The sequence below is a fragment of the Cibotium barometz genome, chromosome 38 (genome assembly GCF_041138505.1).
Source record: "Cibotium barometz isolate CiBa-2024 chromosome 38, ASM4113850v1, whole genome shotgun sequence".
NCBI lineage: Eukaryota > Viridiplantae > Streptophyta > Polypodiopsida > Cyatheales > Cibotiaceae > Cibotium > Cibotium barometz.
Window position 1 is genome coordinate 7,460,611 of NC_141083.1, and position 72,089 is coordinate 7,532,699.

Sequence of the window (72,089 nt, forward strand, 5' to 3'; positions counted from 1 at the left end):
GGCAGCTTGCATTGCCAGAGGGATACTGGAAGATGATTCTGAATGGGTTGCATGTATGGAGGAAGCATCATCTATGCAAAATGCCTTGCAATTGAGATGTCTTTTTGGTACTATATTGCTATTTTGTGAGCCTTCCTGTCCAGGAATATTGTGGAAGAGATTTCGAGAAGAAATGATAGAAGATTTTCTATACCAGTTATCAAGAAGCAGGGGTCAGTTTATTGGTATTGAACAATTAGCTGAAACTCATGCACTACTACATTTGGAAGAAATTCTTCGTGCTCAGAGACGGACATTGGCAGATTTTGAAGGAATGCCTGAACTAAACAGAACTGATTTGGAAGTCTTGGGTGAAAATACATTGCTTTTGGAAGAGAGATCTTTTGATACTGTGAAACAATATAACCTGTCAAGTGCTATGGAGTCAACATTAACAGATAGCCAGCGTGTTGCTTTCGATGCTGTAATGCATGCAATTGCAACAGATGCAGGTGACATTTTTTTCCTGGATGGTCCGGGGGGATCGGGCAAGACCTATTTGTATAATTGCTTGCTTGCGTGAGTACGTGGACAAGGGTATGTTGCTTTGGCCACTGCATCGTCAGGTATTGCTTCTCTACTCTTGGCGAATGGACGTACTGCACATTCTAGATTCAAGATACCTCTGGAGCTAAACAATTCTTCAACTTGCAAAATCCCTGTACATGGACAACTTACTGAGGTTTTGAGAGTTTGTAAGCTCATTATTTGGGATGAGGCTCCAATGATTCATCGTTATGCTTTTGAAGCATTGGATAGGAGCTTACAAGATGTATTATTCTCAGATAAGCCATTTGGTGGAAAGGTTGTATTAATGGGAGGAGATTTTAGACAAATCTTGCCTATTATTATGAAGGGAAGACGTGAGGATATTGTTAATGCAGCATTGTGTCGTTCCTTTCTATGGAACTCTATCAAAGTTCTAAAGTTAGCTGGAAATATGCGTATTCAATCAAGCAATACTAATGGATGCAATGAGTTTAAACAGTGGGTCATGAATATTGGGAATGGAGTGGATTGTAGCGATGATAATACGATGGTGACACTACCAAGTAATATGGTCTTGCAAAGATCGAGTCTTAAAGACTTGGTACATTGGGTATACTCTGAATTGGCTATCACTACGACATATGCTTCATACTTTAGTGAGCGTGCTATTCTTGCTCCGATAAACAGTCAAGTGGATATTGTGAATAAGACAGCTTTGGATGCAATGCCTGGTGAGCCTAAGCAATATTTCAGTGCAGATTCAATTCTTGAAAATGATGAAAATTCATTCCTGTATTCCACAGAATTTTTGAACACAATCGACCTTCGGGGCGGATATCCACCTCACTGCTTGGTTTTAAAGTTAGAAGCTCCTGTTATTTTGCTTCGTAACTTGGATCCAAGACGTGGACTCTGTAATGGTACACGGATGATATGTAAGGCCTTTCACTCTAAAGTCTTGGAGACTGAAATCATCACTGGTACTAAAGTTGGTGAAAGAGTATTTCTTCCACGGATTACCTTTATATGCAGCGAGGCCCAACTACCATTCACCATGAGGAGGAGACAGTTTCCCGTCCGGCTGGCATTTGGCATGTCAATAAACAAATCACAAGGCCAAACCCTAAATGTCTTGGGGTTATATTTGGTGACTCCAGTGTTTACTCATGGACAACTGTATGTCGCGTTGTCACGAGCACGGTCTCCTCATGCTGTGAAGGTGTTACTTGAGGATAACGCTAATGTGGAGTGTTCATTTGATGATCTTCAAAGTTATACACCTACAACAAACAATATTGTTTATAAGGAGATCTTGATGACTTCAGAGTGACAAGTCAGGTTTCTTATTTAAGTTCTGCAATTTGATTAATTTTGTTGTGATTTCTTTTTTTATACATATTTGTCCATGGTAAAAGTACCTATTTTTGTTGTTTACAGACATGTCTGAGATTACCTTTACATTGGACATGCCTTTGTCGAGGATAGAACGTGAGTTTTTCTCTATATTTGCTTAACTTTTCTTGATTACAAAGTATGGAACATGACATTCTATACTAATGTCTATCTGTATACAGAGCCACCGCTATGGTCAGCTCCTATTACTGCAGGTCACGTAGCAGGGATTATGATTGATGCTTATAGGGATGGGTAAGTATAAGTGTAATTGTTAGGCATTGTATGAATATTTTTTGAACCTATATATAAATAATTGTATAACCTATTTGTTATGCTTTGATTTTAGGATATTACATGACATTGATACGTTTATGGTAAGAGTTGTCGACGAAGGCATCAAGATGTACGGGATTGGTGTTCCTGATGAGGAGTGGGGTGTCTATTTGTTTTGGAGAGAGATGGACAGATGCTTTGCATCATTTGAGGGGTATTCAGTACCCGATGAGTGGGTGTTTCTTACATCTATCATGGCCATTGGTATTCGTTATGCGTTTTATACTAGAGCTCCTCATGTACCATCCACTCGATGTTCTATTGTACGAGGTAATTTTGATTATGTTTTTCTATTATAAGATTTTTTTGAGATTTTATTTATCGATGTGTCGTTATGTGCAGATTTGATTTATCATTGTTTCGTTTGTGCAGGTCCTTTGCATTCATCGATAGTAGAGCATGTGCGGGATGGATCACCGCTTTACAATAGAGAGCGTATTGTGATGAGGAGACAATTGAATGATCCTTCTCACAAGAGAAGAATTCAATTTGTTGATTCTGACATTACTGACTGAGAATACGTATTTTGTGGTGCATTTTGAGAATATGTAATATTGGTCCTTTTTTGCATCTTCGTATGCTACATTACTATGATATTTTTGTATTCGCCATAAATCTACGAGACATGGATGTTATTTTAAGATATATATATATAAAGTCACTTGAAATAATGTATTGTGTTTACTTAAAACATGACCTAAATTGGAGAAACTGAGTTTATTTTTTCTAGAACTCTACCTGTCGGCCGCAGCAACGCGCGGGTCCAATACTTGTATATGTATATATCGGTCGTCGTCGTCGCACACAAGGTTCAGCAGGCATGGCTTCTGCTCTTGTTGGTGTATGTATCCAGAGTTATAGCTTTGTCGTTCCTCCTCCTCCTCGTCGTCCTGCTGCTGCCCGCCGACACCACCACTGTCCAAAGGGTAAGCTCTCCATGTCACCTTCGAAGCCCTTGCCCTTGGAAGCCCTCCAGTCGGTGGTGAATCCTGAGATGATGAAATGTTGCAGGAGAGGGCATCCTGTCGGCCCATCCTGCTCCTGGGGTAGTGATAACGGGGGGAACCAGGGGCCTTGGGTATGCCCTGGCGCGAGAGTTCTTGGCTGGCGGGGCCCGCGTGGTCCTGTGTGGGCGTGACGGGGACAGATTGCAAGCTGCTTTGGGCGCGTTGCGAAGCGAACACAGCAATGCCCTGTTGTCTGGCATGCCTTGCGACGTCTCCAAACCCCAAGATGTTGCACGTTTCGCAAGCTTCTCGGAAGACGCCCTCGGCAGTATCCAAATTTGGATCAACAATGCCGGTAAGAAACTCTCACCTCGCCACTTCATGTTCTCTTCCTGCTGGCAATTGATTCGATTGCCTTGGCCACAGGTGAGGTCACCTCAAAGCGGCTGTTGACAGACATCGAACCGGAAGAGATCGTTCGAGTCTCCAATACGAACGTACTTGGTTCACTCCTCTGCTGCCGAGAAGCTGTAAGGATTATGAGTCAACAATCACCCAGCGATGTTCCAATATACCACATATTTAACATGGGCTTCTCGCGTTGGGGAGCCAAGTTTACTCGATCAGCCTGTACGCATAAAATGACCAAAATTGCTTTGACTCAACTCACAGTCTCCCTGAACGAAGAACTGAAAAATGCAGGTATGCACGATGTCACAGTTTTTGTGAGGCTTTTGCTCTTTGAATGTCAAAAGTATGGGACAAAGGAGTTGTTAAGATCACCGAGGGTAAGGACAGTTCTAGTGGGGGGTAGTGAAGAGTTCCAAGTTCCACATGAGCTTTCCATAGGGATCACTAAGCACCTAAGCCCAATATGGATTTTGCGGATGTTGGTTTGAGCATATACAGGCAAGGAAGTACAGGTGGATACAAGTATGAGTTAGTGGTTTTGAGGAGCGGATACAAGTACAAGGCGACATGTTTGAGGAGTGCCATTTCTATTGACTCGTTTATCCACAGGAGTGGTTGGCATTTGGCAAAGAGAGGTTTGGTGTCGCATTTGAGTGATGTACTAGTGAATGGAGATGTTTCTATGCCTTTTGGATGGAAGTATATAAGGGGAGAGTTCTCAATGGGAGGGTGCTCTCATCAAACATCCAGCTCCTTAGGTGAGACTGGCGTGGAGTTTTTTGGTTCTCGTACATCAATATGGAGACTCTACAACTGAGAACAACTGTAGTCTCTTCTTAGTGAGGCAAGTTGGTAGAGCCCCGGCCCCATCAGGGTAGCCTACTCGCAAATGAGATGCACGTCTATTGTTAGCTTTTTTCGCTTGCATCTTATCTTGTACAAGCAGTGGGGGTGAAAAGAGCCATGCCCACCAAATGCTATTCATGAGTAGGGAATTACCTTAGTACCTTTCTTCTTCCTTTCAGTGGACATCATTTCCTAATCTTTTCCACTGCCTAAAGTCCCTACTAGGAAATGCTTAATTTTTACAAGATAAGTAGATGAAATTTAATCTTGGCAGGACAGCTCTATTTGCTAGTAAAGGACAGTTAAATCAGTTCAGCCCTCTGTATGCAGCCCCGAAATAGCTCATTGTGCTTCAGACTACCTCTTTGACATAGTTTGACTTTGATTACCAATTGGAAGGGGTTTACAACACGCCCCTCTTATGCCTTTTGTACTATCTAGTGTCTACCTACTGCAAGAAAGATAAGTAGATAAAATTTAATATTGGCAGGACAGCTCTATTTGCTAGTAAAGGACAGTTAAATCAGTTCAGCCCTCTGTATGCAGCCCCGAAAAAGCTCATTGTGCTTCAGACTACCTCTTTGACATAGTTTGACTTTGACCACCAATTGGAAGGAGTACCCCTCTAATGCCTTTTGTACTATCTACTGCCTACCTACTGCAAGAAAGGGGGTTGCACTCAATATAGAATACACACATCCTAGCACTCATCACATGGAATGCACACAAGGGTAGACAAACCACCATGGATCCTTGAGCAATAAGCTCAAGAGAAGATTGTATATCAAAAGATGCCAAAAAGGTACAAAAGCTGTCCCAAAAGTGACTTATATAGTCACTTACTCCTAGGACTATTCACACATGGGCTGCCCATAAACCCAAGTCCTATGTCCCAAATCATGTGCCTGGGCCCTCATCCCACATGTGCAAGTGTAAGCCCAGCGAGGGGTGCCATGAGAGATTTAACCACGTACCCAAAAGGTAGAGATATAGAGAGAGGGGGAGAGAGAAGGGATTAGGGAGGTTTGCACAGTACACACACACTTAGTGGGGAATAGGCCTTGCCCCCTTTCAGGAATTTATTTAGGAACAATCCACGGGCTCATCGAGATCTCTGATGTTGAGCACACCATGGGGATGACTCACAAGATTCCTCACCGGGCTAGTACCAAATCCAATATACAAATCCAAGTTCAGATCCAGATCCAAATCCAAATCCAAGTCCAGATCCAAGTCTAGATCCAAGTTCAACAAACCCCCAAATTTGTACACAGGGTAGATGACGAAATATAAGATGGTCAACTGTATTCTTGATGTCCAAACTGAGGAAGACAATCCACAAGAAGGATTGAACAAAGGTGAATTATCCAAGGTAGATCCATGTGGCTGGCTGCTGAATGGCATAGATATCTGATGATAGCAGCCAAGTGGAGATTCTATCATCAAGCAGGTGGCAGTGGTCTGTACAGCAAGCAGGCGGCAAGTGGCACACATGCGCACATGTGATCCAGCAGCAAGTGGCAGTGCTGAACGGTGGAGGGTGTAGCTGTACTTGGCGGCGCTGGCGCTGGCTGGCTGGTGCAGACAAGCTGTAGGCAGCGCACGGCAACAGGGTGCAGGTTTTCAACAAAATGGCAGTGCACAGCAGCAGGGTGCAGGCATTCAACAAAATGGCAGCGCTCAGCAGCAAGCAGGTTGGCGGCGGCCAGTCAAGCCTGTCAGCGGTGGTACTGACAATAGGTGCAGCCAGGCGGTGCTTTGATGGCGCTAACAGCAGCTGGTGACACACAGCAGGTACACTGTTGGTTGGCGCACAAGTGTATGGTAATGATGAACTCCGAACCTTGATGATGGTTAAAAAAGGTCTCCGCGTTCTTGATGTTATTCCATCCTTGTCGATGATCTTGTTCATGGTGCTACAAGAGAGGTTCTAGCCTTTTGAGTTTTTATACTTGAGGAGAGCCCTGCTTTTTGCCAAAAGCTTACCCATGCTATTGCTTTTGTCTTTTTCTCTTTTACTTTTATTAATAAAATATTACTCATCTTTTATTAAAGTTCTTGTGCTTTGCTTTTTTGGATTCAAGGCCTTGCTTTTTGGCCTTAGTTGCTTTTTGAAAAAGCGGCTTTTAGCTTTTTGGTCTGGCTTAGTCTCCTCTTGCTAGTGGTGCTCTTGGTTCGCGGTCAACCCAATTCGACTTTTTGCTTTTCTCTGCTTTTTGACCAAGACTGGCACTTTTCCATGTGCAAACTTCATGATTCCTGTTCCCATGCCTTCATCTACCTGTCCAGTGTCCGGGCACGGGTTCCATCATGTGAATAGAGCTAGGAGAGCCAAATAGTTACATTCCCTCACTCTTATATCGTAGTTGTCCTCAACTGCAAGTATAGGTGTTTCAAGTACATCCATATGTTTCAAGTACTAGCCCTGTCTAGTGAGCTTGTGTATTTGGTCTTTCCCCATATTTGTGGTGTTATCTGCTCATTTGGCAACATCTCTATGCCTTATCTTTGACCAATGGCTTTGTTCTTGATGGTACTTCCTCGCCACGTGTTGTCTCAACAGTACGGCAGTTGGTTCAGTTGGCGACGGTAACCGGCGACGGTGGTCTGTACAGCACACAGGCACACATGTGATCCAGTAGCAAGTGGCAGTGTTTAACGACGGCGGCTGCAAAAAGATGGTGTAGCTATGCATCCTCAATCATCACACTATCTCCTTGGTGAAATGGAAGTCCCAAGAACCAATGAGCCATATAGACACGTGCATAACCACATGTACTGAAGGAATCTCCGTGTAATAATCCACTAAAATGATGTTCCAAATGATTGCTTGCATCAAAGGGAACTCCATGAAGGTCACCGTCTAATGTTGATGTTGCACAGTCATGAGAATCACATTAGTATCGGTAATGATCACTAAAGTGGCCACCAAAAGTACTAGGATCCAAGGGAAAGCTTATATGCCATCCTCGGTCACCAAGTAACCATAAGTGCGAACGTGGCCTGCCTCCTGATCAAGAACCATGCATCCCAAATGACACGTGATGCATCCAAAAGTGAATGCCTTGGCTCCATAGACCATAGGGTCATGATGACATCCACAAAGGCCAAATGAACATGCCTCATAAGCAGAATCATACTCAATCATAAGTGAACCGACACCCTTACCATATATATCATCCCTTGAATGAGCTAAGGCAAGTTTAGCTTAATGTTTGGTTCTGGCACTTAAGTGCTTTAGGTCTAGAGTTTACAATTCTCTGTTTTGCTATTTTATGTTGTTGTTTAGTATCTTAGCTCAAAAGGTTTAATTTTTATCAAGAAAAAGTGTGTGTATGCTTTTGTGTGTGTGTGTGTGTGTTTTGTTTTATTAATTTATTAATTTATTTGGTTTTTTGTTTTGTTTTTGTTTTTTTGTTAATGTCTTAATTAAAAGTCTTCGTTTGATATTATCTTTTGATTTCCTCTCCTTAGTAGCTAGGTTTGTTAGTTTATTTATTTTTGATCTTTCAAATGCTTTGTTTTTGTCTTTGTCCTTCTTCACTATTATTTCTTTCTCAAATCTCTCAATTCGTAAGTTCAGATTTTTCTGACCTTATGAAAGTATATATATAGTCCCACTACATCAATGTCTCTTTGGGAAAAATCTACATGTATACTAACCACCATCATGAGTATACATAATCATCACATCCATAGCATCCCAGGTATATCCAGATGCGAATGTCTCATAGATTGAGTCTATAGTGTCAAGACAACATCCACTGTGAACAAACACAAATGCCTCATAGATATGATATCTGACCTCATAAGTGAAAGAGTGCATATAGCGGAAGCAAGATGAGTACTAGAGTGTGCTGATATGAGAAGTGCAAGAGAGAGAGAGAGAGAGAGAGAGAGAGAGAGAGAGAGAGAGAGAGAGAGATGAAGCTAATGAGAGATTAGGGGAGAGAGATTGACTGCTCGTGTGATCGCCTGCGACCTACTCGCCTTCATCTCTGAGAGAGAGAGAGAGTGCGACTGTAGAGGGGAGAGAGAGTGCTGCACGAAGGGGTGTGTGTGTGTGTGTGTGTGTGAGAGAGAGAGAGAGAGAGAGAGAGAGAGAGAGAGAGACCAAAACGCAGATCGATCTATGAAGCCTTAACATGGATCTTATTGAGGAGATGATCGAGAAGGATGTGGGTTATGCTTCAGATGCCTCGGAGCAACAAAAACGTCAAAGGCTTGATGTTGATGCAAGCTACACTCCGGTGAATGTTGAAGGGAATGCAGAGGAAAGTTCTCAGGTACCTTCTCCGGAGTTTGCACGTTTGCTGCAGATCACTGGTGAGCTTCTTAGCGTGCAAATGACTGCAGTAGATAATGGTGGTGTGGCTGATGTATGCATGGAGACTCCTTTGTTGCTACAACAGCTAGCAGATTTTCATGATCGTGCTGCAATCTTCTTCTTTACTGGGCGTATTCCGTTGTTGCCTCGTCTTAGAGCATGGTTAGGCCGCTTGGTGTCGCCTGAGGCACTTGAGGAGATTTATGATGGTCCGAGAGGCTTTTATGAAATACTTTTTCACTTCGGAAGCCCGTAGGGCATTCTTGGAGCAAGTGCCACTCTTTTTGGATGGGCAGTTGGTTCATGTGGTTCCGTGGAAGCCTATGGCAGAGTACCAAGATATGTTGCGCCAGGCTTGCCCAGTTTGGGTTGAAGTGAAACAATTCCCACCAATGTTTTGGCGTGTTTTACCAGGTCTCATGCGAGGTATCGGTGATGTCTTGGTGGTGCCTCGAATGATATCTAGAAACCGAAATCGTCTATGCGTGTTGTGGGATACTGGGAGACCTAGGCTGACACATTTGCGTGTCAATATGGCTGGGCTGCAACCTTTAATGTATGAATTGAGGTGGGATACATTTGCTGGCCGCTGTTTCAAATGTGGTGAGATGCGCCACTTTGTCTCCGAATGTCCTAAGAAAGAACAAGTTATTGCTACCAAGGATATCGTTGATGGGCAGTTGCCCGTGGAAGATGAGCATGATGCTCCTTTACATGATGCCCAGCACATGGATGTACATGTGGATGTTCAGAATGAGGTTGAGCAGCCATGGGTGGAAGTACGTGGTACGATTTGTTGCCCCGCGGGGGGGTTTCTCAGATGCTGTTTGGCGGGGGCCTTTGCGTACTCATCAGGGGCCCTTACATACATATGCTCGTCGCCCTTTGGGTTCAGGTGCCCAGCAACAGACCAGGATTGAGAGGCCGGGAGGCCAACTTTCTCAGGGTACAGGGGGTTTCTCAAATGCTGTTTGGCGGGGGCCTTTGCGTACTCATCAGGGGCCCTTACATACATATGCTCGTCGCCCTTTGGGTTCAGGTGCCCAGCAACAGACCAGGATTGAGAGGCCGGGAGGGCAACTTTCTCAAGGTACAGGGGCTCTTGGGGTGGATAGAGTAGAACGCTATCCTATTAGAAGTCGTCTAACAAAAGAAGCACAACAACAATTGCCTCTTGTGTTTGGTTCGAAGGGTGAGGTCATCTCGCCATGGGATGGTCATTACCCTTTGGCACGTGCTCAGGGACTCCAAGGGCAGTCTGAGATCACAAATACGATGTCTAAAAATGCAATGCTTGAAAAGGTTCGTGATTTGGCAGATTGTCCTGGGCCTAGTACACGGCCTTGTTGATTCCTTTTCTGGGAAGGTTTATGAAAATTGTACAATGGAATGTAAAGGGTATTTCTTCGCACCAAAAGCAGTTCAAGCTTTGGCGTACAACTTTTTGTCATGGTTGGGATGTTTTGTGTGCAGTTGAACATAAGCAGCATAAGTTGGCTGGCAAAGCCTATGTATATAAGGGGTTTCATGTTTTCTACAGCGGACATCTTGCTTCGCAGTCAGGTGTTATGTTTGCTGTTCGTTCGTAGTTTCAGCCTTCTCTTGTGATTCAAGATGTTCATGGAAGATTTCTAGTGATACAGATTGTTTGGGATGATACGCCTTTATGGTTGTTAGGGGTGTATGCTCCAAATAATGCTCGTGCGCGCCGTTTGTTGTGGAATGACTTGTGTGCTCTTTCAATCTCTCATCGTGGCTTTGTGATGGGAGACTTTAATATGTGTGTCTCCAGGGAGCAAGCCACGTCGCCTCATTCTGTAATGGATGGCCTGGAGAGAACGACGTGGGAAGCTTTTGCAGCAAGGTCGCTAAAACAAGACATGTGGTCATGAAAGGGGTTACACTTATGCCTCACAACAGTTTCGGGGCACTTATGCTAGATTGGATAGGATGTATATTTTACATCAAGATCTCTTTTTGCCAGAGGTTCTTACTATGATGGTTGATCAGCAACAGGTTTTCTCAGATCATTGGCCGCTTGTGTTTGAAATGGTCTATCATCTTGTGGATGCATATAAAGGCTTGTTGGGACGCTTGCCTTTGCGCTTAAATCACACTTTTTTGGAGCATGAAGTTTTTGATGTTTATATACGTGAGTTGATACGACATTTCTCCACAAGAGTGTCCATGGCTGATTATCATGCTTGGCCAGTGTTCTCGGAAATTAGCGCGGCATTATGGTCTTGCTAATGCCTCTATACAAAAACAGCATGTGGCTCTTTTGGAGTCGCTTTTAAAGGGCTTGCAGGCGTTCATGTTTACTGACTCTATGGATGCTGAAGTTGTGGATGCCATAGAATGGCTGAAAAAGGAGCTATCTAGGGTGCAGGAAGCACAATATGTTCGCTTTAAACTACTTGCTCGTCTTGATGCTTTGCAGGATGCTAATTGTCAATCTCATCGCTTCTATGATAAGTTGCATCAAAAACATATGCGTGAGAAAATTGTTAGGCTGATGGATGCCCAAGGCAACCTTGTTTCTCAACCTTCTGAGGTTATTCAGCATTGCATCAAGTTTTATGAAGATTTGCTTGCCCCTCGAGAGGATGTCTCGCCGGCTGTCCTGGCTGCAAGGGAGTCATTGTTTGCTGAAGTACGATATCAAGTTGACCCTGATGTGGCGGTTCAGCTTGATGCTCCTGTTACTCAAGGGGAAGTGGAAGCTGTTCTCTCCAAACTTCCCATGGGAAAGAGCCCTGGTTGGGATGGTTTGACAAATGAGTTTTTCCGAAAATATGTTGATCAGCTTGCAGAGCCTTTGACGCTTATTTGTCAAAGGGTTTGGGATGAGGGATATATGCCTGCCGATTGGAAGTTGGCATACTTCTTTTGTTGCCCAAAGTCCCTTCGCCTACTTCTTTGGCTCAATGGCGCCCGATCTCACTTATGGGTATTATGTATAAAATCTTTACAAAGATTTTTGCCAATCGCTTGTAGAAGGTGCTTCCTACTCTTATTCATCCATATCAATATGGATTTGTGCATGGCAGGAATATTTTGCATAGTATTCTTAATGTTCAAATTGGAGTGGATTATGCCAAGGCAAAGAAGCAAGAGATTGTGATGGTGCAGCTGGATCTTGAAAAAGCTTTTGATCATGTCAGCTGGTCTTTCCTTTCTCAGTTAATGACAGCCATGGGCTTTGGTCCCAAAATGGCTAATTTGGTGCATTTACTTGGCTCTGGCTCTATCACGCAGATTATGCTCAATGGAGGACTTTCGGATGGTATTTCTCTCACCCGTTCTCTTCGGCAGGGCTGTCCTCTTAGCCCTCTTTTCTTTGCCATTGCCACTCATCCTATGTTATCTCGCCTAGATGCTATGGAATCGCATGGTGAAGTGGTTGGTTTGCATCTCCCTCATGGCAAGCAATTGGTTGCTCAAGCCTTTGCGGATGACACTTTTATGTTTCTCAGGGACGAAAAAGCCAATATAGATCAAGCAATGGAAGCTTGGAATAATTTTGCTTTGGCTTCTGGGCTGAAAATAAATTCAACAAAATCAGCCCTCATTGCGGAATTTGATCTTGAGGCATTAGGGTGGCAAGGCCGTGTGGTGCATATAGGAGACATTGTTCGTCATCTTGGGTATTCGGTGGGTGTGGATGTGGACCTCCAAGCGCTTCTTGCCTGGATTTCTGCTCGGATCTCGGATAAATTTGTGTATTGGAAAGCTCAAGGGTGGCCTATGCACGTGAGGGTTAAGGTAGCTCAGGTTATTATGCTTAGCATGATTTCCTATTTTTTGCCTTTGCTACCTTGGACGCACAAATCTCTTCTCCGTTTGGTTGCTCCCATTCGGTTTATGCTGTGGAAGAGGCAAGGAAATATTATGGGTCAAACATGGATAGCTTGGAATCACATTACGACGCCCAAAAGAATGGGTGGGGCTGCTTTATTGGATGTCCGCTTGCATATGGTGGCGCGTAGGTGGGCGCTTTTTCAGGATATGTGTTTGCAGGAGCAACCTTGGGTATTCATGGCTCGTGACTTGATCGAGTTGGAGGGATTGTCACATGGACGGACACGTGTGCAGGCTTCATGGTGGGACATTGTGAATGCGGCTCATCTTGTTCGTATTCGCTCATCTCACATTTTATCGTATATTCTCCTTTCTTGGCATGAAGTTCTACTGTTGGCTCGGTGGGATCCTGGTCATGAAAGACTACTTTTGAACTCTTTGCAGTTCGAAACATTTGTGGAGTCGCGTGTCATTGTTTGGCCAGACAGAGATACTTCATGCATACGACTCAACCGCATGGTCAGGTTAGGCTTGGTTAGAATCCGAGATGCTGTGATACCTGGTCGTGACAGGCCATATTTGTTTCGTCGTATTCGGCAGTACTTTAGGGTTCCTCGGACATTTCAGCCACTATGGGTTGACATCATGCATGCAGTTGAGCCTTTTACTCCATTGCCTCGGCCATCTGCAGATCAGCGTTGGCTTGATTGGGCACTATGTAAATCTGGTGACTTGATATCACTTTCAGCTAACCAGGTCTATCATAAGCTCGTATCAGAGAAAGATTGGGTTTCAGCCAAGGCCAATAAGGTGTGGGGATTGCACAAGTCTAAATCATGGTGGCAGAAAACTCTTATGCGTGGTTGGCAGTCTAAACTCCCTTACCAAGGTAAGGTTTTCATTTGGAGGATGTTGGTGGGAGGGTTACCTACACGGGATCAGCTCAGCCGTCGTAAAATTACATTGGCCTCTTGCTTCTTCTGCACGACATGCAATGAAACAGTTATGCATCTGTTCATGAGTTGTCCAGTGGCCCGTCAGATTTGGTCTTTTGTCTCTCGCGTTTGGGAGGTAGTAGAGAGGTCTATTGTTTCGGCTCATCAGTGGATATTTGGGATTTGTCCTCAAGTCATTACTTCGGACAGTCACCTTGTGATATTCCATTTCCTTAGATGGACAAGACTTTGGCATATTTGGACTACACGGAATGGGTTCATCTTTGATTCCTTGTCTGGAATACATGGACACATTCTACGTTTCCGCGGTTTGTTGCTTTGGCAGTTTTCTTCTCTTCTCTTAGCTCAGCTACTGGATGCAGATGTTATTTCGTTATGGTCTACGGCGGCTCGGCTGGCTCATCTTTGATGCTTTTATCTGGGATGCTTATTTGGCTAGGAGGCTTTCTTATTAGTGTACAGGTTTGCATGGTCATGATCCTTTAGAGGATCTTTTGTGGGGGTTTTTTTGGGGCCATAGGTTCTGTGTGAGCCATGTGGCTGATGTACATTTTTACATATAATATAAAACACCATTTCACGAAAAAAGAAGAAGAGATGAAGCTAATAAGCTGAATATACTGCAATGAAAGCAATCCCGAGCAAGAGACATAATAGTCTCATAAGTGAAGGATACAAAAGGTGAGAGTGTGTCAACACATGAACCACACCTCCAACAATGAATGAATGGAAAAGGGGAGAGGCCAACCCACCTATTTATAGGTCATATGGGGTTGGCTGACTGGAGCATCAAGACCTGGCTGACTGGACAAAAGGAGCTGGCCGATTGGAAATGCATCACTCGACTTGGGAAAAATACAAGGAAAATGGGGAAAAATAAGGGTGTCCAGCCCACAACCAAGGGCCATAAAAGGATCAAATGTGGGCACAATACATGGGTAGATTATGGGGATGAATATGCTAACATCCCCTCTCAGCACTAGATGCTGAACAAACTCCGAGAAGTCGAAGATGAGGAGCCAAGGAAACCTGAGACACGGCTTGGTGAACAAATCTGCTGCATTCTCTGTTGAAGGACAATTCTCCAAATGCAAATCTCCAACAAGAACCCATTCATGAACATAGTGATATTGAATCTCAATGTGTTTCATACGAGCATGAAACACAGGGTTCTTGGTTATGGCGATGCAACTCTGATTGTCACACCAAAGAAGAGTAGATCCGGAAGGAGGAAAGCCAAGTTCTTCCAATAATCTCCGCAACCAAATCACCTCATAGGTAGCATAACAAACTGCACAATACTTTGCCTCTGTAGAGGAAAGCGCCACAGTAGGTTGCTTTTACTGCTCCATGAAATGGCTCTCGACCCAAGTGAAAAAACACAACTAGTGGTCGAACGTAAAGTATTCGGATCTCCAGCCCATCTCCAGCCCAATCTAAATCAGACCATCCTAGAAGAGTGTACTCTTGGCCATAGAAGATGCCAAAGTCCAAAGTACCATGCAAGTACCGAAGAACCCTGAGAGCACACCGTCAATGCTACTGACATGGTTTGGATGTGAAAGAACTCAATAAGCTGACTACGAAACAAATGTCCAATCGGGAGTAGGTCAACCATACCAAACAACTGACGAGATCCTGATACTTTCCTTGATCAATCCAAGCATCAAGAAGAGAAGTAGCCATAGGAGAAGATATTGGTCTACACCCAGTCATTTGAAACCTGTCAAGAATCTTCCATGTGTACTTCTGCTGAGAGAAGAAAATACCATGAGGAGTCAGCCAAATCTCAAAGCCAGGAAAATAATGTAGAAGGCAATGATCTGTCATCTCAAACTCTCTCTCCAAAGTGTCTATGACTGAACGGATCCGCACAGAATAAGAACCTGTAAAGATGAGGTCATCAACATAGACGACAACGATAACAACTAATCCCCTCTCAAGGAGGATATGAAGGTTTGAATCTGCATGAGAATGGCGTAGGCCAAGCTTTTGAAAGAACTCATCAATCTGCTGATACCAAGCCTGCAGAGCTTTCTTAAGACCATACAAAGCTTTCTTTAGCCGATACACTTGGTGCTGTCCTCCTAGAACCTCAAATCCCGGTGACTGATCAACATACACTTCCTGGGTTAGCTCTCCATTCAGGAAAGCCGACTTGACGTCCATCTGGAATACAGACCATCTATGATGTTCTGCAAGAACAAGAACGGTTCGAATGGTAGTCATACGGGCCGTCGGAGCGAAGGTCTCATCGAAGTCAACTCCATGGCGCTGAGCATAGCCCTTGGCAACCAACCTCGCCCTGTGCTTGTCCAAGCTGCGATCAGCTCGGTACTTCGTTTTGAAGATCCACCACACACCAATCACCAGGCACCAAAATCCAAGTGCCATTCTGTTCAATAGAAGATGCAGGAGTCTTGTCAAACACCACATCACCGCTCACAACAACTTTACCGGCCTGTTGATCATATAGACGATATGCCTTGGACACAGAACTATATTCGAGAAAAGTCTTATGCTGAGACTTCGAGTCCAACTTGGAGCGATGCTTCTTAGGCACATGTAAATATGCCGAACAACCAAATACCCGCAAATGTACAACATAGGGCTTCTCACCATGGAAAGCCTCATATGGAGTTTTATCTGGAAGAGTAGTAGTAAGAGACCTATTCTAAATATAGACAGCAGTGGAAGCCGCCTCAGCCTAGAAATGTCGAGGTAAAGAGGAATGCTCAAGCATAGGACGGGCCATCTCCATGATAGTCCGATTCTTCCTCTCTGTAACTCCATTCTGTGATGGAGTATATGCTATAGTAAGCTGTCTCCGAATGCTGTGATCCTTGCAATGTTGCTGAAACTCCCCCTCTGTCGGTCCTGAGAACCTTGAGCGAAGAACCGGTCTCTTTTTCCACCTCAACCTTCCAATCAACCATCCTTGGACTTCAAAAAGAAAATCCAACTAAATCTGGAGAAGTCATCCACCATCACGAGCATGTATAACACCTTACTCAAAGATGCGGTACTCGTAGGACCACATAAGTCCATATGAACAAGAGCGAGTGATGTCGAAGATTTGTGTGTCGCCTCCTTCAGAAAGGCGGTTCGGTGTTGCTTCCTTTGTAAACAGAGGAACAAACAGAAGTTGGAGTCTTGATGGTTGGTAAACCCTCAACCAACCCATCCTTTGAAGCTTGCTGTAGAAGCTGATAGCTTAAATGGCCAAACCGAGCATGCCAAAGAGCTAAAGAGGAACCAATAGAGAGCAAAGTGGTCAACTTGTACAGAGCTCAGAACCAACTGCTCATGGAGCGTCTCCAACTCTTGGAGGTAGCAGCAGCACGTCCTTCTACACCTCCAGCAGCACCCTACTACATCTCCCTCTTCTTTCAGATGGAACAACAAAGGAGAGAGGACGAGGCCCGAAGGAAAAGAGAAAAAGCAGAAAGATGGGACTATGAGGAAGCCCAACGCAGGATCGATGAAGACCGACGTCAGGTTGAACTCGCCGCTCGGGAACACCAACGTGAGCTTGATCGAGAACATATGTTACTCGAGCACCAACGGGAAAAGGAGGCCATACACTTGAGGTATCAGCAGCTCTCCTTAGTCTCCCCAATCATAGGTGTCACTAGCTAGCAGCTCGCAGCAGCATCAACCACCATCATTCGTAGTCAACCAAACTTCAGTAAGTATGATGGTAACTGTGATCATTCATCAGTTAATCAATTTATTCATCAGTTTAATGCTCATTTTCCATTAGCTAGGATCACAGACCCACAAGACAAAGTCCACTTAGCGGCTCCCCATCTCACTGGTGAGGCAGTCACTTCGTGGCAGCATTGGTCTAGTATTCATACAGACCAGGCCACAGGTGTCACAGCCTTTGACTGGGACATCTTTGTCCATGACCTGAAGACCAGATTTCTCCCGTCCCAGTACATGAATGGTCTCTGAAAGACGAGTTCTATGGACTCAGACAGAACGGATCCCCAGTGCTTCAGTTTTCCGGTAAGGTTATTACTTTAGCACATCAGTTAAGGTTATCTGAGCAGGCTAAGATGGAGCAATTCATTCGTGGATTGGACTCTAACATTCGGTTCACAGTTCGTAACTATGAACCAAGTACATATGACCGGGCTCTGACTCTCGCTCAGAATGAAGAAATGAAGCTTAACGGGGGCAAGCCCAAGCAGTCATCTCAGTCCAGTACAGTACCAAACCCCAGCAGCAGCAATCAGCTGCACAGACAGGGAAAGGTAACGCGTAGGATAAGAAGGACAGCAGTAATAGCTCCAGTTCAGGGGGTAAGAAGGATAAAGAACCTAAGAAAACCCCTGATGAAAAGGCTAAAGCAGGCATTACTGGAGGTTATCTTCCTCCAGAGGAGCAAAGGAAGTACCAGTCAGAAAATAGATGTTTTTTCTGTCATATTATAGGGCATGGTAAGAAGGATTGCCACAAATGGCAAGCGGCACAAGCCGCCAAAACTCCTTCTGCCACAGTTGCCACAGCCTTCCCAGCTCCTCCAGTCCCACCTCCTACCTCAAATGGAGTTCAACTTTTACCTTCCATGCATCCTATGCCATTCGTGGTATTTGATGCCAAGCAGGAGGGTGAGAGCGATGCTGCTCAGAAGAGCCTTATCCGAGCTTATGGCTCTGCCCAGGGCCGACAGTTTGTAGTCCTTTTCGATATGGGTAGTTCTGAAGACGCCATCTCTTCCCAGTTGGCTAATAAATTGAACTGCACATTAGTCCCATATCATCTGGATGTGTACGGGTTTACACTTGGTCTTCGCACCCACATTTCCCAGAAGACACAACAATTTGCCTTTGAAGTTCAAAAGGCCACATGTCAACGAGATTTCATCGTCTCTCCTCTGTTGGGGTCTGACGTGATCTTAGGAATTCAGTGGTTCCGTCAATACGAGCCTATTCCCAATTTGGGGCAGGACACTTTTACTATTTGTAAAAGGTTTTCCTGAGCCTGTCATGATTCGTGGGTATAGAAGCATTCTTAGCATCCCATTGATTTCACATCTCCAGGCCAGACGAGCTATCCGCAAAGGAGCAGAAGGAGCACTCCTTTATGTTCGTGCTCAAACAGCCCCTCCCTCATTAGTAGCATCCGTTACATCTTCAGTCCCTCAGTTAGCAGACCTCCTATCCAGACACCAGGACATTATGCTTAGGGACGATCTCCCGCGCAGTCTCCCACCCTCTCGCCCTGAGGACCATCACATTGATTATGTCCCTGGATTAGATCCTCCTAGCAGGTTTCCCTATCGTCTTTCCAAGACTTTAGAGGGCGATTTAGAAAAGCAGTTATCTGAGCTTCTCCGAGCCGGATTCATTCGGCCTTCTTCCTCCCCATTTGCTGCACCTATTCTATTTGTCCAAAAGAAGGACAAGTCTGCACGCCTTTGTGTAGACTACAGGGCATTAAACAAACTCACTATCAAGAATAAGTTTCCTATGCCCAGGATAGAGTACATTTTGGAGCATTTAGACGGTGCTAAGTTTTTCACTAAGATTGACCTCAAGAGTGGTTACCATCAGGCCCGCATTTTTGAAGCTGACATTCCAAAAACAGCTTTTCGGACAGAGCGTGGTCACTACGAGTTCGTAGTCATGCCTTTTGGGCTTACAAATGCACCCGCAACGTTCAATAAGATGATGTCTAGGATTTTCGCAGTCCACATTGGGAAGTGTGTTTTCATATTCCTTGATGACATACTAGTCTTCTCAGCCACTGCGGAGCAGCATGAGAAAGATGCAACTTTTGCGAGATAATTAGCTCTACATAAACGCCAAAAAGTCTGTCTTTGGTGTTAAGGAAGTTCAGTATTCGGGCTAGGTTCCGATGGGATTAGACTGGACCCATCAAAGGTTCAAGAGATCTTAGATTGGGACATTCCTAAGACTGCCCAAGAAATCCGTTCATTCGTAGGTCTTTGTCAGGCCTATAGTACCGGTGTCCATCAGTTTTCCAACCTTGCAGCACCTCTGACCGACTTGCTCAAGGGGGTGAAGACTCGCAAGCAGAAAGTCTCAGTTACAGGTAAGGCACTTATGCATTCCGTGCACTCCAGAAAGCTGCCTCAGAAGCACCTGTATTAAAGTTAGCATCATGGGACGAACCTTTCGAGGTCATCACCGATGCCAACAATGTAGCCATAGGTGCAGTCCTCCAACAGGACAATAGACCTGTGGCATATTATAGCAGAAAGTTGGATGTCGCCGAAAAGAATTATTCGGTATATGTCAAAGAGCTTTTGGGTGTGATCACAGCGCTCAAACATTGGAAGCCTTTTCTTTATGGACAGACTTTCACAGTGAAAACAGACCACCAAGCACTTAAGTGGCTTCAGACTATGCCTAGTGCCCAGTGGAGTGATCGACAGGCCAGGTGGAGTCAAATCTTCCAATAGTTTGGAGGTATGATTGAATACAGTAGCAGATGCTCTCAGTCGAAAGTCCAGCATCCAGGCAGTCCAAGAAGCTACCATTCTCAAAATCATGGGGAAGGACTTGGATAGTATGAAAGACCAATATGTCAACTCCCTTGAGTTTGGTACTCAGTATAGTTTGGCCCTCACTTCTAAGCCTAGCCACTATTCAGTACAGAACGGTTGGTTGTTCTACAAGAACCGTCTCTGTGTTACTCGGGAAAAGCGTTCTGCTCTTCTCCACGATGCCCATGACTCCTTAGTTGGAGGACATAGGGGTATCAACAGTACCCTTCAGAAATTAGAACGGTCCTTTTATTGGCCAAAGATGAGGCGTGATGTCTATGCACATGTACAAGCCTGTAAGATTTGTCAAAAAGTCAAGGTTCCTCCCCATACAAAGAAGGCAGGTTTACTTCAACCTTTGCCTGTCCCCGACGGACCTTTCATCGACTTATTTATGGACTTTGTAGGGCCTCTACCAGCATTCACTGGATCCCGTCACACTCAGTGTTTTACCATTGTGGATCGCTTTAGTAAATTCTGCATGCTCATCCCATGCAAGCATACGGCCACAGCCGAGGACGTAGCCCGTTTGTTTCTCAAGCATTGGTATCCAATTTGTGGTTTGCCTAGCATCATAACATCAGATAGAGATTCCAAGTTTACCTCGCATTTTTCGAGGGCATTATTCGAAAACTTCGGAACTAAGTTGCAGCTGTCTAGTGCATTCCATCCCTAGACAGATGGCCAGACAGAAATTTATAACCAGTTGGCCTTTGATGTCCTCAAGTCATACTGTCATGACCAGGAGTCCAAATGGGAGCACTATCTTCCATTGGTCCAAGCTATCTTGAACGACACTCATTCATCCAGTGTCGGATGGACTCCATATGAAGCAGCCTTTGGTCGCCGTTTTTCTTCTCTTTTGACGAGAATGGTGTCTCCATCTTTAGAGGCTAATAAAACCACGGAAGCATTTTCCGAGATCATTGAGTCAGCCAAGGACCGCTTGACCAAAGCTCAGGAAGCATATAGCAGACAGGCAAATAAGTCTAGACGAGATGTCCACTTCAAGGAAGGGGATTGGGTCTATTTGCGTATCATGAAGCAGAGATTGAAACAAGTGGGCAAACGTTGTCCCAAGCTTTCATTCCGTAGTTTTGGCCCTTTTCCAATAGTTAAGAAGTTAAGTGATGTCTCCATGAAGTTAAAGTTGCCTGCCAGTTGGACAATGCATGATGTTTTCCATGTTTCTTGGCTAAAACCATAGGTTGGTCCAGAAGTGTTTGATGTTTCAGATGAACAGCAGCCAGACGTGGTAGACGAGACAGAAGTGATTGAGCCTGAGCAGATCCTTCTTCATCGATGGAAGCATGGTTCCGGTCGACGGATTCGTCAGCTCTATACGAAATTCCGAGATCGAGACACCCACGAAGCCGTATGGCTCGACGAGGAGTTCTTCCAGGAGTACCCCCAGTTATTGGTGGACTACTTGGAAGCCATGAACCTGCCGCCAAGCTAATTACGAGGGAATGTTACATGCACTCTGCACTCAGTGCATGGTGACAAGATGACTCATCATCAGAAGTGCAACAGTTGTACAGTATAAGAACCCAGTAGGATGATATTTGTCGTACGTCGTGACCCCATTGTACATCCGTATGCATGAAGAAAATTCAGCCTATCTTGAGTCAAAACATCCACATTTTCATAACTTGGTTCAATGGTATCATGAACAAAAACCAAGTACGCTGAAAGACTCTTTTTCATTGCTTTATTAATCTGGATGTGAGATACAGCTGGAAGAGAATCCCCTTTCTTGCCAGCATCAATAACATGCATGCGGCCTTTATGCATAAAGGAAATTTTGTTTGTCTTGTACTCTTTGCGGGGCTCAAGCCTATGATGCCATGGCTTGCAAAGCAATACATCACATCCATTAAGAGGTGCAACCAAGAAATGCTCATGATCAAGATAACCCTGAATATGTATGCGTAACTTCCCAATAAGTGGGGTAACCTGCACCTGCTTCAATTTGAGGCCCCATGTCCTTAACCTCAATGTCCAAGGCGGCTGCCAGCTGGGTAGATATGAAGTTATCTGTTGCATAATCATCAAACATAAATAGAGCGGGCTGATCCTTGATTTGATCCCATGCTTTGCATACCATCCTCTCTTCACCATCATGCTTCGTGTTTCCCTGCACATCGGGAACGGCATGCACATTTGCCTTGGGTTGCTTGTCCTCATGCTTTTGTTTGCAGTTGGGGCATTGCCTAAACATATGCTCTTTACTTCCACAAGAAAAGCAGTTCCCCTTCTTTGCATATTGCTCCCTTTGCTTGGGAGTCAAGCCAAATTTGTTCTTCTTTGGCTTTGGTCCCGAATTACCCACCACTGAAGGGCGCTCTATCCCGATAACGAGATAGTAGTTGCTTATTACTTTAGAGAGAATGACTGTGGACTGTAGATAAGCCAAACGCAAGATCTCGGAGGATCGGAAGCCTTGCTGAACTGTACACGGCTGTAGAAACACCTCAATGAATTGATCTCGAGCCTATGCACTCTTCCCAAGGGCATGAGGAAGGGCTGCACATTTGAGGCTGAGAAAGGACTGCGGTGGACTGTTCTAAGCTATGTAACTATGCTGTAAATGCTTATGAATGATATGTTACCTTCACCAGATGACTGTTGCATGTATGGATGATGCACAAAAGGCAGAATACTGTTGTAGAACTGATGCTGGACTGAAACGCAGACTGTAGACTGAAACACAATGCTGGAAACTGCTGTACATCTGCAAATGCAGGACTGAACTGCAGACTGTAGGGCTGTAGATCTGCAAACGCAGGTCTGTATGGATTGAATAGCTGCTGGTGGTGATATGGGCTCAAACGTTAGTTCTTTTTACATGCTTTCATGTCAATTTGCATACTTAGTTGCAGTGAAGCATGCCTCGTACATTAGTCCCTTGTTGTCATTTGTGAGACATTAGAATTTTCTCTCTCTCTCTCTCTCTCTCTCTCACACACACACACAGATGGTATCCATGTGGCCAGTTTACCCTAAGGATGGCATATGGATGGAGACATGGATGAAGAGGAGGGATTTTAGGTCAGCAAAGTAGCAATGGTCAAGTGGAATCACATTTTCAAAGTTTCATGACAACGCTGCTGGGCTCGATGTCAAAGTGTTTTTGCGTTAGATGTGTGGGGTAGTTGCTATAGGGATTCAAATCTTTATTCTTTCTTATAATTCTGTGGTATCTGATATTGTAGGACTTACCAACATTGGAGTGCACAATCTTTCGCCGGGGATGGTGCTTACAGATTTGCTTTTAAAAGACTCCACCCCATTGTCACGTCGGTTTTTTAATGTGCTGGCTGAGGAGCCAGAGACAGTTGCAGCAGCATTAGTACCTTGCATCGTCAATGTTGAGGGTTCAGGTCAGAGCGTCGAGTATTTGTCTCCTGTATCAGCTGTGGTGAAATTGCTGGCGAATTTTGGGCAAATATTCAGAGGTGGACGTTTTTTTGATGAGAAAGGAGATCGTGTGAGAGTGGACGGATGTAGATATCAACAGAACGGCGTTAAAGTATTGTTCTAATAGTTCGTTTATGCTCCTCACCATTAATTTGAGTGGGAAGTAATGTTCTCTACTGATTCTTTGGCCTCATTTTCCTGGGTCCTTAATTTGAGGCTTCTGCAGTGGGAGTGTATAGTAGAGTTCCAAAGTCCAGTTTTTACCCACCCAGACAGCTTGCTTTTTAGTACTCGATCCCCTCTCTTTGACAAGACACGGTCAGAGATGAGGAAGAGATATCTGCTCCTTTGGCAGAAGCTGTTCGACTAAACTCGTGTCTTCTATTTTTTCTTTTTGAAAAAGAAAGCTCTAGAAAAATCATGAGAACGCAAATAAAATTTTCAAACTTTAAATTCTATCATGCGCATTGAAAGAGAGAATTATCATTAGTAAATGGAGTGGTGGAGCACGATAAGCCCTTTCTTCAGATCGGGTTGGATAGCTTGATTTCTTAGGCATGATTGATTCTTATTGCAAGTCACAAAAGCAACTGCCGGATCATTGGTAGTGGCACAGCAGGCCTCTTAAAGACAACTCACTCTCTCTACTCCGAATTTTGTACTCCTTAAAAGCTTACTCAAAAGAAGAAAATAACAGCCTGCCAACCAATCATCCTTGGGCTCCTCCATACTTGACCTGCTCAAGAAGGCTGTTAGGAATGCATGCCTGGCAAGCATGCACAATCCCCCAGTTGAAGGACTCAACCATAATCTATATTTATTTTTCCAGTAGTATCATCACCCGACGCGTCGGTCGTCCTCTCGCCTCTTTACAACACGTCATACAATCATGCCAACTTGGTTACAGCTTGTGGGCATTTTCAAAATTTATGCCCTAAGATAGGACTCAGCATTTACCTTTCCTAATTCAATTCGCTGAGAAGCGATCGTGGGTTAAAACATATTGAGGTGGCTAGTATGTTGTGGAATTTTGAATACATACGGAGAGCGAGGAAGATAGCAACAAGAAGAGCGGGCTGGCCTGAATTGGGGACTTTGCCCATGCTGGGAAGTTACGTGTAGAAGGGAGGGAATACACAGGAGGCAAAAAGAGGAGAAGTAGAGAGGGGGCGGCTTCCCCTCGCAGGCAGGAGAGGACTAATAATGGAGAGAAGCTGGTGTAAATGACAGCACGTGCGAGCCCACTTGACAAGCTTGTGCAGAAGGGGAAGCCATTAACATGCAACGAGCTAGACAAAAGTATTAATTAATTAATTAATCATATATATGTATGCATGCACGCACAAATGTATTGTCAGATTCTCCTCTTGGGATGGATCGTACCTCATAAGAGGTTGGGTGCCTCTCGCTCTCGGGATTTTTGACGGACTCTCCTCCAAACCCAAGGGAGTGTCAACAAAGTATATGACAAATTTTTAAGATGTTTCAAAGCATTTCTAGATTAAGTAGCGGATTTTTTATTTACAATGTTATAACGCTTCCGTTGGAGAAACGATGGGAGTTTGGATCATCCTTGATTGAAAACCCCACGATCTAGCCACCACCCGGCCAGGGATGGATTTATTTTATTTTCCAGTAAGTTCATTTCCATTCATAAGATAAACCATATCATTTTCAAGCATTCATTTCAAAATCAGATTTCATCAAGAAGTTACTTTGCACTTGAGGCACAGTTCTCATTGTTGTGTAGTAGGATCATTGGTTGCCCCCAACACCGGAATTTCATCTGCAGATACCTCGGTTTGCAACCTTGGTACATCCGTGGATACAATACCCGAATGTTCCTTGGGATTTTTGAACATGCGACTTTTGGACTCTTCTAGGAGTTGTGGGTCATGGCCGTTACATGGTCTGCATCTTAAAGACCTCGTCCTGGTCAACTATTGGGGACCCAACGAAGGGGGTTGAGTCACGGCCCCTCTACTCATCAAATTCTTTCTAGAATCCAATTTGTTCATGCAATCAAACAATGGAATACAATTTATAGAGGCATTCTTTTTATTCTTCCCACATCTTTGATCTTAAATGTGGCTCCATCCTTGGGACAAAGTCTCTAGTGTAATATTCAATTGGGGGTTCGTTTCCTTTTAGGACATGCATAATCCCATTTAGATTGTCCTACTAATATTCTTTATTCATATTTGAAGAACAAGTTTTACATGGATCTAAAGGTCTCATGTCTATGTCGAGGAATATGTGCTCCATGTAAGTTTTTGTTCCTTTAGTCTTCTGACCCCTAGTTTGAAATCACAAACATAGTGGTTCATTTTTGGGGACATTCCCATGTATAATATTCTTTTTCTTAAGAAATTCCTCTAGCAACAATATATACTTACATACCCATGCGACTCAACTAAGAAACCAAAATTTTGAACCATGATCATCAATATAAGCAACAAGAATCCTTTATCTTTCGAAATCAAATAGGTTAGAGCAACTCTCATAACATTTGAAAGTCTAATCTCCAACTTTAGAAGCAATAAAATTTTAGCTTAGGAGAGAGAAATCATTCCTTTCCTAAGTATTTAGTTCAAGAGTCCTAATTAAATAAACCATGCATCTCTTAATTCCTTTTAATGATCTTGAACCATAAATTGAAGGTTTTTATGTATCATGAGCATGTACACCTAAAAGTCTACATGCATATGCATCTTAGAGATAATCGAATCTACATGCTTAAACTTTTATTGACTGTATGCATATAGTTGTAATTTTTCATCATTTATAATCATTGAGACATACCTAGACTTCAAAACAAGCCTACACATATAAGACTTATGCACATGAATCCTACCTAAAACCTTATGCGGAGACATAGAGATAGCCTGCTTAGGCGCACAGAGAGCCAGACTCAGAGGCACATTACAGACTTCTTTAGTCTAGCCATCACTGCGCCAGATGGACCACAGCAGCCAGCAGGACATGGATACCGCCCACACCAGAGGTACACTGATTGATCGTGCGATTGAGCTTGGGTGGTCTAGACGCCCACGACTACGGAGGAGGGCATCCCAGCATAGACAAAGGTTGCAGCGGCGGATTTGGATTATTCTTGCGAGGCATGCGGGACACCTAGTCAGGGTGCTGACCATAGAGGATATTGAGGAGATCCGCCAGCGTCTGATGCGGCACATATTATGAGATGGAGGGACCTCCATAGTGTACCCCTTCGTCCCACATGATATTGTATCCCCTCACTATATTCCACTCACCTCCATAGCGTACCCCCCCTCACTATATTCCACTCACCTCCATAGCGTACCCCCCCTCACTATATTCACACCCTATAAGGGTTTCTGTTTATCTTCCAGTTCGAGTTTCATTTTCTAGGTGCCAGTAGTATCATCTTTATTTTTCATTTTCTGGGTTTTTTTTTTTAAATCCAAACATTGTATCAGATCCAAAATGATGTAACTTTTGGTCTCATAGGTCATTATGGCCTTTTGAAGACGTTAATATAACATTTCATTTCATTTCATCTCTCTCTCTCTCTCTCTCTCTCTCTCTCTCTCTCTCCATATTATAATGATGAGGAGGAGGAAAAATCACAGAATGATTAAGTCTCCGTGCTCACATACATATACTCTCTTGCTTAACTCTCAATCATACATGACTAGTGAATCATCATGAGAATCTCACATATATATAATCCATATCTAGAGACTCAAATCAATCTAGATTACCACGCTTATAGCTATATGCAAGACACAACATAGCTACCATTTTCTCTTAAATGAAAGATGATCTAGCTAGACTTTCCATTTCCAAAAGAAGCATACTCTAAACTAGATTCTTTATGCATAAAAGGAAAATTTCATCATATCAAATCATTAAACTTGAAAGAGATGAGTACTACCTATTATACATTCAACAAACTCAAAACAATTACCACAACAAATTACCAAACGATAATTGAATACTCCACATTCTAGGCTTCTCTCAATCACATGGATGAACCGTTTAAAAACATGTTCTTATATTCTAAACCCGCAAACATTTAGGATTAAAGAAAACACAAACTTCAAGCCTTCATTTGAATCAATAGGTTTAAGTTTTAAGAGACATAACTTGAGAGGATTTGATAAGTAGAACTGAAGGTTGAGGTGATGACGACCTTGCCTTGAGATTGATATGAAAGCTATCCACCACTTCAAATGACCACCAATGAAGCCTTGTGAATCTTTAGAATGCTCCAATTTGATGTAGTTGACTCACCAAAAGCTTTAGAATGAGATACCCCCTCAATAACCACAATTGGAGAGTAATGGGACGATTAACCCAAGAAAATTGGAGGGATAAAAATTCTATTTTTCCTACAGAATTTGGTTTGGTGCTAATTAGGGGACTTTGAATTACTAAAAAATAAGCTTAAATTCCAAGAAGAACTTGCTTTTATATGAGGTAAGCATTCAAGCATAGAAGGGGCATATCTAGAGGCTTGGCAAGCTTTAATGGAGAGCTTCAATGGATGATAAACTTCTGGTTTTATAACATAGTTGTAGATGAGAATAAACCATTCAAAACACCATATGGAGGGCTTAGTTGCATGGAGTAATTAGCTATTAATGTAAAGATTTGATTGGGCAAGAGATGGGGTCATAGCTTCTCACCATTTACTTGCAGCAGTAGAGGGATTTCCCAAGCCAATTTGCGTTGATTTCTAGCTATCTTCTTTGAGGTTCAATTTGATGCCTCAAGAGCAAGGGATATGCACTCCATTGATTAGAGCTGTTTACGAATAGTACGGGCTAGGTAATGAGCACAAAGGGGGTACCAATATTACTATGACACACAAAGCCTTGATGCAACGGTTGCTTTAGTTGGTCCTTCAATTCCTATTGCTTTAGGCATTGACATTTTGGAAGACCTTTTGGCTACTGGATTAGCAGTAGGTTCCAATTTAATTTCATGATTTACTCCTTGAAGACGCGGCAATTGAGTAAGCACATTTGGAAAGATATCGGCATTCTCACTAATCCATTTTGGCTCATGTCCCTCTGAATGAATTTTTGGGTAATTTAGCTTGATGGCACAAATACTTAATCCTTTTCTTAGTCCCTTGATTAGCCTAGCGATCTTCACTACCTGTAAGGGAGAATGACCTTGTTTTCCATTGAGTTGGACCTTATTGTGAGATCCTGAAAGATTACTATTCCCTGGCTACACTTGATATCTACATCCTTTGTTATATACCAATCCATTCCTAATATCCCGTCATAAATGGCTAAGGGCAACACCTTGAAATCTTATGAGGTTTCACTTTCAGCAAGAGTAAACTTAAGATTATCCATTTTTAATTTGATCCTCTCTTCTCTTCCGCTGGCTAATTTTACCCTGAGCCCATGGGTAGATTTCTTTGTGGGTGGTAAGTTTTAGTTTCTCCACACATTGATGTGACAAAAAAGAGCGTGTGCTTCTAAAATCAATAAGAAGAAAAAAGGGGGTACCTTGACAAGATCCTTCAGCCTCAATCACAAAGCTTTGCCTATTTCAACCTTTGGCTTCAACAACAACATGAATCTGTCCTTGTTCATCCTCTTCTTCATCCATAAGAGTAAGTGCATGAATAGTTTTGGCACCAGGCCTGGGTTTCCTTACTAAAGTATTCATAGAATTTGAGGGTCTAGAACTGGCATTGACAAAAGTGGTTGGCTAATTTGCTCCACACGTAGATGCCATATGCCCTAATTCCTTCTACTAGTGCTCTTTCTTTAACCTAAGTTGATAGATAGGCATCTTTGGTTTATTGAAAGAAATTTTTTTGGGTGGATTAAAGATTCTTGCTGATTATTACAATTCTGGCCTTCACCATTCGGACGAAACAATCTCTTATTATTCTTGTTAGGGGGCAAGGGAGGTCGATTTGGCCGAAGATTCTTAAGCTTCGCATTAGCTTTGATTACGGCATCCATGATAGATGTAGGCCTTAGAGATTACATCTCAACAACAAATAATAAGGGAGGCTCTATGCTAATCACAAATTCGCTTAAAAGTTGCTCCTCTGGCATATCCAGAGCATACCCAGACGAATCAATTTTTCACGATAGACCTCTATTGGTCGATTCTTTCAGGTACAAGAGAATATTTCATTTATTTTTGTTTGACTAAGAGTAGAAAGAAGGTAGCGGATGTGATTTGAGTCCAAGACACACCACCTTCATTAAAACCTTGAGTTTTGCATGCAAGCTTCCACCAACTCTTGGCAAGACCAAGTCGAGCCATGAAAACTTTATTCCCTTCATTATAGTTAGCAAGATTAAAGTATTCTTCCATGGAATCTATCCAATCCTCCAAGCTCTCACCAACATTTCATTGGTTCACTCATAAAGCTAAACATGAAGAAACATCACAGTGCCAAGATTGTTAGACGCTTAGCTTGGCATGTGAACAAGGGTGTAGATAAGGTGGGTGTGTGTGAAGTCACCCTAGAGATGCAAACCCTAACCCTAGGTGACTATGCCTATATAAAGACATATTGTGTTTCATTCTCATGCAATGAGGGAAAGCCTAGTTGTATCTAAGCAACTAAATAAGCAAGAGTAAATTCTTGTATACGTTGAGTCTTTCTGTTTACGATTATGTGTGATTAAGCATCTTATCATCTTCTCCTCCACACGACCACGAGCATATTCTTGATCACCACTGTGAATCTCTTCACATGGTATCAGATGGGGTCTGATCCCCCAGCTTTCAACTCCTCATCACAATGGTTGGTGGTCGTTTAAACTTCTCAAGGGTGCAGCCGGCTGTCATCTCAGTTGAGAGGTTAATGATCAGTAGGTCGTGAATGAGCAGATCTCAGAGATGGGCGCAACCCTAAGCACTAGTCACTAATCACATTGGTTGGTTGAGTTTAAGCACCAAAAATAAGGTGATTAGGTGAGTCGACCTTTTCTTCCTAAAAAATAGGATCTGAACCTATGGAGAACATCTTGAGGTCGAATCACCTCGTGGGTTCATCTTGGCATATCTTCAGGGACCTAAGGTGCTGTGGGTTGACACGCCGATTGAAGCGTTTGAGGGACTGAGGCGCGTGGTGGAGAAAAACCCGAGTCGACACTTCTCCTTGGCCGCATGCTCTGCCAGAAATCCAAAGCTTCTTTCCAAGTTCGAGCTCGAAGCATAAGTAGTGTAGTGGACTTCGTCATTAAAGTCCAACATATCAAGCCAAGCTTGTGTGGGAGTCGGGGCCTGCTGGTTGCGGTGGTGGATGACGACGACGTTCTGCTTAAAGATTTGGAAGCAGCTGTGCTTCTCCGAGTAAAAGTGGAGATCACCAACGCAAGTGTCTGTTGACACTGAGGAGGCGCTTCTTCATCAACTTTGGATGTGGCACATCAACCAGAAGTGTAATTGCTCAAGCCTTCTTCCTCCTATCCTTTCACACCTTACTATACTTGGTTAAGGTTTGCTGTTTTTGTTGGTTTGTTGTAAAAAAATCAGTCTATTTCTTACTCATCCCATTAAGCCTCTTTGTACTTCTTCACACCTTCACCATACTTGGTCCATTGTAAGGTGTATCCTCACAACCACCCTATTGTAAGGAGACTAGACATTGCCCTTGTGCACACAAAAGTGGTAAGACTTTCTCCATCTCTCTAATGGCAAAAGAGGACACCAATGGCAAAAGAGGACACCAAGGTCCTTTGTAAGGTGTATCCTCATAACCACAATATTGCAAGGAGACTAGACAATGCCCTTGTGCACACACAAGTGGTAAGACCTTCTCCATCTCTCTAATGGCAAAAGAGGACACCAAGGTGCAAATCAGGAAGTTAAATGGAGCTTCCAACTGCAAAAGCAAAATGGGATGAGTTGGAGAAGCTCTATGGAGCTAAAGGCAAGAACTTAAAAATCTCATTAAAGATGAGTTTTTTAGCCTTGAACACAAGAAAGGGAGGACATGGGCATTCATTTCTCACATGAAGGGTATGATGGCCCAACTTGCTTCCATTATGGCACCAGTTGATGATGAAGATGCCATAGCTATGCTACTTAAGGCCATCAAGCATGTGTATCCTACATTGGTGACCGCATTGAGGAATATTCCCAACCACACCCTTGAAGGAGTCATCCATCTTGCCTTGATGAAGATAATCAACCCAAGGGAGATAACCAGTCTCAGCAGACTCCCTCTCTACCTCTACACATCAAGCACTTATAGCTAATCAAGTGTTGAGGTGCTCTCATTGCAAGAAAAAAGGGCATCATGCAAATAATTGTTGGATCAAATGCCCCAACAAGATGAAATGCAACAAATGTAAGCAAAGTGGGTACATCACTTCTAAGTGTCCAACTGCAACTTCATCTACGAGCCAAGAGGCCAACTATGCCTCCGAGCCTCCATCAATGAATCTCTTTACCATGTAAGCCAATGCCACCTAGTCTATGCCATGAGCACTGACATGGCTAGCATTGAGGGGGGGGGGGGTGTTAGAAGATTAGCTTGGCATGTGAACAAGGGTGTAGTTATATAAGGTGCGTGTGTGTGTGTGTGTGAAGTCACCCTAGGGATGTAAACCCTAACCCTAGGTGATTGCCTATGTAAAGGCATATTGTGCTTCATTCTCATGTAATAAGGGAGAGCCAAGTTGTATCTTAAGCAACTAAATAAGTAAGAGTATCTTCTTGTATACATTGAGTCTCTCTCTTTATGATTATGTGTGTGATTAAGCGTCTTATCTTCTTCTCTTCCACACGACCACGAGCTTCTTGATCACCATTGTAAATCTCTTCACAAATATTTCCTCTACATAAGTTGCCTTTGGCCTCCAAAGTATCATGCTATGTTTTCAAAACTCTAAAGCTTCACACCTTTGTCACTCACCTTCCATTTGACTTGCAACTTCGCAATCAATCAAATCTCAAGATATCACAAGATCATGAGAATTCGATATAGGGTCAACTGTCATGAAGACATACATCTTATTTATATAAAAATAGAATCATTGTCACACCTCTATATAATGTCTAGGTGGTCCTCTAGTAAGATGACTTTCCATCAGATTCATGATCCTATGTCTACAAAGGATACTCCTCATCATTGATGATGGACTTATCATCCTTTACATGGATTTTATTTCTAGCACATCATTTCCAAGCATTCAATTCAAAATCGGATTTCATCAAGAAGTTACTTTGCACTTGAGGCTTAGTTCTCATTGTTATGTAGGATCATTGGTTGCCCAACACTAGAATTCATGTCCGGATACCTTGGTTTACAACCTTGGTACATTTGTGAATCATACTCGAATGTTCCTTAGACCTCGGTTTACAGCCTTGGTACATCCATGGATTGGTACATCTGTGAATCATACTCGAATGTTCCTCGGACCTTGGTTTACAACCTTGGTACATCCATGAATCATACTCGAATGTTCCTTGGGATTTTTGAATACGCCACTTTTGGACTCTTCTAGGAGTCATGGGTCATGACCGTTACATGGTTGGCATCTCAAAGACCTTGTCTTGGTCACCTAGTGAGGACCTAATGAGGGGGGTTGGGTCACAACTTCTTTACGCATCAAATTCTAGGGTCACCATCCCACATACGAAGAGTAGTGTCCTTCCCTCGGAAAGGAGGCCATCTTTTTCCGGACTGCGTCTTGAAAGGAACCGAACCCCCACTTGAATATTACACTAGAGACTTTTGTCCCAAGGATGGAGCCATGTTTTAAGATCAAAGATGTGGGAAGAATAAAAATAATGTGTATGGATCGATCCCATCAAGACTCTCCTAGTGATAATCCCATTAGGTCTTACATGGATCTAAAGGTCTCATGTCTATTTCAAGGAGTATTTGAAGAACAAGCCTTACATGGATCTAAAGGTCTCATATCGATGTCGAGGAATATGTGCTCATGTCTAAGTTTATGTTCCTTTAGTCTTCTAACCCCCTAGTTTGAAATCACAAACATATTGGTTCATTTTTGGGGACATTCCCATGTATAATATTCTTTTTCTTAAGAAATTCCTAGCAACAATATATACTTGCATATCCATGCTACTCAACTAAGAAACCAAAATTTTGAACCATGATATTAATATAAGCAACAAGATTCTTTATCTTATGAAATCAAATTGGCTAGAGAACATAACATTTGAAAGCCTAATTTCCAACTTTAGAAGCAATAAATTTTTAGCTTAGGAGAGAAATCATTCCTTTCATAAGTATTTACTTCAAGAGTCCTAATTAAATAAACCATGCATGTCCTAATTCCTTTTAGTGATCTAACTCTATCTTGAACCATAAATTGAAGGCTTTTATGTATCATGAGCATGTACATATACATGAAAGTCTACATGCATATGCATTTTAAGAGACAGTCAAATCTAAATGCTTTGACTTTGATTGACTTTATGTATAGAGTTTAATTTTTCATCATTTATAATCATTGAGACATACCTAGACTTGAAAATAAGCCTTACGCTTATAAGACTTATGCACATGAATTCTATCTAAAACCTTTCATATCTCTCTCTCTCTCTCTCTCTCTCTCTCTCTCTCTCTCTCTTTTCACATGTTACAATGATGAGGAAAAATCAGGGAATGATTTAAGTCTCCATGCCCTCATACATTTACTCTCTTGCTTAACTCTCAATCATACATGACTAGTGAATCATGCAAAATACCATTTTCCCTTAAATGAAAGATGGTCTAGCTAAACTTTTAATTTCCAAAAGAAAGCATTCTCTAATCTAGATTCCTTATGCATAAAAGGAAAATTTCATCATATCAAATCATTAAACTTGAAAGAGATGAGTACTACCTATTATTTGTACATGCAACATACTCATATAACAAATTACCAAAAGATAATTGAATAGACCACATTCTAGGCTTCTCTAAGTCACATGTATGAACCATTAAAAAACATGTTTTTATATTCTGAACCCTCTAAACATTTAGGATTAAAGCAAACACAAACTTCAAGCTTTCATTTGAATCAATAGGTTAAGTGTTATTTGACATAAGGGATTTGATAAGTAGAACCGAAGCTTGAGGTGATGATGACCTTGCCTTGAGATTGATATGAAAGCTATCCACCACTTCAAATTACCACCAATGAACCTTCTGAATGCTCCAATTTGATGTAGTTGGCTCACGAAAAGCTTTAGAATAAGATAACCCCTCAATTACCACAATTGGAGAGTAATGGGATGATTAACGCAAGCAATTTGGAGAGACAAAAATTCTATTTTTACTACAAAATTTGGTGCTAATTAGGGGACTTTGGATTACTAAAAAATAAGCTTAATTTTCAATGAGGTTATCGTTCATTCCTAAAGGCTTGGCAAGCTTTAATGGAGAGCTTCAATGGATGATAAAATTCTGGTTTTATAAGAGAGTTTTAGATGAGAATAAACCATTCAAACCACCATATGGAGGGCTCAGTTGCATCGAGTAATTAGCCATTAATGTCAACATTTGATTGGGCAAGAGATGGGGCCATAGCTTCTCACCATTTACTTGCGGCAGTAGACCAATTTGCGCTGATTTCTAGCTATCTTCAATTTGATGCCTCACTCCATTGATTAGAGCTGTTTAGCAATAGTACGGGCTATGTAATGAGCACAAAGGGGCTACCAATTGCTGTGCATAGACACCATAGCTAACTAAGCTTGGGGCTGAAAATTGTAATTTGCATATGGAGAAAGGGGAGATGATGCCCACGCTTTTGCCCAATTCACCTACTACCCATTGGGTTTGACCCTTGACTTAAGTATGAGAGTGTTTGAACCAAGATAGGAAAGGGCCTCAGAGATTGGGCCGAGTGTCCATATGCTGGGTGAGATGCTAAAAATAATATTATCTCATTTTTGTTATTCAGTCTTTTTATCTGTGTTGTATTAATTAAATGCCACTTGGCATGGCATTTAATTAATACAACCCTATAACCTAAGTCTAGCCCCACCTCTCCGCCTCCTGTCTTCCCCTTGCCCACTTACTCTAGTCTAGCACACCGCCCCCCCTTCCCGCTCCACCATTGCAGTAGAGAGACGAGTTTCAGCAGAGAGAGGAGTCACAGAGCATGAACGGTCTCATCAGCAGAGGCAGAGAGAGGAGTCACAGCAGTAAATTTATGAATCGCTTTATCTCTCTCTCTCTCTCTCTGCACACTACCACAACTGGCCTTGTCCCTTGGGCGACCACCACCACCCTTGCTTCGCCTAGTGTCATGAACCATAGAGCTTGATTTCCATATGTACATAGGGGCCCATGGGCAAAAGGAGAAAGTGGCTATAAATAGGGCTTGGGGGACATTGGTAGGATCTTTTGACACTTTTACTAATTTTGGTCATCTTGTACCTTTGGGCTCCATCAATGGAGATTTGGCCTTCCATGGTCAAGTTCATGGCTAACTTGAAAGCCATCCTCTTGGTGAGAGGTTAAACACACAGGCTATTTGTGCATCTTCTCTCGCTACATGCACTTATAGATTTTCTCTCTCTTGTATATTCATGTGTGATGAGCCATTTGATAACTAATCTCATGATTAATGGATACTAGATTCTTGCTTTGATGTGTTTGATTCAATATTTTGCTCTAGATCCATTTCATTTGGTATCAGAGCCTTGATTTTGATCCATTATCAAGGTTTTGGACATGAGATTAGTCATTTTCTTGATAATTTTCTGAATTCTCTCTTGATTTCTTAGAGTTTTGGCTTAATCTTGCTTAATTTTTACTTAATCTTTGGAGATTAGTGGAGGGGAGGCATCATTTCATGTGATTTCATGGAGATTTAGCTCAATTGGATGACCTAATTTGGGTACCCGGGACCAATTATTTGGAGTCGAGTATAAAAATTGGAAAAAATTTGAATTAATCACCTGTTAATCTCTCTATTAATAACGTTTATCTTTTGTGCTTCTACTCCAAGCTTTCCATAGCCATTACTTCTCATCTTTCCCCCGTTTTGCTCCCATTTGCTAGGGCTTTTGTTGATCTTGAGGAGAGAAACACATAGAGTACCAATTTACATGCATTTTTCTGAAAATTTCTTTAAAAAAATTTTCCCTTTTCCTTCCCTTTGCTCCAAACCCTAATCTCTCTCACATAGCTCACCATTGTTCATCTCCACTCACTCTAAATGGCTGTAAATGTAATCTATTGCTAATGAGGGCTAATCTTGGAGTTGATCTTGCTCTTTTTGACCATGAGGCTAGGCGTAGCTGCGCCGTTTTCCCACGCAGCCTCATGGCCCAAAATCACAAGTAGTGGTTCCATTCCATACCATTTAGTTGTTAGCTATGATGTTTGGCATCTTTTTGGTGGATTTTGGGGAGTTCTTCATTGCTATTGGAGAGGGAGAAGAGGAGGTTTGAGCAGCCCTCAGAAATTGCAAAAATCTTCAAGATTTGGATCCATTGGAGGCTCTATCAAGCAACAATCCAACCATTGAAGCTTTCGGAATACCATTGGTGAGTTGCTATGGCCATTTTCTCAAGCATTGGTGATTAATCCTCATGCTATGGACAAATTGGGGTTATTCATGAAAGAAAACCCTAATTTACAGAATTTCAACATTCCTACATAACTCATGATCCATTGGAAAGTGATTACATGCTCTTATTGCTCACATCTTTCTTTAATCACACCCATTTGGATGTCATGTGGCCATTTGTGAGACAAATGCAAGATTCTTTGATGAATCCATGCATAAATGGATGAAGGAATGCATATGCTTAGATGCATTGATTGAGCCACATGCATGGAGTGGATGTTGGGTAATAATGAGAAGGTTTTTGCTATGGACATGATGCTTTTATGCATTGGTATGATGCTATTGAGCATTGGAAGAGCTTGATATGTGATTGGAATCAATTGGTAATGCTACATTCAAATGCAAGTTGATGCCCTTGAATGCCATTTGATGCCAATTACTCATAAGCAATGCTTTTGGAAGTGATACCAATTGGATATTGATATCATTAGTATATAGTATTACCTCACTTTTTGATTGATGTTGGATCTTTGGATGAATGGCGGACATTTGGAGCTATATGGATAAGCATGAGTTCATGCATAATGGTTTATGAGTATATTGTAATGGGCATAAGTCATGCCACATCCTTGTAAGTGATCTGCCTCATTTTCATATTCAAGCTATATGCACCTCACAATTGTTTGCACTCACTTCAATTCCTAGAAACTAGATATGTTAGTGAGGGTACCCCGGGTGTTGGTGGAGAGGCTCGGGGGGGAGCATGGCTTGAATCCACCGTGTCGTGAGTGTCGTGGTAAAGCAGTACGGTGGAGGATTAGGTGTGGAGGTGAAGACTTGGCCTCAACCCGTGCCTTGGTTCTCGGACTAGGTACGGGGGTGAGAAGAGCTTGGCCGGGAGAACGGCAAGCTTCAACGCGCTACACCGACGATCTTCTTCGCACAATCATCCTCTTAGTTTATGTACATGGCAATGGCGCCTTAATATGGATATCTCATGGGAATTGATCTCGCATTACGCCATGGGAAACGTATGGTGAATGCTTGGAATTGCAAGGAATTTGTATGCCTTTTGGTGATGCAAGTTGAGGCACATGCTATATAATGGATGGGGATGGTATGCGAAGATTGTGGGGTGTGCTTATGGGCACTTCCGACATTCAACTCCTCATTCCCTTCTCTTAAAGTATGCCCAAAAGTATCCCCTTCTCTTGAAGTGTTATGGAATTGATAAGAGGATTATGGATTTTTGCATTGCTATTTGAGAAAAATTGAGATTTAGCCCCTAAAACAAAGGAGACTGTGTCAAAATTTTCTCAAATTTCTGGTCATACATGGATAACTGAAGCTTGTGGAACATAATTTGCAAACCTTGGGATGCCAATGAGGTGCGGAAGGTGTTGACATTGGTTTGGGAGCAAACAAAGATCAATTGGGCACAAAAAGAGTCACTTTGGCAAGAATCTGCAGATTCACAAAAACCCTAATTCAGTCCCAACCCTTTTGGAATGAATTAAAAAGGACCATATGAGCTCTTAGTGCTTCCTTAGAGCTACCCAACGAACCCTTAACCTCCGCATTTTGATATCTCTTTAGGGTAGAATTTAGGGTTTTTGTAAAAACAATAAACCCTAATTCAGTCATGGTCTTCTAGATCCAATTACATAGGCTTATAGTACTCATCGAAGGCTTCCATTTGAGCTAAAAAGTTTTGCATTTGGATATCTCTAGCTCAAGTTGTACCCAAACTACCGTTTCAGCCTATAACCCTGTAAACCCTAAAACAGAGAATAGTAGCACACCTCATCTCTTACGAGTCTTTGCATAGTGGTCTAGTACACTTCATTAGCTCTCCAACCAGCTTTAGATCACTTCATTCGGACATCCCTACCTCAATTTAGAGCCAAATTTCTGTAACCGAAGGTTTCCATGGGGGGCTGAAGCCAAAAGGGCGACCGAGGCGCAACACTTTGGCTTCCGACGAGGTAGAGGGTGAAGAGGCAATGATGGAACAAGGAATTTTGGATGCTCCGGAGGATACTCTTGGGCACACTTAAAAAGAAGGGGATACTTTTCGGCATACTTCAAGAGAAGGGAATGAGGAGTTGAATGTCGGAAGTACCCATAAGCACACCCCACAATCTTCGCATACCATCCCCATCGATTCGATCATGCAAATGCTGATGGAAATGAATGCTAAGATGGACACGATGGCTACAAGGGTGGAAGTCAATGGTAGGCTTGACACTATGGCTACAAGGATGGAAGTTTTGGAAGAGAGGGTCGCTCGACCAATGAGCCAACCTTCCTATGATAATGGTCATGGTGCTTTACATGAAGGCAAGCAATTTGGGACAGCTTTTGAAGGCCTTAGGGAAGGCAAGCTACCCATGGTACAAGAGGTTTATCCCAAGGTAACACATGAGCATTCCACCAAGAATGTCACTTTCGGATTCATGGCGGATGCTAGGAGGCCTTCTATGCGGGAGATGAAGCCTACTACATTCCAAACGGGTTCTTCTCAATTGGATGGAAAGCAACATGCACCTACATTCAGACATGAGGAGTCAAATTTTGGGGATCCGAGGAGAGTACCTTTGCATTCCAAAGGAAATCGGTTCTCCATGCTTGAAGAGGAGGTGTATGATATGGATGATATGGTTGAGCTTGATTGGGAACATATGTCATTCATTGAGAGACAAAGAGAAGCTCATGATAGGTGGATGGAAATGCCAAATTTCCTCAAGAGGGAGTACAAGGATTTTGCACAATTTCTTGGATCTTTTGTGCAAATGCAAAAGCACAAGCCCTCGCACCATCATGAGAATGCATCGTCAACCGTGTCAAAGGATGTAAAGGACAAGATTTCACTCTCTAAGTTCAAGGGTGATGGTTCAGCCCCAAATGAGATGGAAGAATGGATGAATAAGTTGGATACATACTTTCAGCTCTATCTGAAGAGTGAAAGGGACAAAGTGCATTTTGCATCCTTGCATTTGGAAGACTATGCACATCAATGGTGGAGACATATGCTCAAGGAAAGAGTTATGCCACATACTTGGGAAGAACTCAAGCATGAAATGAATATGACATTTGTGTCGCCTTTGGTTCTTGACCGATACCATGAAGATGAACTCACACAAAAGGGCATGTCGGTTAGGGAGTACATCAAGAGGTTCATGAAACTCTTTATGTTTGTGGATGGACTCAATGAAGGCATGCGATTGAAGAAGTTTGTGCATGGTCTAGATTCATACATCAAAGCGGATGTCTCGGCACAAAGACCAAGCACTATCAAAGAGGCTATGAGGTTGGCGGAGTTATATGAGCCAAAGTATAAGAGGGTTCAGTCCAATGTACCTTTTCATAAGCCATTTCACACTTCTTCAAATGTGGGAAAAATTCTACCTTCTTCTACATCCACTTACACTTCCAAATTCCATACATCTTTTGGAAGTGGACAGTCCACAAGTGGAGTTCATAAATGATGCTAAGAAGAGCAATGGGTTTGTCAAGAAGCCTCCTCAACCATTCAAGAAGACTCAACGGATGGATGATCCTAAGATTGAGGAATTGAGGAGCAATGTTTTAAATGCAAAGAGAAGTGGTCACCCGGGCACATTTGCAAATCAAAGAAAGTGGTGGCTACTATGATCATTATGGATGAGGATGACGATTCCAAGTCATCTCATTATGTGGAAGAGTTTGAAGATTGCAACGAGGAGACACATGAAGAAGACTTGGAGGGTCATTCTTTTGTCAAAGAAGAGGATGAGTTTCCTTTCGACCCCGGTGGGAGGGATCATGCATGTATCTTGAGGGACAATATGCTAAAAGATGCAGGAAATGCGAAAAATGCAGGAGTATCTTGTCAATGAGAGTGATGCCCATATTTACAAAAAATTACACCAAGGAGATGGTGAAGAATTTCCTCATTATAAGCTTCGGAATGGTCTACTATGGCACAAGGATAAGGTGTATTTGGTTCCAACCTCATCCTACATTCCCAAGGTGCTTCATGAGATGCATTCTTCACCGCTTTCGGGTCATCTTGGTGTTCTCAAGACATTTGACAAAGTGAGCAAAAGCTTCTATTGAAAAGGCATGTGGAGGGATGTCAAGAAGTTTGTTTTGGAATGTGTGTCATGCCAAAGGAATAAGGATAGTCACCAATTGCCAAGTGGTTTACTTCATCCTTTGCCTATTCCGGATGGAAAATGGACTCACATTTCTATGGACTTCATCACGGGCTTGCCAAAGACGAAGCATGGATGGGATCAAGTATTTGTGGTGGTGGATAGACTCACCAAATCAGCTCATTTTATTGCTTCCAAGACTACTTATGGGGCCTCTCACATTGCCAAGCAATTTATGGAGCATGTATTCAAGATACATGGTTTGCCACTCAACATAGTTTATGATAGAGATACCAAGTTCATGGGCACTTTTTGGAGGACATTGTATGAGAACTTGGGGACTCAAATCACTCCTTCTACAGCCTATCACCCTCAAACAGATGGGCAAACGGAGTGCACAAACAAATGGCTCGAAGTGTACTTGAGGCACTATTGTCATGACATGCAAGCATCATGGGATGAATGGCTTTACCTTGCTGAATTTTGTCATAATTCAAGCAAGCATTTGAGTATTGGGATGTCACCTTTCGAGGCTCTTTATGGGTATCAAGTGCATGTGCCATCTATTGCCTTCTATGAGGATAAAATGGTTAATCCTTTAGCCAAGGAAGAGTTGGAAAGGATGAGACAGCTTCTTCAATTATGCAAGGATAATATGAAGAAGGCACAAGAAGTCATGAAGGCAAATGCGGATGAGCATAGACGCAAAATGGAGTTCAAGGAAGGTGATTATGTGTTGCTCAAGCTTCCTAAGAGCCGTCATAATATTCTCAAAGGGTATTCCAATTCCAAGTTGGCACATAGATACTATGGACCATATTTGGTAGTCAAGAAAGTGGGTGATTTGGCTTATAAGCTTGACCTACCTCCTTCTACAAGGATTCATAATGTGTTTCATGTATCCAACCTTAAGAGGTTTGTGGGCTCTCTTCCTTAAGAGATTGAAGAGTTACGACCGATGGATGAAGAAGGAGAGATTATCTATGAGCCGGAGAGGATTGTGGACAAGAGGACAAGGGTTTTGAGGAACCGGAACATTGATGAATTCCTTGTGAAATGGAAGCTCTTGCCCATAGATGAGGCTACTTGGCAATCAATGGAGTATGTTCAACAACATGGTTTACTTGATGGAAGTATCCTTGATCAAGTGGCATGATTATTATGTGAAGAATGGGCATATCATGAGGTCTTATATGTGCTGTAATTTCTGGACAGCTTTGTTTGGATCTATTGTTGGGGTTACCAATCTACTCCAACATACTTGGAAGATCATTTGGTTCGATGACAAATATGTGGGACCCTTTTAGGGTGCAGCTACGCATCATTTGCAGCTCATTTTTATGGAGGTTTCATGAAGAATTTCAAGGGAAGCTTCATCGACAACATGGCTGCCATAACAGTCCTACATGCTATTTTTGGAGAAGGAGTTTGTCGACTTCACTACATTTGGTTTCCCTATTCCAAATGTATTCGAGGTGCATTTTTGAAGACCTCTCTACTTCCCATGGGTTTACATTGAGATTGCGATTCAATTGTAAATATCTTGTATGATTTTGAGGACAAAATCTTGGGGAAGGGATGGTTTGTCACATGAACCATAAAGCTTGATTTCCACATGTACATAGGGGCCCATGGGCAAAAGGAGAAAGTGTTTATAAATAGGGCTTGGGGGACATTGGTAGGATCTTTTGACACTTTTACTAATTTTGGTCATCTTGTACCTTTGGGCTCCATCAATGGAGATTTGGCCTTCCACGGTCAAGTTCATGGCTAACTTGAAAGCCATCCTCTTGGTGAGGGGTTAAACACACTTAGGCTATTTGTGCATCTTCTCTTGCTACATGCACTTATAGATTTTCTCTCTCTTGTATATTCATGTGATGAGCCATTTGATAACTAATCTCATGATTAATGGATACTAGATTCTTGCTTTGATGTGTTTGATTCAATATTTTGCTCTAGATCCATTTCACCTAGCCTGTCTCTCCTCCTGCTCACCACCTGCAAGCTCGACAAGCCACGAACGTTATAGGGTGCAGAGGCTCACAGGCATATTATACAAACGTGTCCACCGTCATAAAAAAGCATCAAAACATGTTAAAAATGAAAGATTTCAAAATCTTCCACTTTTAGTATTATGTAATCTATGAAGGCTATTATGTATCAAATAACCATACGAACCTTCCAATTTTAATTAATAAATAGAGACAAGAAAAACATTTTGGGTGCGTATTGGGTGAGATGCTAAAAATAATATTATCTCATTTTTGTTATTTTTGGTAATTTACTACAAATTCCACCCTTAGTAAAGCCTAGTCTAATTAATTTCTTCAAGGTTCCCATTACATTTTTTTTTCCAAAGGTTAGCTCAAATTACAAATGGAGCTAAGGGTCTGGTTAAGAAGAATTTAGGGCTCAACAAAACAGGCAAGACCCTTCACATAAGAGTTGTAATTTTCCAATCACAAGCAATGGCTTGGCTAAATCTAATATTTTAAAATCTCAAAATTAACTATTTATATATGAAATCTTGATTTAGAACATGGATTTGACAAACCATTTACACGCGAGTTAAACTCACAACTCACCAAAACTGGTTTATATCTATATATGAGCTTTTACAAACAAGAAGAATTTCCAAATACCTAAAAACACTTTGAAATTCCACACACACACACACACATACACTGGTCCAACTTAATAAAAAGAGAATTTAGAAAGGCAACCAATAGAATCAGCTTAAGCTCCAAAGGATCAGGCCCTTTTCGAAGAATTTGGGTTAAACACACACACACACACACACACACATACATACATACATACATACATATATATGTAATGAAGCACAAGCTAAATATGTCAATAATGGGCCATGAACAAGGGTACTATAAATAGGGCTTTAGGTTCACTGTAGGAATCTTTTAGTCATTCATCACTTGAACATCTACATTTACTCTTGGCTCCTTTCTTAGAGATGGCCATACATGGTCTAGGGCTCATGGCAAGCTTGATAGCCATTCTCATGGTTGGGTTCATTGTAGGGATCTTTTAGTCATTCATCACTTGAACATCTACATTTACTCTTGGCTATGGCCATACATGGTCTAGGGCTCATGGCAAGCTTGATAGCCATTCTCATGGTGAGAGTTTAAATCACTTAGACCTTATGCATATTCCTCCTTTGCTACATGTGCATATGGATTTTCTCTATTTTTTTCATAATCTCATTTATTTCCCATGTGGGTTTGTTTCCCATCAAATAGATGCTAGAATTGATCTTTTGTGTGTTTGATTTCTTGATTCTTGGTCTAGATCCATTTCAATTAGTATCAGAGCTCTTGTGTTTTGATCCATGGTTCCATTGATTTTTGCCAAAATTTTGGTGAGATTATGGTTCTTGGGCCAAATCTGAGCACATGACCAAATGTGGACCAAATTTGAACTAAGTGGGAGTGATTAGTGATAATTTTTTGATAATTACATTTTTACTTTCTCTTCCACTTTTCTTCAAGCTTTCCATGGCTAGGGTTCATCACATAGTAGAGCCATTTCCACACACAACCTTGGGGCTTTGGTCGGGGACATTTTTAGCAACACACAGAGTACCATTTTGAGGTATTTTTGAAGCATGGATTTTTTATTGTTCTCCCTCTTCCCATGAGTTCAAGAAACCCTAAAAATGTGATCTCAAGCTTCTATAGGGTTCAAGATCCATTGTATACACTATCTACTAGCATTAGAGCTTATTCTTGAGATTAGTTGGTGTGTTTTGCTTCTCCAAAGACCCTAAAGGGCTGGCGGCGATTTCAGCATGTGAGGAAGTTTCTTTTGCTTCAATCAATTGAAATGTGCAAGAAATGATAGTTTAGCAATGGTCATGGGAGGTTAAATAAGGCATTCTTGGTGATTTTCTTGGAGATTTTGGAGTTCTTGGAGCTTTCTTGAAGAGGACTAAAACAGAGATTGGGCTTCACAAATCTACACTAGGAAGAGACTTTTTCTTCATCAACACACAAGATTGAGGCTTCATGGTAATCATTGGTTAATTGCCACACACTTTCTTGCACTAATAGGAGGATTTCTCGAGTTTCTTGAATCCATTATCAAGATTTAGGGATTTCTTTTTGAAGAAACCTTAATCTCATGGATTAAGCCTTGATTACATGCTAATCAACTTGCCAAGAAAATCATGGAAGCCATATTATGGATCTTATGCATGTGAAATGGCTTCAATTTGCTATTGATCAAACCATATATCAATAGGTTATGGTTTTTGGAGCTATCATAATCTATAGCAAGTATTGGAAGGTTTCAATGGGACCATACATGCCATTGGAGATGCTAAATGCATGATTTCAAGCTAATGGGATGTCTTGTTGCCATCATTAGCTATCATTTGAGAAGAGTATGCAATTAATTGATGCTTCTTTCATTTTATATGCCTTGGTGAGGGCATTGTTTTTTTCTCTTTGATTGGATGACTATTGCAAGCTTTGGAGAGAAGGATTTTGATGGAGAAAGTGTACAAGGAGCATAATGCAAGCATGATCATATGCTAAAGTTGTAATGTTTATGAGCATGAGTACATGCTTGGAATTGTAAGCCATTAAACACTCTTTTCTCTTTACATTGTTAGATTCTCAATCAAACTGTACAAGCTCAATTCAAACAACTACTAGAATCTAGCATGTTGAGAGGGTACCCTTGTTGGCATTGGTGGGGAGAGGCCAAGGGGGAGCATGACTTGAACTCTCCTTGTGTCGTGAGTGCTTTTGGAAAACCAACAAGGAGGGGGATTAGGTACATGGTGTTTAAGACATGGTATTAACTCTTACCATGGGATTTAAAACTTTGGTAAGTGGGTGAGAAGACTTGGCCAGGAGATCGGCAAGCAAAGCTCTCCATCAACACTCAAGCTTCAACGACATATGGAATGCAACAGGTCAGAATGGCAACACTATGTGGTGTACATGAATTGGAATAATGGATTGGTTTTGCAATGGAAATGATGCCAAATGCATTATGCAATGATGGTTAATAATGCCTTGATATGATAAGTGCGTTGACAAATGCAAAGGATATTGTGGGAATGCCATTTCGATTGCTTGGGACATTGAAATTTCATCCATATAATACAAAGGAGACTATGGTAAAATTTCTTCAAAAATTTTGATGCATGGAGTGAATTGATGTCACAAAATTAATGAATGGAGTTTCTTTTGATGGTCACTACACTTGGGGAGAGCAAGAGGTAATGCATCGCAAGTTGGAGTGCAATATGAGCCCAATGGAAGCATTCTTGATAATTTCCTGCATAGGTACTAAACTCTAATTCAGTCAAAGCACATTAGGACTAAAATTTAGGTGCTTACATAATATCATAGTACTCCCTTAGACCTATACAACAAGTCCTTAACCTCTCTGTTTCGACATCATTGCGGTAGTCAAACCGAGGTGGTTGTCTTTGACCAAAAAGTCAAAATAGAGCATATCTACACTTTGAATTTGATCAAAAACTCTTAGGTATAGTTAGTACTCATCATTATGAGCTCACACACCAAGTTTCATCCAAATCTAGTAAGTTTTGAGTATTCTATAGCCTAATTTTCATTTTCAGCTTATATACATGTGAACCCTAAAACAGAGGATATTAGGGCACCTTAGCTTAATTGGGTCTTTGCATGTTTGGATAGGTCATCTTAGAAGCTTTGTATCAAGCATTAGATCTCTCCAATCCATGATCCTTACCCCAAGTTATAGCCAATTTTTCAAAACAGTAAATTTTCATGGCACCTAAGCCTAAAGGAAGGCTGAGGAAGAATGCATTGAACTCCAAGAATATAGAGGGTGAAGAGATGGTGGAACATGGTAACATGGAGGTACCGGAGGAGCTTTTGGGTCAATCTTCAAGAGAGGTTGAAGAAGAAGTGAATATTGGAAGTGTTCACAAGCATACCTCCCAATCCTCACATTTCGTTTTTTAAATGACACTCTTCTCCAAATGTTGATGGATACAATGAAAGAAGCAAGTTCACCCTTGCTCGTCTAAAAATTGTAAGAAATGCCAATTAGTTGGAAGCACTGTTGTAAATCTAACCACTGGAACCAGAATCAGTTATGGGATGCCATGAAAGTACACCTTCGAGAAAGGTTTTGCCCTCCAGGATTTCGAGAGGATAAAATGAATGAATTTTTTGAGCTAACCCAAGAAAGGAAGACCCTAAAAAAATACCACTAAACTTTTGTTAAACTTCTCCAATTTGCTCTAGAGATGGATGAGGTAACTCTTCTCCATCGATTCATTTGGAAGCTTAATCTACCTTTGAATAACCTCATCAAGAATGTGAAACCATCCTCTATTCTAGAAGCCATAATTATAGCCAGAGACTATGATAAAGTTTTTTTTATATGGAAAGTGTCGAGAGGGACATGAGTCCTTGCATGTTAATCAAGAAGAGGTCTTCTAATTCAAGAAGAACGTCAAGCCCACCCTTGGCTACAAGGAATCATGAGCTAGAGCAAAATTAGGTCAAGAAATAGGGATAGCACAGTTAAAGATAACCGAATTCAACAAGTATTTCTATGAGTAAATAGAAATATTTCTATGAGTAAATTAGGGATAACCAAATTCAACAAGTATTTCTATGAGTAAATAGAAATATTTCTATGAGTAAATAGAAGAGGATTGGTGCAAGATTCATGTGAAGTAATGTGCATGATGAATAGAGGTATTCTACAAGACGATACTAAGATTATGAAATTGCTATCATAGGTTAGATTGCGTAAGGATTGATTCCCTTATGTTTTTCCATGATAATTTGTTAAGTACCATATTACATGGGGGTATAGAATAAGGAATTCGAAGGTTCATATCATATGAGAGGTATATGGATGCATGAACTTAGAATAATAAGGCCAATTAACTTTAGAATAATAAAGACCAATTAACTTTGGGAGGGGGGAACCTTACAATCCATGTCTGTTAAACATTGTTTTGTCATCTTGTGAACAAAACCAAAAATCCAAGGTAAAAATCGAGCTAATAAAACTTGACAAGTACGTAGTTACATTGAGTTCTTTATTGTGATAGTTTAGGGATGTTTTTCCCGATGATTTGCTAGACGGTGTTCCACCATCTAGGGTATTAACCATAGCATTGAGGTGCTCCCTAGTTAGACACATGTAAGCAAGCCAACTTATAGCATTAGCAATTTCAAAGCACAAGAGGTGGAATGGCAGTTAGCCAAGTATGTGAAAAAATAAATTTTAATACCAAGCTCTTCACCATGGGAATCTTCCATTCTTTTGGTAAAAAAAAGTAAGATGGGTCTATGCGAAGTGCATAGACTACCGTAACCTTAATCAGATTACTATTAAGAACAAATATCCAATGCCACGCATTGACGAGTTGTTTGACTCCCTTAATGGTGCATAATACTTTACTAAGATTGATCTTAGATCAGGGTACAAGGGAACATAATATTCCCAAGAGCGCATTTAGGACTCATTTTGAACATTATGAGTTCCTCCTAGTCATGCCGTTCGGTTTGACGAATGCACCAGCAACATTTATGGTGTTGATGGGAAATGTGTTATGTACATATTTAGGAAAATTTGTAGTAGTTTTTCTAGATGACATACTGGTTTATAGTAAGTCCAAAAAGGAACACTTCCAGCATTTACGCTTGGTGTTCGAATTACTTAGGAAAAATAAGTTATTTGTGAAGGAAAGCAAATACACATTTTTTGCTAAGGAAATTCAATATTTGGGTTATATTATATCCGTAAAGGGAACACGGATGGATCCTAAGAAGGTGAAATCCATTCTCAAATGGCCAGAGCCAAAGAACCTAAAAGAATTGTAAATTTTTATAGGCTTGTCAAGGTTTTACTAACAATATATCAAGGACTACGTGAAGATCGTAGTTCCCTTAACAAATCAGTTAAGGACAAATGACAAAACTATTCGTTGGGAAGATCCTCAATAAAGAAGCTTTGAAAAACTCAAGGTGGCCATAGTTGCAGCACTTGTTTTAAGTATTGTGGATTCCAATGAGAACCATTTGTATTGGAGACAGACGCAAGTAGGGAGGCCATAGGGGTGGTTTTAATGCAAAGGGGACACCTGTATTTGAAAGCAAAAACCTTGATTGTGCCCAATGTAACTACTCGGCCTATAAGCGAGAGTTAATAGCTATTATTCATACTCTAAAAAAGTGGTGACATTGTTTGTATGGCACTACTTCTGAGGCCCGGATGGACCATGAAAGTCTAAAATGGCTTTCTAGTCAAAATGAGTTGAAAGGTAAAAAAGCTCAGTGGGGGCAAAGATCCTACAAGAGTTTGACCTACAACTCCATTACCAAAGAGGTAAATTTAACATACTAGTGGATGTGTTGAGTCGCATGTCGATGGTGAACAAATTGAGTTTCACCACAATCAAGAGTAAATTCTTGGATTCTCTACATGGTATATGCAAGCATGATCTAATCTTTTCAAAGGTATGGCTCGCTATACGTGGCCACACTTGTCAGCCACCTACACCTTCCTCATTTGAAAGAAGTGCTGATCCAGAGTGATTAGCCTAGGTTTCAATGAGAAGGAGAGTGGGAACTAGTCCGTAGAGACTAGGCAAGTCTCTTGGGTTATGTACCGAGATGGAGAGCTGGGGGGTGGACCCTTCACAACCACTTGACATTGGTTCATTTGGGAGTGATAAAGTTCATCAAGGAAAAAATTATAGACACTATTCCATTGGACGATGAGTACCTGCTTTATAAGGGTAAAGTTTATGTACCAACTATCATTGACTTGCGGTGCCAAATTCTTATTAAAATTCATGATAGCCCGAGTGCTGGTCATCCTGGGATATTGAAAACCTATGCACTAGTTAAAATATAGTTTTATTGGCCAAGTTTGTTTAAGAATGTCCAAACTTTGTGCTGAAATGTTAAGGTTGGAGGTTTGCTACAACTATTGAATATCCCCAAAGAGGAAAATGGAAAAGTATTTCCATGGATTTTATCCTCTTTTTTTTAACACCTAAAATGACTTGAGGGAATGATCCAATTTGGGTAGTGGTTCACAGATTGACCAAGATGGTCAAATTTATACCTACTAAAAAGGAGGTAAAAACTCTAGAGTTATCTAGGTTATTTATCAAACATCTCTACAAGCTATATGGCCTACCCACAGATATAGTTTCGAGCAGGGATAGAAAATTCAATAGTCACTTTTGGAGGGAAGTGTTTAAAAAGTTGGACACCACTCTGAGTATGAGTACAACTAATCATCTACAGTCTGATGGTTAGACCAAGAGAGTCCACCAAGTGTTAGAGAACATTCTTCGAGCATATGTTAGTGAAAAGAAATCCAATTGGGAGAAGTACTTGCCACATTTAGAGTTTTCTTATAATAGCTTGAAATATTCAGTAGTAGCAGCAAAACGAGGATTTACTCCATTTATGTTAATGTATGGTTTCCAGCAGCCGAGATCTCCTAGGGCTATAGGGTACAAAAGGAGAAGATTCAGGCTATCAAGGATTTCCTTGAAGACATGCAAGATATGCTAAAAGTAGAAAGAGAGCATTTTTAGTGCATAAGGTCATGCAAAAACGTATGCTAACAAGAGCCGCAAAAAAGTGACCTTGACTATGTTTTCTTGAAAGTCCTTGCGCGAAGACAGAAACTCTCAAGATCGAAAAGTGTCAAAAGCTTTCTCCTAGATATTGCGGTCCATTTAAAATCCTCAAGAAGATTGGTAGTGTAGCATACAAACTTGAGTTACCGAAGAGCTCTTGAGTACATCCTATTTTTCATGTCAGTAGACTCGAAAAAACCGTTGACCGTAAGGACAAGTAGTCACTCCTAACATTTTGGTGGAACTTGTTGAGCCACCACCATGAACTCGAGAAAATTCTTAAATTTATAAAACGAAATACCAGGTATACTCTGTACCGAGAGGCACTTGTTAAGTGGAAAGATAGAGAAGATGAAGCATGAACTCGAGAAAATTCTTGAATTTACAAAACAAAATACAAGGCATACTGTGTACCGAGAGGTACTTATTAAGTGGAAAGATAGAGAGGATGAAGCATCCACATGGGAATGCTTGAGCACACTTACCAAGAACTATCTAAAGTTTGTTTTCATGGACGAAAACTCTTATTAAGGGGGAGGTAATTTTAGGTAGCATGTAATGGGTGATCGGACTTTGAGTCTAGCCACAAAGCGCAGGCAATAAGTAGGTTCGGGGTTCAGGGGTGAGATACGTGGATCGGAGTACCACGGGCATCTGGGAAAGTGTAGGTTGGTAGGCCACTACATATAGCTTGGCGAGATGGGGGACTGCTCATTCTACACTATGGTTGGGAGGTGAACATGAGTCTTGCCTTCTCCATCTTCACGTAGTCGAAATGTATTCCATATGCGTTCGTAGATAGGCGAGAGAGAGAGAGAGAGAGAGAGAGAGAGAGAGAGCATTGTGCACCCACAGGAACATACACAAATTCTTCAAGGATAACATAAACAACAACCTCCTAAATAGGGTAACAAAATTTCTAGGCTTCCATACACATGAACAATAACCTCCTAAATAGGGTAACAAAATTTCTAGGCTTCCATACACATGAACAATAACCTCCCATAAACTATCTCATACATAACAATTCCTTCAAATCCATTATAGCCAAAGGTAACATCATTCACATATTGGCTTCTCGTTATCACTTTACTTATCCTCCTATAAATTCATAGTATGTTAAAAGAAGTTGTTAGGAGGGGCCCTTGTTATGTTAAGGTGGAAAAGGGTATGTGCTAGGCCTTTAAAGCTTTTAGGTCTATTAGCCCCTTAGGAACTAAGTATTTTATAAACTTTGAAACTGCTAAGGCTTGTAAAACTTAGTTATTAAGGTTTAAATAAGCCTTAAAAAAGGCTTAATAATCCTTGATTATGGCTTATTAACCACTCAAAAATTATGTCTTAAGCTAGAAAATCAAAAATTAGTGTGAGAGGCTAACTAGCGTTGTTAAAATACATAAAAAAACAAAACTCCAATTGAAATAAAAAATGTAATCTGAAATAATCATGGAAAAAGTTGCAATGACTTGAAGACTCTAACCCAATTAACAATTAATAGGATGAGAAATTATTCAAGAAAGCCATCAAACCTCTATAGAGAACATTGCATGAAAATCATAATCATATGAATAGCATCCTAAGAAAGATATATTATACTTATTAACTTGGATAAATAAAGGTTAATGAAATGTTGAGCTTACTTGGTAATCTAGTTTTATTTGGCTTTCTCTGGCAATGATGAGCATAGGGCTGGGGGGCGGGGGGGCAAGGGAGAGATATGTAAAGAACTTAAAATATTATCCCCAAAAGCACCAAACTTCCTTGAAACTTGGAAACATGTTATGCCTAGGGGGGGAGGAGGGAAGAGACAGGGGCAAGGGAGAGGTATGTGAAGAGCTTAAAATACTATCCCCAAAAAACACCAAAGTGTTTTGAAACTTGCAAACATGTTGTAAAGAAATAAAATATATTTAAAAATGTTAATATTAAGATAAAAAATAGTTTGAAAAAACCAATGATTCCAATGGACTCAGAATGAACATTTTGTTTGATTTGAGTACAAATTTGACCACATTTTGATATTGTATGAGAAAGTTATGACACTTTGAAATTTTCCCATGAAAAGCCAAAGGGCCGTTTTGAAGCCTCTTTTCAAGCTATTTGGATAAACTTTTTAAGTGTCATAATGGCTTGAAAAGAGGCTTCAAAATGGCACTTTGGCTTTTTAGGCCATTTTGTCAAATTTTGAAAGTGTCATAACTTTTTGATACAATATTAGAATGTGGCCAAATTTGTACTCAAATTATATGAAAAAAGCCAAAGTGCCGTTTTGAAGCCTCTTTCAAGCTATTTGGATAAACTTTTTAAGTGTCACAATGGCTTGAAAAGAGGCTTCAAAATGGCACTTTGGCTTTTTAGGCCATTTTGTCAAATTTTGAAAGTGTCATAACTTTTTGATACAATATTAGAATGTGGCCAAATTTGTACTCAAATTATATGAAAAAAGCCATTTTGAAATCATTGGTCATTGAAATTTTCAAATTAAAAATATTTTTGACATCTTGTTTGTGTGTGTGTGTGTGTGTGTGTGTGTGTGTGTGTGTGTGTGTGTGTGTGTGTGTGTGTGTGTGTGTGTGTGTGTGTGTGTGTGTTTCAACGTGCTTATAAGGCACTTTAGTGATTTTGGGGGGGTATATAAGGAGCTTCACATACTCCCTAGAATACCCCGAAGTGTCTTGAAAGTAGGTTGCATAAATGAGGCCTATTTTCAAGCCATTTCGAAAATTATTGGGGATGTATGTGAAGAGCTTCTTCACATACCCCTCCTCCTCCACCCCTCCTTTTGCTAGTAATGACTTGATTACCATCTTGTCCATCTACATGCCTTGATACCCATCGTTTATTGAAACCCATATACATGCCTTAATACCCATATTGTCCTTAATGGGTTGGAAAAAAGTGGCCTCTTTTCAAGCTCCTAAGGCTTTTTTTTTTTAAAATGTCCTTGATGCCAATTCCATTATGCCTTCATGTGCATGCCATGCCCTTCCTCCCCTTCATGCATTTGATGCCCATTGTGCTAGTGATGCATTTGATGCCGATCATCATGCCAGTGATGTCTTGACGCTCATCTATATGCTTGCATACCCTAAATAATTATCATGGTTAGATTATAAATGTTGGATTAGCAGGATTGTCCATGTGTGTGCCATGTGGAGGGGTAAATCCCATATACAATTAGCGGGATTGTCCATGTGTGTGCCACATGGAGGGGTAAATCCCATATACAAATAGTGGGTGTTTGAACCTTAGTATAAAGGGTGTATAACCCTTCATCCCCCAACTTGTATGGTCGGATATTGGGATTTGGGGAAGGTAGGGGGTCCAACAATAGCCAACCATGTGCTTTAGTTTCACATTCACCGTATTCTCACATCGTATCAGAGCAAGGTTGGGATTCCTCCTTGTGGCATTGTAAGCTTGTTTATTGTCCACATCTTTATTGGGTAGAGCTGGTGGTGGCCATACCCCTATACAAACGAAGGATAAGCTTATTGTCTTGCCATGTGTAATCAAGGGCATAAAATAAATTCTCTGTGGGTAAAACCTAAGGGTACCAACGTTGACATCACTGCTTAAGCGAAAAGCTGCTCAACCCCATATTGTGATTGCCTCTCTATCAAGGGGGTGTTGGACTGACAGATTGGTTGTGTATGCCATGTGGAGGCGTAAATCTCATATATAAATAGTGGGTGTTTGAACCTTAATATAAAAGGTGTCTAACCCTTGGGGCTCCCTCATCCCCCAACCTTTATGGTTGGATATCGGGATTTGGGGAAGGGGGGGCGGTGGCCAACTATGCGCCATATTCTCACATAGAATACATATGTTAAAATATGTGGTAGAATATAAAAATAGCTCATAGTTCCTAAAAGAGATGTGCTTATTTTAGTTATAAACATAATGCATAAGAGTATACTTGCTCATTATGCCTCCCTAATGGGGGGGGTCACCTAGGCACAAGAAGGGCCCCTCTTAACAACTTCTTTTAATATACTATGAACCTACGATAGGATAAGTCAAGTGGTAACTATAGACAAGCTAATGCTAATACCATTACCTTTGGCTATAATGGATTCCAAGGAGTTGTTATGTATGGGTGGTTCTTGTTCATGTGTATGAGACTATATGGAAGCATGGAAATTTTGTTAACTTATTTAAAAGGTTGTTGTTCATGTTATTCTTCAAGGATTTGTGTGTGTGTGTGTGTGTGTGTGTGTGTGTGTGTGTGTGTGTGTGTGTGTGTGTGTGTGTGTGTGTGTTTGTGACACAAGGATTTAGGTAATTTTGCTAACCTATTTAGGATTTGTTCTTCATATTATTCTTCAATGATTGTGTGTGTGCATGCGCAATGCTCTCTCTCTCTCTCTCTCTCTCTCTCTCTCTCTCTCTCTCTCTCTCTCTCTCTCTCTCTCTCTCTCTCTCTCTCTCTCTCTCTCTCTCTCTCTCTCTCTCTCACACACACACACACACACACACACACACACACAAAACAAAGAAGTTAGCAAAAATCCTAGCATCGATGATGGTAAATTCAAATGGCCAAAAACAAAGTAGCTTAGTTTTTGTCGCTTGGTTTTAGGTCTCACTTAGTGTTTTAATTGCCCCGATCAAGGACATGAGCATGGATGAGTTGGCAAAAAATCCGCTCAATCATTTAGGCCAACAATGGTTAAGGACATGATCATGGATGGGTTGGTAGAAAATCTACTTAATTGTTTAGGCCAGTAGCAGTAGGCAGGGCTAACCCTAGCTAATTTCTCAACAATGATAAGTGATGACTTCATTTTGACCCAATTAGGCCTATTTCATATCAAGGAAGTACACGAGTTGAGTTTATATAGAAAAAAGGCATGAACTTAGACACGTGAGCCTAGAGACAAGAACCTATATATGTGAGCACAGACACCTGAACTTGTAGACGTGAGCTTGTAGATGTGAACTTGGAGATGTGAGTCTAGAGGTAGAGTTTGGGCATCTAGGGCTTGCAATGTTTGTGGCATACCAACTCCAAGCATTTATAAGAAGATAGGACTAGAGTTGTATTTGGCATAGGATAGCATAAGATTGGTCCAATGCATGGCATATGTGATGGGCATTTATACTTGAGGCATGGGCCTCAAGGGCTAGTAGATTTAAGCTATTGGTTAAGTTTCTATGATGGCATGTTTAACCCTAGGTTAGCCATTATGTCCATCGTTCTCTTTACCTCTTTTTTTCAAGTTTTCTTCTATCCCGAAACAACCTTTTCTATGCTAGGTCTACCCCCTGTGTCTTAAAATGAGGGTCCTTTTGTAATAATTTCCTCTTAGTCACTATTCTAAGAAATACTTTTTCGAAATGTGTGCACATTAATGGTTTCCCATATGGTAGAGAATGTGTCCAAACCTGTTTTCCATCACTATCAAATCATGCATTTTTTCTAGAAAATGTCAAAATGACTTTTTAAAAATTTTACATCCTTTTTCAAACTGTGCTACAAAATGAATTTTGAAAGAGTTATTATGAGGAATTTGTAGTCTTTTTAGAGTATTACAACTTTGCTTCCCCAACCTTATTAAAATTCTTGTGCTTGGTAGCTTAAACGAGTGGTTTTTAAAATTCTTGTGCTTGGTAGCTTAAACGAGTGGTTTTTAAATCCGATTTGTGTGGAGAGGGTGGTTTTGAATTTCAATTTAATGGGTATAAGTACTCAACACTTTATTACACCCTCTTTCGATTTGTGTGGAGAGAGTGGTTTTGAATTTTGATATAGTGGGGTATATACAATCAACACTTTATGACACCCTCTTACACCCCTCTTCCACATGTCATGAATGACACCCAAAAGTGGATCATATCCAACTCACTAGGAATCTTCTCATTAAATGCACATTGGCTACTAATGAGTTGTGAAAACTAGTGATTAGTAATTAATCTAAGATTAATTCCTAATCACTATCCAACTCGCTAAGTATCTTCTCATTGAATGCACATTAGCCACTAATGAGTTGTGGAAAATAGTGATTAGGAGTTAATCTAAGATTAATCCTTACACTATTTTTTTTCCTTTGAGATATTTAGAGGCTCTAATTATTAATTAATTTACATAATTGAGCACATCATTAGATTCAGCATTGAATTGCTAAGGTATGTATATTGGCTAATATTTGAATTAACAAGTAACTCTTTTCTTAAGCATAATTGTGCAAAAGAGAGCTAATTTCCTAAATTTTATGAGTTTTGTAAGCTATTTGGTGCATTATTGTATCAAAATGCACTCTATACACTCCTAATCATTTAATCTAAGTCCACGTTAGCCCAAAACCACTAAAATTTCTATATTTTTGAGGTTTTTTACTCGTAATCTTCACGAATCACTCCCTTAATACAAAAACTAGCCCACATTAGCCTAAAAATCACTAAATTTTCTATATTTTTTGAGTGTTTACGCTCTTTATCTTCACTAATCACTCTTTTGAGTTTTTTTCACTCTTTATCTTCGCTAATCACTCTCTTAATACAAAAACCAATCTAAATATTGTATTTAGTGAAAATTAGTTTTTTAATTAATTTTTAAAAAAGATCAAGCTAACTAAAATGCATGATAACACTTTGAGCTCCTCCAATATGCAACAAAAAACTCATTGAAAATAAAGAAATTTAGCATCTAAACTCTGTTTAAAAAATACAAAAAAGGGTTAAACTTTCATTGAAATTATTCCTAATGCTCAAATGTTGTATTCTAGGCATAGATTAACCTATGTACATGCTACATGAATCATAAAAAAATAATCTAAACATAACAAAAACAATAAGTTAAGCAAGAAATTAAGCTATATCACATTCTTTTTTTAAAAACGAGCAAAATCACCTCAAACCTCCATCAAACCAACCATTTTTTTGTGGAGATCCACTACTAGAGAGTATGGGCAATGGATTATATGTTAATTTAGAGATAAAACAATGGAAAAATCCAAGGGATTTTTCCTCAACAGTAGTATCAAAAATGTTATGGCCCATACTAATCACTCCTAGAAATATATCCATAAGAGCTGACCTTCACGAGCTACAACCGTCGTGGGGATCTTTCTAATGTTCGAGCTTGAGTACACCGCTTCAAGAGCTTTACACCTCTATGGTAGCAATTATCATCATTGTCCCTCGTTGCTCGCAAGCATTATCATACAACCACACATGTCCTCATCCCTCTTCTCACCTCACATCACTCACACACACACATTGGCATGCATTAGAGAAGGGAATTAGTAAGAGTAAGACTCTATTACATAATGGGAGAGTATATTGCATTATAAGAGAAAGTGACTTACATACAACGTAATAAGTGTTCTCACACATTTAAACGATGGCCGATTGGGCACTCATTTGGGGCTTTAAGTTTTGAGGTTAGTGTTTATGGTCTAGATTTTAGGTCTAGGTTTTGAAGTTTAGGGTTTAGTGATTAGGGTCTTGAACACAAGTCTTTAGAATTTAGAGTTTAAATTTTTGGATAGGGTTTAGGTTATAGGATTTAAGAAGCATGCATCCATGATTAGATAACAATTTGACTTACTTTAGTTCACCACTGAGCACAAGTCAACCAAAGGCTTATTTTGTAGCACATATGTGAATATTTTTTCTACCCTAAGGACTACATAGAACCAAAGATTATACATGTGGGAGATTACACATTTGTTGCTAGTCAAAAAGGTAAAGGCAAATCCTTCTCTCAAGGTGGCTATAAGCCAAAGGTAGAATTATAGAGTTTGGAGATTAATGTATAGGATTAAGGTTGTAAGATTGAGGGTTTAGGTTATAGGATTTAAGAATCATGCATCCATGATTAGATAACAATTTGACTTACTTTAGTTTAGCACTGAGCACAAGTCAACCAAAGGCTTATTTTGTAGCACTTATGTGAATACTTTTTCTACCCTAAGGACTGTTGTGTAGACCCAAAGACATTCTTAAGAATTAGGACTCTTATACCCATTTAACTCACGTTGGGTAAGTATAGGGGGTCGAATAAAAACCCATTTTTAGTCTCATACTGGGCTTTTGCATCCACACTTCGGCTTCTTATGATGAAGGGTAACCCCAATGCCCTTACATTTGATGAGCTAGTTGCAATAATCTTGAAAGGAGAGTAACCTTAACAAAATCAAACAATTATGCGTGTGGGAGATCGCGCATTATTGCTAGTCAAAAAGGTAAAGGCAAACCTTCTCTCAAGATGGCTATGAGCCAAAGGCAGAATCAGCCTAGTCTTGATGCAAGGATGCCAAGAGGGGATACACCTAAGCAAAAGAACAAATGCTTTATTAGACAAAGCCATACCATTATATCAATAAATGTAGAAAAAGGCTAGATAAGGAGAAGAAGAAATAGTCAATTGTGGTTGTGCCTGATGCATCAACACCAAGTGTTAAAAAGGAGTCAATGAACTATACATAGGATGATTGGGCATTTTTTGTGTCTCGCAATTATGACCCGTCTATCCATGATGTATGCATGTTAGTGTTATATCATCATGTCTAGTATTTTAATAGTGGTGTTAGTAAGCAAGTTACTTCTCAGCGTAAATTATTTTCCTCCCTTGAGTCTGGTTCTCAATGAGGCACATTCACATGTGTAAACAATTCCTCATATCCAGTGAAAGCAAATGGTAAGGTTATGCTCACTACTACAAAGGTGGTGGGATAATCACTCTCTCAGAAGTCTTGTTTGTACTAGGCATTAGAAAGTATTGTAAGTCTTCTCTGCCATTACTAGGGCAGGACTAGTGGTTAGATTTGTTGATGAACAAGTATACAATTCATGACCAGAGTGATGGAGACATCATTATGGTATTTGGTACTCTAAGAAGCCATTTGCTTTACAAGTTAGATAAGTATGAGAAAGGTATGAGAAATTTGTTGATGAACAAGTATACAATTCATGACCAGAGTGATGGAGACATCATTATGGTATTTGGTACTCTAAGAAGCCATTTGCTTTACAAGTTAGATAAGTATGAGAAAGGTATGAGAAATTGGCACATAATAATGCTTATTCAGCCTACTCTGCCACATGCACTATAAATGACAAGGAACTATCGCATGCCCACTTTGGTCACTTGAATTTTGGCAGTTTGTTGCGTCTTAAAAGGCAAGAGATTTTTCAAAGTTGGTAAAGATCAAGGACCCTATAAAAACATGTATGTGAGGGATGCATTTTATCATCTATCTATGTAATACATGGTTGAACATTCAGTTTGAGGTCTCCTAGTTGAATAGGTTTATGCACAGTCCCAAAAGTAAGCATTGTCAGGGTGTGCCAAGCGAGTATTTTGATACTTACACGACACTCGATCCCTTTGGTTATTATATGCTAAGGGGGATTTTTCTTTCAATTGCATGCTTTTAGTGATTCTGATTGGGCTAGATGTTATGACATGCGAGTGTCCACACCACTAATTGCTTTTGGTTTCATCTTGTTGATTCATGTATATCATGGCTTAGCAAGAGGTAGCCAATGGTGACCATTTTGAGTTATGAAAATGCATACAGGGTATCTTTTGCAGCAAATGAATGTATACTGCATATGGCTCACACCTTTTGGTAGATCTTGGTGTTGGAGATTAGTCCCCCACCTCCATCTTCACTAACAAATGGAGTGCATTGGCCGTTGTGGCACATGTGTTCTGATCGAGGGGAAGTATATGTCTAAGGCGTTTCATGCATACATGGCTGATAATGAGATAAACACCAATGCACTATACCCTACACACCTTAACAAAAATAGTGTCTAAGGCATTTCATGCATACATGGCTGATAATGAGATAAACACCAATGCACTGTAACCCTACACACCTTAACAAAAATAGTGTAGCTGAACGTAAAAACAGGTCTCTCATGGAGATGGCACGTTATATGGTCAAAAGTCAGGACTTACCTCATAGTTTCTGGCTAGAAGCAGTCATGTGCAACATATGTTTTGAATAGGTGTCCTACAAAGGCTTTGCATTCAATTACGCCTTTTGAAGCTTGGAATGGCAGAAAGCCCTCTGTGGCTCATTTACGCATTTTTGGTTGTTTTGCGTATGCACTTGTGCTTGAGCAACTTCGTAGCAAGATTGATGATAAGGCTGTTAAATGTATTTTTGTGGGATACAGCTTGGAAAGTAAGGGTAACTGTCTCTATCATCTTGTTACCAAGCGGATTCTTGTGAGTAGAGATGTTATATTTGTGGAAGATGCAATTCATCCCTTGCTTTCATGTAAAAAATAGCAAAATGTATGTTCGCAAGACATATTTGACACTCTCCTTCCATTGTTAAATGTAAGACACATTGATATAGAGCATTTGGTAATCCAAGGAATGTTGAAAATCAGTCCACACGAGTTACAAATTAGCATGTTTTTCAGCCCGTAGATTAGTCTTTTGATGAGGCAAATGTGGATGATGCAGTTGATGAAGAAAGAAGGGAAATTATGAAGTCTAAAATTATGCCAAAATGGCTGGTGCAAACACTATGTGATAGAAAATTGGGCACTCCTTTGCCTAGCAGCACGTGTAGGCTCTCATTATGTATCTCTTATTAACGCAAGTTATGCTCTTTGCCAGTTTATGTGACGAGGAGGAACCTGTCTCCTTTGATGAAGCAAAGGAATCTAAAAATTGGATGAGTGCTATGCAATCTAAGTATGATTAGATACTAAAAAATGATACATGGGATTTGGTAGACTTGCCTCTTGGTGGCAAGAAGGCCATTGGTACGAAATGGGTTTATAAGCTCAAACGTAAAGCCGATGGAAGTGTTGAGAAGTACAAAGCTAGGCTTGTTGCAAAAAGTTATGTACAAGAGAAATGCATTGACTATGGTGAAACCTTTGCACCCACATGTCATATGACTACCATGCGAACTATCATTGCATTTGCAACATAACGGTTGGAATGTACATCATTTGGATGTATGAAAACTGCTTTCTTAAATGGAGATTTGCATGAGGAGGTCTATGTATCTTAGCCTCATGGTTTTGTTCAGAAAAGTCAGGAATCAAAAGTATGCAAATTCAAGAAAGCTTTATATGATCTTAAGCAGGCTTCCAAAGCATGGTATGAAAAGATACATTTATACTTAGTTGCACAAGGTTCTATATTAAGGAGACTAAGGATGTTTTATTGGTCATCATGTTATATGTTGATGACATGCTGCTCACACAGGCCCTAATGATGATCATATTTCAGCTTTTATAGCTGATTTAGAGAAGTCTTTCAAAATGTCAGATCTTGGACCGTTGCACTATTACTTGGGCATTGAGTTTTTGTAGCGTAATGATGGCATTTATGCTGCATAGGAAATACATAGATGCATTGTTGAAGAGGTTCAATTTTGAAGACTGTAATCTATAGCTACACCTATGGAGTCAGATTTATGGCGACTAAGTCTTAAAAGATGCAAGTGACTCTTTTGATGCTGTCTTGTATCAAGATGGTGTTGGATGCCTTATCTTTTTGTGTAACACCAGACTTGACATTAAATATGTGGTCTCAATATTGAGCAGATTTATGCATGGCCCAAGCACAAAGCATTGGCAGTCTATCAAACGAGTGTTTCGTTACCTAAAGGACACTAAGCACTTTGGGTTATTTTATCCCAAGGGGGGTAAATCATAGCTGCATGCATTTACATACTCAGATTGGGCTGGATGTTATGACACACGAGTGTCCACGAGTGGTATCTACTTTCACCTTAGTGATTTCATGTATATCATGGCTCAGCAAGAAGCAACCCATTGTGGCGACTTCTAGCTGTGAAGCTGAGTACAGGGCAACGGTTTATAGCTATAGTTGAGTGTGTTTAGCTCAAGCACCTTATTGTTGATTTGGGTATTGGCGAGTCCTTAGCCACTACCATCTTCATTGACAATCAGAGCGCTATGGCAGTTGTGAGGAATCCACTTTTTCATGCTCACATAAAGCACATTAAGGTGCACTATCATTATGTTAGGGAGAAATTTTGTGCAGGGGAAATCAGCTTGGCTCGACAACATGGCAAATTTGTTCACGAAGGCTCTTCCACAAGAGAATTTTGAAGCTTTTTGCAAAGCTTTAGACTTACTCCCCTTTGGGGACTAGTTTGGGCTCCCTGTCATAGTCCAACGTGCCTAGCACATCTCTGTACACACATTCCTACAACCCTATTTCTAATAATAATGTTAAAAATTAGCCAAAATAATCTCTATAATAGCATATAACATTGCTCAATTAGAAAAAGAAAAAATGAAGAAAGTGAAAGCAACATTGAACATGAGGCAAAAGAAAGTTTATATTTATAAAAATAGCTTGAACGTTGACACAATATCTTCCTCATGAAGCTATATTTATAATAATAACTTGAAACATTGACATAATAGCTTCCTCATCCTCATGAAGCTTTATTTACAATAATAACTTGAAACATTGACATAATAGCTTCCTCATGAAGCAACACATCATTCCTCAACAACGAGAACCAAATTGCATTTTGAGCTTAAAATGGACAGTCTTTGTGCAAATGAGACTTAACTAACAACTAACATAAATAAGTACTTTAAAAGAAAGTTGCATTGTTTGTTTGTCTACATGGAGACATAGGTATGAATTTGTCTCCTTCTTCTTTCCTTGAATTCTACAAATTTAAAGACAAAACAATCCGAGTAATCCTCTAAAGTGTCGCCACATGCTTATTAATCACATGCATGTTATCACCATCTTTTCTTCACATTTATCTTCTTTGAGATTTAAAATAGAACCTAGGTGATATTCTCCATTGAAAACCTACCCACACAAGAATCCATTTAAAAAATCCTTTATATATCTATAAATTCTATCAAATCGGGTATCTTTGTTACTTTCCACATAATATGAGCCCTTGTGATCTCCACCATTCCATTCCCTACCTTCGAAATGATCTTCAATACAGCCCAAACAATACTTCCTATATCCATTTATATGGTAATGATGTGTGGACGTAGGCTAATAATGGGCCGATGCATTTTTTCCCTCCTTATCAAAAATTTTCCCCAAGTGTGTGTACATACTCTTATGAGTGTGGGTAAGTGACCTTATCATGTCACTTCACTTATTCTCATCAATCTACTTTGAGTGTTTTACTTCTCTCTATCTCTCCTTACTTGTTGCATCTGTGTGTGTGTGTGTGTGTTGCTACCTTCGCCTCCACTCTAACAATTGGTATCAGAGCAGGTTCTCTTGGCCCTCACCCCCTTGTCATCTTCTCCTTGAGTTGCTCTTTTGATTGTCTCGCATCAAGCTATCCTCTTCGGTGGAGAAGGTATACCCTAACGTGTTTCAAGACGTTTCAAATGCGTTTTAGGGCTCATTTGCATGCTTGGTTTCCCGTAAGCATCTTGGGAGGGAGTGTCAATTTGAACTATCTTTGCTCGATTTTGGGTTTTTTACATTGCACCATTTAGTGTGCAAACAGGGCCGTCATCATCTTTGACATCACATCTTTGAGCTCATCATCAACAACTTATAACATCATCAGTATTATCATCGACTTCTGCATTCCTACTAGTAACATTTCTACACCCTACAATTTTTCATACACTTTGAAGGTTTCCTTTGTCATTGATGATCTACTAACAGCCATCTCAATTGCATTTAGTGAGCATCAACAATACCTATCAATAGTTCGGATATTTGCATTTTATGTGTCAGAGATTCTTTATTTGCATGGTGAAATGGTAGGTAGTGATGTATTTGGGATGCTTTCCACCGAGGATAAGCTTAACGACGCGACCAACTACCTATTGTGGTCCTATATGATGCATCATGTATTGGTTTTGCGAGAGGCTTTAGAATGTTATTATTGGCATTGAGGCAGGCCCTATCTCGCTAGCACATGATAGTACGGGTAATTTGGACGGTGACACTAGTTTTAATGTAGTTGTGGCTTCTACCTCCTCACCTCCCACAGAACAAGCCAAATGGGATGGCAAGGATGCACATGCATTAGTGGCACTTTCCATGAAAAGGATAATTATTCCTCATATTTGCTTATTTATGCAAAACTACTAAGCAGGCTTGGGATATGCCTAGTGCGCTTTATCATGTGCATAATGAGGCACGAGTGGCCTACTTGTGCAAGAAGTTGGAGTTTGAGCATATAAACGAGGGAGATTTAATAGATGAGTTCCTCTCACAAAGGATCAAATATCTCAAGTTGCTGTTCAGTTTTTCTGAGTGCACTTCTTACACGAGCACTACAACCAACTCATCAAACATAACGGCATTGGGGTGATAAGCCTAAGAAGAAAGGCAAATGCAAAAATTGTTAGAAGGTAGGCCATTATATCAATGAATGTAGAAAAAGGCTAGAGAATGAGAAGAAAAAAGAGTCAGGCATGGTTGTGGTTGATGCATCAGCACCAAGTGCTAACAAGGAGTGGTCAATGAACTATGCATATAATGATTGGGCACTTATTGTGCACTCTACAATTATAATTCTTCTATCCATGATGTATGCATTGTGCACTCTATAATTATAACCCTTCTATCCATGATGTATGCATGTTAGTGATAAATCAGTATGTTTAGTATTTTAATAGTGGTGCTAGCAAAGCACATTAGTTCTTATCATGATTATTTTTCCTTCCTTGAGACTCCTCCTCATGGAGGCATAATCACATATACAAACAACTCCTTATATCCAACGAAAGAAGCTGGTAAGGTTATTCTCAATGTTGCATATGGTGGATGATCACTTTGTCATAAGTCTTATTGGTGCCAGGCATAAGAAAAAAGTTGATGTTAGTCTCTATTATTTCTAGAACAAGCCTAGTGGTCAGATTTATTGATGATATGCATAGTTCATGACCAAAGTGATGGAGACATAATTATGGTATGTGATACTTTAAGCCATGGGCTTTATAGGTTAGACAAGAATGAGATATTTACACATAATGCCTATTCAATTACTGCCACATGTGCTATGAGTGATACAGAGCTATGGCATGCCCACTTTGGTCACTTAAATTTTGGCAATTTGTTACGCCTTAAAAGGCAAGAGATGGTGTCAAAACCAAAGCTTAAGGCCCTATTAAACATAATATCAGAGTTGCGTTTTGGGCAAGATGCAATGAGAATCATTTTTGAAAGATTAAGGGTTGAAATTATAGCTTATACATAGTGATGTATGTGGTCCTATAAGGACACCATTAATTGAGGACACTTTGTTTCTATGGCAAAAAATGTGTATACATGTGAAGTTGGCATCGATCAGGTGGGGAGGCATATGTCAAAGGATTTTTATGAATATATGACTAAAAGAGGCATAAAACAACAATGCAGAGTACCTTACACACCTCAACAAAAATGGTGTGGCTAAGAGGAAGAATAGATATTTCATGGAGATGGCATGTTGTATGGTTAAAGGCTAGGATTTACCTCATGTTTTTTTATTGGAGATAGTTATGTGTGCCACTTATGTGTGCTAAATAGATGCCCCACCACTAAGGCCTTATAGACAATTATCCCTTATGAAGCTTGGAATGGTAGGAAGCCCTTTATGGCTCATTTGTGTGTTTTTGGCTGTCTTGCTTATGCTCTTGTACCTGAGCAACAATGTAATAATGTGGATGATAAGGCGATAAAATGTTTTATTATGAGATATAGCTCAGAAAGCGAAGAGTATAGACTCTACTATATTTGTCCACAAGGTAGATTTTGGTTAGTAGATGTCTTTATTGAGAACTAAGTTCAATCCATGCTTTTATACAAAAAAGCAAAGAGTATAGACTCTACTATATTTGTCCACAAGGTAGATTTTGGTTAGTAGATGTCTTTGTTGAGAACTAAGTTCAACCCATGCTTTTATACAAAAACAGCAAAATGTATGCTCACAAGACATACACACCTAACTTTGTAAAATGTCGGGTTCACATATGTGGAGCAAATGAATGCTCAACAAGGTGCTACAAAATAGTCCATATAGGTGAAAAATCACCTTGAATTTTAGCCCATAGCTCAACCTATTGATGAGGGAATTGTGGATGATGTAATAGATGAGGGAAGGGCAACCATACAGGCATCCAAGAGTATCCTAAAATGGCTGGTGCAAACATTGCAAGATAGCAAATTAACTACTTCTTTGCCTAACATGACACATGTAGGTTCTCATCATGCATCTTATTCTTTTATGAATCATGCTCTCATTGCTAGTATATGCAATGCAGAGAAACCTGTCCTTTAAAGAAGCACATAAAAATGATCATTGGATGTAGGCCATGTGAGACGAGCATGACTCAATCCTAAAAAATGACACTTGGTATTTGGTAAATTTGACTTATCATAAAAAGACCATTCAGTTTATAAGCTTAAGTATAAAGCTAATGGTAGTGTTGACAACTATAAGGCAAGGCTTATTATAAAGGGTTATCCTTAGGAGAAGGGCATAGATTATGATGACCTTTGTACCCACGTCTCGTATAGCTCACACAGCACATTGAGGTGCACGAGAGATGCGTTGTAAGAGAGATTAACTTAGCTTATGTCTTTACACATGACAATGTGGAAAATATATTCACAAAGGCTCACTCATGAGAGAAGTTCAAAGATTTTTGTTGTTTTCTCCCCCTGAGCATGTGTACACACTCTTATAAGTATGTGTAAGTGATCTTATCATGTTACTTCACTTGTACTTCACTCATTCTCATCAAACTACTTTGAGTGTTATGCTTCTCTCTATCTCTCCTTGCTCGTTGCATCTATGTGTGTTTTCCACTCAAACACTTCCCACTTCCTAGTTTGTAGCATCCTCAATAGGATCACACCCAATGTAACATCCAACCTGTTACCAATGTAATTACCCATTTACACATACACCCTTTCAAAGAGATTGGGCAAAGTTTATTTCTCAAATGAGCTTATCTATACAGTGTATATATCGACATGCCCCTAGTGATCTCCTTATGAGTGATATTGTGTGTGAAGAACCTATGTCTGGAATAATAATCAATGAATGTGACAAAATAGAGGTAGCCCCCAATAGATGGTGTCCTCATAGGACCACATATATCACTGTGTATAACCTGTAATTTTTGGACAGCTCTAACTGAACCATCTTTGGGAAATGATACCCGCTGCTTTTTTCTACGAATACAACCCTCATAAATATGTTTGATAGTGTAAGATTCCTCCCCAGCCTCTCAAAATGTCTAGCATCTTCCCCTGTAATCAATATAAAAGACTTGTTTCTAACTGTTTTAACTTAGAGAGAGAAAATATTCTAGAGAGAGAATATTCAAATTTTTAATATTTTTGGATAGAAAATTATCTCATCTTATTAAAATAAGTTCCCTTGAGAAACAGAAATTCAAAAAGAACTTTCCAATGTGCAATTGGAATTAATTGGAAATGGGTATAAAGGACCTTAGCCTAAGGGTCTAGATTTTCAGAAATTTTTGGATTATGGTCAAATTAAGGTTCCTATGGGCCAATAGCATCAATCCATGTGTAGGGAGGAGATAAATCCAATTTGTAAAAGAAGATACCCAAAAATGAGTAAATGCTCACATAAGATGAAGAGTTGAAAATGTACAAGGTTTATTAGTAAAAAACTATGAGCAATATTAAAAATATGAGATATTTTGGGTATCCAAAAATGAGTAAATGCTCACATAAGATGAAGAGTTGAAAATGTACAAGGTTTATTAGTAAAAAACTATGAGCAATATTAAAATGATTCCATTATGACACATATGTAAGGAAGGGGAGTTCTTTAAAGGAGGTGCATATTTCACATAAGATGAAGAGTTGAAAATGTACAAGGTTTATTAGTAAAAAAAACTATGAGCAATATTAAAATGATTCCATTATGACACATATGTAAGGAAGGGGAGTTCTTTAAAGGAGGTGCATATTTCACATAAGATGAAGAGTTGAAAATGTACAAGGTTTATTAGTAAAAAAAAACTATGAGCAATATTAAAATGATTCCATTATGACACATATGTAAGGAAGGGGAGTTCTTTAAAGGAGGTGCATATTTCACATAAGATGAAGAGTTGAAAATGTACAAGGTTTATTAGTAAAAAAAAACTATGAGCAATATTAAAATGATTTCATTATGACACATATGTAAGGAAGGGGAGTTCTTTAAAGGAGGTGCATATTTCACATGCTTGAATGAGTTTTAAACTCATAAAAATTGAGATATTTCATCTCTCCTCTCTCCTAATTCAAGTCTAGTTCCAAAAAGTTAGCTTAACTGACCTAAAAATGGTCAAAAATTGACCAAACTGATTTGAAAAATTCTAGAACCAGTTTGTTTGGTTAGGAGCTCAATTTTTCCTATAAATAGAAGCCTCCCCCTTGTTGAAAAATATATAGTGTTTATGCATCGTTACTCTACTCCACCTAAGACAAGAACTATGAATTCATTAATAATTCACTAGTTTTTGGAGCTTCCCTCTTTCTTCAATCCCCATTGGTGGCTCCATCAACATACTTAACCAATTGATTGGTTGGGGGTCTCTACCGTGAACAAAGAATCAAGCAATTTATAAGGTAATTAGTGAATATTGATCTTTTCTATAATTTCTCAATGTTTCTCTCTTCTCAACCCCTCTCAAGCTTGAGAAGCTTAATTGGTATGGTTTTTTAAATGCTATTGAAGTTAATTGGTGAATAGTAGTGAAGAGTTACATAATTTAATAAATGCTATTGAAGTTAATTTCTATTTATGTTAAATTCTAATGGTTTTTATGTAATTTCTCTCTCTCACTCAAGAAATGGTCATACTCATGACCCATTCTCAATCTAAATCAAGCTTTTCATAAAGCTTTTCCTTAACCCAAGATTAAGCTATGCTTGAGGCCAAATTAATGGCTTTTTTCTATGCTTTTAGTTTATGTATATTGTTGATTCAATCCATTATGGATTAATGATCCAATTAGAGATCATTTTAATTATTTTCTTAATGATAAACTTTATCCCTTAGAAAAATTGAGATTTATCAGTCATAGTAGCGGAGCTATGGCAAAATTTTTATAAAAATTATGCATAAAATAATTTCATTCAAAGCATAAAAAGAGGACTTCCTACCATATTCTAGGAATTATCATCCTAGATTAATTGAAAGATATTCATTGTAATCATAGAGAAATTGATTTTTATATTATGCATAATTGATTTTCATGCATAGAGGCTATGCATAAAAGATTATTATTTTAACATAAAAGTGTTACTTTTATCATAATTGGATTTCATGCATAGAGGTATGCATAAAAGATTATTATTTTAACATAAAAGTATTACTTTTATCAAATTTTAATTTTCATGCATAGAAGTATGCATAAAAGCTAATTTTTTATATCAAAAGTGTTACTTTTATCATTTTTAATTTTCATGCATAGAAGTATGCATAAAGGATAATTTTTTATATATCAAAAGTGTTTCTTTTATCATATTGGATTTCATGTATAGAGGTATGCATAAAAGTTGATTATTTTATTATAAAAGTGTGACTTTTATCATAATTGAATTTCATGCATAGAGGTATGCATAAAAGTTGATTATTTTATTATAAGAGTGTTACTTTTATCATATTGGATTTCATGCATATAGGTATGCATAAAAGATATTCTTTTTATACTAAAAGTGTGATTTTTCTCATAAATGGATTTTATGCATAACTTAGATGCATAAGAGAAATTCTTTTATTCTAAAAGTGTAATTCCTATCAAATTGAATTTATGCATAAGAAGATGCATAAAAGATTGATTTTAATTTCGAAAGTGTTAGTCTCCTTAAATGGAATTTATGCATAAATAAATGTGTAGAGAAATCTTATATCAAATATAAGAATTCTCTTAAAAAGGATATGAAATGTGATAAGATGTGATAAGAGGTGTATAAGATGTGATAAGATTTGATAAGATGCGTATGGAAAATGATAGGATGTGATAAGAGGTGTATGAGATGTAAAAAGATGTGATAAAATGTGTATGAGATGTGATAGAATGTGTTAAGATGAGTTAGGATGTGTTAAGATGTATATGGGATGTGTTAGGACGAGAATGGATGTAATATGGTTGTATGAATGTGATGTGGATATATACATGTAGATGTATATGTATGAATGTGAATGTTGATGTGGATGTAGATGTATGGATGTAGATACGGATGTGTATGTATGTATATGGATGTGTATGTATGAATGAGGATGTGAAAATGGATGTATGTATGTAGATGTGGATGTATGGATATATGTATGTAGATGTGGATGTATGTATGTAGATGTGGATGTATGGATGTATGTATGTAGATGTGGATGTATGGATGTGAATGTGAATGAAGAGGTGGATGTGGATGTATGGATGTAGATACGGATGTGGATGTATGTATGTGAATGTGGATGTATGAATGAGGATGTGAAAATGGATGTATGTATGTAGATGTGGATGTATGGATGTATGTATGTGGATGTGGATGTATGGATGTAGATACGGATGTGGATGTATGTATGTGAATGTGGATGTATGAATGAGGATGTGAAAATGGATGTATGCATGTGAATGTGGATGTATGAATATGAATGTGGATGTGTGGATGTGGAAATGGAGGTATGGATGTATGAATGTGGATGTGGATGTATGCATGTAGATGCGTATGTATGAATGTGAAATTGGATGTATGATGTGGACGTACGAACATGGATATGAATGTAGAATAATGAATATGAAGATGTATGTGAGATAATGTGGTCTATATGAGTGAATGGATGAGAACGAGTACACATTGAATGGAATGTGGAATAAGTAATGTGGCCCGAGAGTGGATAATATGGAAAGACAAGAGTTCGTTATAGAAACTGTATTTTGTGACTGTTTGTAAATGATTGTTTTATGTCAAGAATGCTGGAGAAGCATTTTGATCGTCTTGAGGATTAAGGTCATGAGTGAAGACTGAACTGATAAAGTTGCAACTGCTGACGGAGAGTCAATGGAGGACGTCTCGCGTAGCAAGGTCGATCGAGGTCTTGACCAGCCTCGGTTCGATTTAAATGGTGAGCTTCCGATACGGTGGATGAGGGACCAAGGAAGCGGCCTATGAGTGAAGCGCTAGGTCACCTGCGAAGGATCCTAGAGGGTGCTGACCATACGGTGCTCGGGCTCTGGGTCGTCGAAGATACCCACACGTGCGTCGTGGAAGATATTGGAACAAGGAGTAAGAGTTATTTTCTGAAACCGGGCATGGATCTGGTTGATTGACCTTGCTGGTCCTCAACGGATAAGTCCATAGCTCTTTTATATGGATCTGTGGGTTGATCTTGCTGATCTTCCACGGAGATTCCATTC

At 40.2% G+C, this 72,089-nt stretch overlaps 1 protein-coding gene across 1 annotated transcript; it reads left to right on the plus strand.

The window, feature by feature from the left end:
* Nucleotides 1-3,020: 3,020 nt before the first annotated feature.
* LOC147616287 (putative chlorophyll(ide) b reductase NYC1, chloroplastic) lies at nucleotides 3,021-23,939 on the plus strand. Its single transcript, XM_086777352.1, has 4 exons — nucleotides 3,021-3,182; nucleotides 3,268-3,558; nucleotides 3,630-3,905; nucleotides 23,277-23,939. The coding sequence occupies exons 1-4, from the start codon at nucleotides 3,077-3,079 to the stop codon at nucleotides 23,603-23,605; spliced, it is 1,002 nt and encodes a 333-aa protein (XP_086633478.1). The 5' UTR covers nucleotides 3,021-3,076; the 3' UTR covers nucleotides 23,606-23,939.
* The last annotated feature ends 48,150 nt before the right edge of the window (nucleotides 23,940-72,089 follow it).

Coding starts and splice junctions, on each gene's coding strand:
- LOC147616287 (XM_086777352.1), top strand. CDS start 3,077: ATGGCTTCTGCTCTTGTTGGTGTATGTATCCAGAGTTATAGCTTTGTC. Junction 3,183..3,267: donor ACACCACCACTGTCCAAAGG/GTAAGCTCTCCA, acceptor GAAATGTTGCAG/GAGAGGGCATCCTGTCGGCC. Junction 3,559..3,629: donor AATTTGGATCAACAATGCCG/GTAAGAAACTCT, acceptor CCTTGGCCACAG/GTGAGGTCACCTCAAAGCGG.